Source organism: Elgaria multicarinata, chromosome 1 (genome assembly GCF_023053635.1).
Source record: "Elgaria multicarinata webbii isolate HBS135686 ecotype San Diego chromosome 1, rElgMul1.1.pri, whole genome shotgun sequence".
NCBI classification, from domain to species: domain Eukaryota; kingdom Metazoa; phylum Chordata; class Lepidosauria; order Squamata; family Anguidae; genus Elgaria; species Elgaria multicarinata.
In genome coordinates this window covers 161346996-161419084 of record NC_086171.1, presented here as the reverse complement: position 1 = coordinate 161419084, position 72089 = coordinate 161346996, and positions in this window count along the sequence as shown.

Sequence of the window (72089 nt, the reverse complement as noted above, 5' to 3'; positions counted from 1 at the left end):
AACCATTACGCTTTGTGCTCTGAAACCATACGCTTGTCACTGAGAGAAACCAATAAGCTTTGAACCTGCATATTCATCTTGTTAAATAAATAACATTCATTTAAACTTGGTGTGGACATTAGAGTACCTGGGGAAGGGTACAGGTAATCATATGGTGGCAGCGGAAGGGAGAAGGTTGGGTCAAGAGTGCTGATCTGTGCTGCTGTGGGGGCCTAAGCAGAAGTAGGCAGGGCACAGGGACAGAGTTGGCATCTCTAGCCCTGACGAGTGCACCTGAGCTGGGTCCTTCGGAGTCATAAAAGAAGCAATGTGATCCAGAAGTAAACCCAGTGGAGGGTGGGCGTCACATTCACATCCAATCAAAAGAAGTCCATACACACTGAAAAATGGATTTGCAGCAGTGCATATGAATTGGTTGTCTACTAAAGGATCTGTTTTGGGAGTAGTGATGCTACCAAGTTTGTAATTACTTGGCTTATTGGTCAAAACTCATGCATTTGTAATGCTCACCTTTGTAGTGAGCTTAGATCTCATGGATTCATTATTAATTTTGGAATAGTTTGTGAGCTTCAGAGCACCCTCGGTCTGCATCTAAACCATAACATTCCTACACATGCACTAAGTTGGCTGGTTTAGCTATTTTCTTTCAGAAGGAAATGTGATGGCATCACTCAGTGGCACCATTTCCTCTCCTCCATATATTGATTGGTGACATTGAGTAAACAATGATTACGTAGTAAGGCCACATGGCAACAACCAGTCAGGAACAGGTACATAACAGATGACACATAATGTCATGATGCTTGACGTGATTACAAACTACAGCTCCCAATATTCAATTTGATATTGCACATGTGCAAAAATTCATCTGCACAGAACATATTCTTGAATTGAAAGAGAACTCTCATCTAAGATTAAACAGAAAAAAACTGTTACTTTCCAAGGAAATAACAAATTCATCTGGGGTCAGTTTGCCCATCACTGCATTAGGAGATGGCTATGCATAGCATCTTTAGAGCTGTCAACCTCTTTGCAATGCACCACTTTCTTTCTACAGAGAATTCCGTCTGACTGCCAGCATGAAACTTAATAGGCCAATAGGAGATAAATAGGTATACACATTCCCCATCTCCTTACTCATCTCTATTGTGTAATAATGTTAAAGGAAGATAAATTATTGAATGGATGAAATATTCCACATCCCTCCAGACTGTAATAAAAAAAGCATCTTTAATTAAAATGGGAAAAGAACAGGAAAGAAAACTTCATAAAAGTAGGACCCAACCAGCAAATGGGTTCCCCTTCCAATAATATTTCATTGTCTCTCCCACCTCTCCCTTGGGGTATGGCAGAGCACTGATATATATATATGTATCCTTAGCAATCAATGTGAATAATTGCAGCAGCAACAGAGATGAACAATCCTGTTTTAAATTGAGAACTGGTCAATGCTGAAGAGTTTTAATAACTCCCTTCATCATAACAGGGATCGTCAAGCTGGGGAAAATCCTCTGTCGGTGTTAAGCCAATATTCTATACCAGTTGGGGGGGATTGCCCCCGGTAGTACAATTTGTAATTTAATGTGATTCTGTGCTAATAAAGTAATATACTTCTTTTTTTAATCAAATAGGCACACTGTGTTATTAAAGGTCTGTTAGTAAAGGTTGCTCTCTGGCTGTGTAGTATGGGGAAGCCAGTTTTCACATTTTCTTAGACTGTGGTACAGTCTTGCATTGTTAGTGGCAGACTGTGTTCTTCGCTTGGGTATGCAGGCACCTTCGCAGTCTGTGTACTGATCTGCTGTTTTGTGATTTTTAAACTGCTTATTCTGAATTTATTTGAAGGTGATGCCACATCTGGATATCATGGCAATCCAGTGGGAACTGGATGTACTGGCACTTTCATGAAACAAGATATATTTGTAATAAACATTCCCAGACTGGTACACCAATGGTTACCAGGTCTCTCTCTCTCTCTCTCTCTCTCTCTCTCTCTCTCTCTCTCTCACACACACACACACACACACACACACACACACAGAGAGAGAGACAGACAGACAGACAGACAGACAGACAGACAGACAGACAGACACACATACACAGAGAGAGAGAGAGAGAGAGACAGACAGACAGACAGACACAGACACACACACTCTAAAGAAACAAAGTCATTTATCCACATTAATTGATAATATGCTTTAAAATGAAGTCATCTGGGTAAGGAACAAAGAGATGGATGAGTATTTAGTAATGTGAGATATGGGCAAAGTTGTATTAGTTGTTCTGTAGAATCAGTGCCCTGTATTGGGCCTTACAGGTATGTTATGCCGGACTCTCATACAGCTCTGAATAAGCACTAGAGTGTTATTCTGCACTCTTTGCTCCCCCAGAACATCAGGGGAAATAAACAGGAGCCTGTGGGTGGCTGGAAGCAGTACACTTTCCCTTTCCTCTTCCTTTGATCTCAAAACAAGCATTCTGATGTTGCTACTTTTAGAACTCTCCTGGGCCTTCAAACACTGCTGCATTTTATAGCTCATGATGGCCGCCATTCAAAAGCCTATGAGTACAGGGCCTTGCCTGCACTGACAAGTTGATTCTGGCACGATGCTGAATATATGTCATAAGCAGAAGGTGAGTGGAACGAGACATTACCAGCCTAGAGGGTGAATTTCCCTCTGGGCTTCAATTCCCCTTCAACTCCGAAACATCAAGCTTTAGCTTGGATGGCACAAACTCAGCTTTGGCACATCTTCATCTCAAAGTACAAAGCCACTAATGCTCATGTGGAAAACCATTGACACCTTGAGCCAGATCACCAAAAGACTTTATTGCCCCATTAGGTATCAAAAGGACCAGATTATCAAAAGAACAAAGCATCCAACACTACTTGAAGTGCCTCTTGTGTTCGGAATGTCAGGGGTTCTGCATGGTGACTAATTGGATCAGTGCTCTTCTGATCATCTCATCCTGTTCTATAGTGGCCAACTAACCGGAAAAATAATAATCTGGCCTTAGGGTGGCTGTTTATGAATCACCCCAAAAGGGGACACCGATTTGCATAAAATGTGCACATGCTGATTTATATGTGAAGATTCAGATTCGGGAATAATTATTATAATTTAAATAGAAATACATGATACCTCACCATAGTGTGGAAAACTGTGGGCAGGTGACCTCTGTACCTACCTGCTCAGTCTGCAGTCCAGGTGCTGTTGATTGGCAACTTCAACATGTCTGTTCTAATGGTTCTCTAACTCTAAAACATACTCATACTGGACTGCCTTTCCAATTAAGGAGTTTCCTCTCTAAAAGAGGACACATGGCCACTCTTAGAGCAACTTGATTTGCAGAAATCGGTACGTACAGCTTTTTAATTATTATGTACAGCATGGAGATAAACATGATCACCTGCAGCGTGGTTAAAGGTATAACCAGAGTGGCTAGCTGAAAAAAGTTGGTAGACCTACCCTGTTCATGGGAGCTGAAATACTTTTAAAAGATCTGGTCTTTTTGACAGTAAATTTTGGGAGGGGGGAGAGTGATTTATATGTCTAATTGGGTTTTTATTTGCATTTTAAATCACGCTCTTCTGCTAAACTAATGGACCCCCTATTTATAGATGACTCCAACATAAAGTGACTGCTAATTACTACAATTAATATAGCGTTAAAGGCTTGCCAGCCAACTCCACTGCAACTTGTATCGCCTACTCATTTTCAATTAAGGCACATTGACAAGTAAAATACGCAGTTATTAAGAGCAGAACTCTGTTGTGTAATTACATTTTGCTAAGGTCATTAATCTGCTGCAATGCCAAGTTTTCCACCAAATGCATTGGGGGGACTTTGTGGGGAGATAACCTAACCAAGGTATGGCTGCAGTTATTGCACTGGAGATTAGGGGGCTGGGGAGGAAACAGCAAGTTCATCCTTTTTCTTTTTCTTTTCTATTACACCACAGATCACGCAGAGAGCTACAGTTGTCACCGTTCCCCTTTTAATGGCTCCACGGGATGCTGCACTCTTAAATTTCTACCTGTTGAGCAGTTGATAGGAACAAAGCCTGCACATATTGCTTGACACAGTGAGTGGGAGGGGTGGCTGGACAGTGATGCTTCACCCCTCCCCTGCCTCCCACTTCCTTCCTGCAACCTCTTCTCCTGTCCTGCTGCTTTTCTCCACAACACTGCAATGCACCCATCCGGAAACCCAGCCGTGGGAGGGAATTTCAAGAGACAAGCAGCTGGTGAGGGAAGGATTAAGGATCTGCCCACCATTTTTTTCCATTTCAAGTTAAGATAGGAACATAGGAAGCTGCCTTATATACTAACCCAGTTTGCATGACATGCTGGAATCACTGTGGGTTACTTTGAATATGCAACCCCTGATGGGTAGTGGTGTGTCATCTGAACCCAGCCATGGGGGGTTATGCGAGGGTTAAACAATCCTTGCATAATCCCCATTTTGTTGTAGGATTATGCGAAGGTTTTTTATTCAAGGGCCATTTAAGCCTCACCTCATCGGGGGTTGCATATCCAAAATGACACAGCTTATCATTAGTCAAATAACCCACAGTGAGCCCACCTTATCGTATGAACTGGGCCACTGAATGAGACAATTGGTCCATCTACTTCATTATTGTTTACATTGACTGGCAGTGGCTCTCCAGGACTATAGGAAGAACCTTTCCCACCCTACCTGGAAATGCCAGGGATCGAATCTGGGAACTTTTCTATGCAAAGCAATTGCCCTTCCTGAGCTATGGTCCTTCCCTCAAAAGACCGTTTTTCATGGGATTGCTTGAGATTCATATTCCACAAACTGGGTCTGCTGCCAATCATAGAGCACCAGTCTCAGAAAGTTTTACTTCCAAAATCCATATTAGCGTAATACTTGTATTACACCTACCAAAATATCACAAAAATGTGCAAGCTTTCAAGTTTTCCAGATCTTTTCATCAGGTAAGATGAAGAGATCTGCAGATCTTGAGAGCTTGCACATTGGTGTGATCTTTTGAATGGCCTAATAGAGCTATGACACTAATACAATTTTTAATTATTATTATTGTTATAGTCAGCATTGGCTGCATTTGCACATTTTTATTGCTGTGCCAAAACCGTACCTGCCCTTTCATAACCTCTTCATTTCCACATGAAAGAGGTGGTCATTTTTCTTCTTTTTCACAGGGATGTTATGAATTTTGGCAATATTTCTCAGGGTGCTAGGCTACAGTGCTTACCTTACTGTAAGGAGGAGGCTGAGGGTGGTGAAGGTGGTGTATGTGTCTTTTCCTTTACCATTTTTACTAGGGGTGTGCATGGACCTCCCACTCCGCTTCTCTTCCAGATCTGCGATTTGCGGATCGGCCCACTCCGCCCCGCCCCCGCTCCGCCCATGTCCGCTCGGAGCTCCAGATCCGGATCGGAGCTCCGTTTCCCCCCCCATAGGCTTGCATTAAGCTAAAAAAGTATACAACTTTTTTTCTGTGAAAGTTAGAAACCTCAAGTTTGGCACCATGACACCTCATGGGGGTATACACACGCACGCCAAGACTCAAGGCAATCCCATCATCCCCTGATTTTTGGGGAATTTATGAAAATCAGACACCCCATTCACACCCCTTTCCATAGCTCTGTCAATTTGCACGTTAAAAATCTCAAACTCGCCACCATGATAGCTTATCCAGGGATACATATGCACACCAAGACTCAAGGCAGTCCCATCATCCCCTAATTTTTGGGGAATTTATGAAAATCGGGCACCCCATTCACACCCCTTTCCATAGCTCCGTCGATTTGCACGTTAAAAATCTCAAACTAGACACCATGATAGCTTGTCCAGGGATACATATGCACACCAAGTCTCAAGGCAGTCCCATCATCCCCTGATTTTTGGGGAATTTATGAAAATCCAACACCCCATTCACACCCCTTTCCATAGCTACGTCAATTTGCACGTTAAAAATCTCAAACTCGCCACCATGAAAGCTTATCCAGGGATACACGCACGCCAAGACTCAAGGCAGTCCCATCATCCCCTAATTTTTGGCGGGGCAGACATCTCAATGGGGCCATTTCAAAGGAAATCCCAACATGCCATGAATTGGGGAGTAGAGATAAACCTATGAAATCTTCTTCCACACTTGAAAAATGGATTTGGAACTTCCAAAAGTTTAACTTGAGCACAGGAAGGACTTCTCCCCTGAGTCAAAGCCAGACACACACAATATCTCTGCGAGGTCGGCAGGGGAGGAGAGAGGGAAGGCAGGCAGGCAGCAGACATTTCTGGGAGCATAAGGAAGTGAGCCAAGGATAAGCTAGTAATGCATATAAAATGGAATAAATAAATAAATAAATAAACAAAGGAGGGGTGGAATTAAAAGCAGCAGTGGTGCTGAACAACAAGAAGAACTTTTTAAAAAAGGCTATATCTGTCTTTTACCAGTAATAGGGGGACATGCCCGGGGGAGGGGGAAGCAGCTGCCAATTTGACTGGTCCTAGTGACCAGTCTTTTAAGAAGCAACGCTGTCAGTTCAGCTCATGAAAGACATTGCTCCACCACTAAGAGAAGTAGAACGCTCACTTCAACTCATGATAGGCATTGCTCCACCGGGTTACTCTCTTTGGAGGGCTGTGATAGCCCCCCAAGTACAGGAGAGAGTGGGGGCACATCCACATGGCATGCCCCAGGGGAGCTTATCCCCTTGCACCACATCTTTTCAGTTGTTCCCCAAAGTTAGGGTGGGTAGCAGTGCTCTCTTATTGGCTTAGTATATGGTAGAGCTACTGTTTTAAAAAACACTGGGAAAAGTCCGTTCAGACTAAGAAAGAGAAGTTTCCCAGAATCCCAAGTTACCCATTTTGCCTATCCCCTCCTCCAACTTTGGGATCATGTGATCATGACCGGGAGTTGACTCTGCCCCTCAGCCCTTCGAAAAAGGTATTTCCCGCCAGTTTTTTAAAAAATTCTAGCATGCGACCCGCACCACGCAGAGAGCTGAGAGTAGTCTTAAACTGACCCCCATCCACGACTCTCTGAGCACAAGAATTTTCAGAACGATAGCTTCAAAAACAACACAGTTATCCCCCTTTCTTTTCTGCAATGCAATCCTATGGGTGAAATATTTCAAGATGGCGATCGGACCGGAGCGCGGAAACCGGAGCGCTCCGAAAATGGGCGCTTCTCTTCGCCTTGCTTCTAGGGGTCCGCGGACCGCTTCTACTCCGCCTCTGGGCAAGGCGGAGCAGGCCAATTCACTCCTGCTTCTGCGCTTCTAATCAGAGCGGAGCACATGCCTAATTTTTACTCTGTTCTGTCCTTGCAGCCTCTCTGTCTGCTTGAACTATCTAGGCGTGAGAGGGTGGGATCCTAGCAGCTTTCCAGTGCAGCTGCCTGTTGAGTACCTTTTTTGTTTTGTTTCCTTGTTGTTGCTAAAAAAGGAGGAGGAGGAGGAGGAGGAGGAGGAGGAGGAGGAGGAGGAGGAGAGAAAGCAGGGATCTTTTGATTGGCCCAGATATTAGTTTGGGTTCACAAGCAGAATGAAATTTTAGTGTGCATAGAATCCACTTAATCGCTTACCTAGGTTCATACTGCATATCTAACCAGAGCAGAATTTGTTAGTCGGGTGAGGAATGCCGCCTCTCAATACATTCAGGAAGTCACCCTGATAAAGTCACTATTCACCATGAAATGAAAAGGCCTTTTAATACCAATTCAGAGTACAACCATTTAGTTTCACAGAGACCTGAAACCTCAGCTTTACTGATATAGATCTTGCCATCTGGTCCTTGCTATGTGTCTCCTGGAGTTATCAGCTGGGTATTTGCAAGAAATTCAAGGTACCAGATGCAAGGCAATGTTTTAGGGAACAGCAGCCACTGCTTCTATGCTCCATCAGAAGAAAGGAGGAGGAGGAGAGATAGAAAGAAAAGCTACTTGCAAAAGTAATCTCAAAAAGAAAAGAAAAAAGAAAACAGGAAGCAAGAAAATAAACATGCAAAGCAGCAAAGAAGCCATGAATCCCAGTTGCCTTGAGCTGCTGATGGTGAAATCATGTGTGAAATATCACAACATTAGGGCACAAGTGGTGACAAGGTGTAGTGTTGTGAGTATGATGAAGACAGACATGGGTCTTTAACACATTCCGACTGACACTTGACTGTCTCAGATTTAGCACTGGGATGGTAGCGGGAATCTGGCGATTGCTGGAGTTAATTCTTATCCAGGGTCAAGCACAAATTAGCACTCTGCCCTCTAGCTGTGGGATGGGTACCTTTAAAGCAAAACAGAATTCACATACCGCTGGAGTCTATAGGACTCTGTGCAAATCACAAAAGCTTGGAAAATAGTTCTACATGGGTATGTATTGGTCTTTGTTCTTGATCCCCTGAGAAGTTATTCCTTGTAGCTTTCCCCCAATGGAAAATAAATTATTGAAAATCATCATTCTTACTGACGTTTGCTGTCACTGTCCCCTTGCCATTGGCTCACTAAGGTAAAAAAAAAAAAAAAAAACAGAGCTCAAAAGAAAATGTCACCTGATGAGTGAACATATTTATTTCTTACATTTATTTGTTACATTTTAAAACCTCCCAGTAATGGTTTAAACCAAAATTCTCTGGGTGGTATACAAAGGAAAACCACAACATACAAAGTAATAAATCTATGATCATAAAACAAATTAGATAAAACCAGGATAGAAATAGCAGAACATGTTCACACTGAAAATCAAACTAGCAACAGGGGTAAAATATTCCAAAGATCTAAAATCACTAAAAACAACAACAACAACAACAATAACAACAACAACAACAACAACAACAACAACAACAACAACAGATTCTTTAAATGCCTGGGAATGAAAGTTGGGGGCGGGCAGGGGGAGGGAAACTGAAGGCACCAGAGGTGAGATTCAACTGTCACTTCGGTGTGGTGATATTTATTACAAAAAACAACAGTGAATTGTAAATGTGACTGAACGTAAACTATAAAAGTCATTGTACATTTAGGATTGATTCACACATAAGCTTTTTCCTAAGGCATCACATGTAAAGAAGCCTCTGCATTGGCCACTGATTCTGACAGCTATTACAGGTGCCTATGGCTGGGATACCTTCTCCTAGCCCTCCCTTACCTGATGCTCTTGGCAAGGAAAGACCTGACCCTGCTGTCCATTACAATCAAGAGGCCTCCCTTATAATTGTTGAAAAGAACAAAAAAGTCATTTCTTTCCTTGTTCTTTCTGGTGTCACTTGCTTTCCCCTGCTTTTCTGTCATCCCTGTTACAGTCAAGCATAGCTGCTGTCAGAGAAAACAAGGACATCTGCAAGAAAAAGCAAAGTTGCTGTAATAGTGAGTAGTACTGGGAAGCACCATGGTGCTTGCTCCTCACCAAGAACACAAGGCAAGGAAAGGGCATAAGGGGAGGGATGCAGTTCTGCAATGGTTTCAGAATTGGTAACCACTACAGGCACTTGGAGGCTTCCTTATACATGATGCCTCATTAATGCTTCAACCCTATCTCTTTTTTCTGGAATTGATGCCACTCACTCATGCTGGAGAATCCACATAGCAAAATTCATAAATCATTACACTCCTGTGTTTTCCCCATTACCATCCATCTCTTTTTTCAAGTTCTCATTTCTAGCAAGTGTGTCTATGTTTCAAACAAGATTTCAATGCCACTCTTGCCTTCTGTGGACATGGACAGTGATACCGAATGCTTATACGTAGTCTGTGCATGTGAAAGCACATGCATTTCAAACAGGATTATAGGGTCATCATTGCATGTGGACCCACATAGTGCTATCATCTCACCTCTTCTGGATGTGAGCAATGATATAGCTGGTGATGATGCTTTCCCCTCAAACTTCTCTGCTTCCGACTTTCATTACCTGCTATCACGTCTGCCATTACTGTTCCTGCAATGCATGGCACTTCCTGCCATGATTTTCATTCACCAGTACTTTCTGTACCTGTTGATACAGAAGTGCAATATTGCAAAGAATAAAATGTGATTTTATTAACATCCTCAAATGCAATCAAAGCAAACACTGTATGGAGCTACACCACACAGTGGTGCTTTGGGGCACACCTTTGCAGGTATAAAAAAACTAGGAAGTTGGGAATACTGCTGTATGTTAGACCCTTTCTACCTAAGGATTATCCCAGGAAAATGGAGGGATCATCCCTGCCTGCTCCTGGGATACCCTGTGTGTCATTTGGATGCCCAGGGATGATCCCGGGATGATCCTGGGGGAAAAGGCAGGTGTAGAAACAGCCTTACATGTCAGATAGTCACCAGGATCATTCCACACACTTTTGAAGTGGGTAGACCTCCCTTTTGAGATGTTAACAGGGAAAGGAATGCAATGTTCACAGTAGTGTGGAGCTACAGTTATCAAACCTGTCTCAAGCTTGTGGAAGAGTCTTGAATGAGAAGCACTTCCCTAACGCGTCGGCATCCCCAGTATTTTGTATAGAACCAGATGTTCTATATTATGCTGGCATTCATGACACGGTACACAGGGCAGGTGCGTGGGTGGAAGATCTTACCCAGGAATCACTTCTCTTCTGCTTAACCACCCGAACATGAATAATGTCTTTTAAATATTTTAACAGATGTTTAAAAATTAAGCATTAAGGTTATTTTATCTGCTGGCTGTTAAAAGAAATATGAAAGGTGCTCTGTGCTGGGCCTTTGACACTTTGTGTCGGCTCCATACACTGCTACATACATTGTATCATGATCTTTGAAACTTGTTCATGGATATCCTCCCCCACTCTTTCCCTTTTGGGATCCTCATTTAGCCTTGATGACTTGCTACTACTTTATTTAACACTTTCCTCTAGCGCTTGCTCTTCAAGAACTGAGCCCTGATACTGCTTGTCTGTTATTTTATTTCTTAACAAAATGATCTTTTGGCAACTGTATGTAGCTTTTTCCTAATCTGGAAGCATATTGATCTTTCATTATTTGCATTATACACCAAGTTGATTAAAGATGTCTCTGATCACAGTTCACATGTTCCTTTCTTTGTTTAAGTTACTTCTTACTGGCTTCTTTTGTGTAGTGCTGGCTCCAGGTGTGGTTTTTTTGGGGGGGGGGCATTTGGGCAATGGGCCCCTCCCTCAATGAATCTATCTTCTTGTCACCAGCAGCTATTGCTCCTCATCCTCTTTCTCATCATTGCAATCATTTGCTTGACAGGCAGAGACCCAGAGAGCAAGTCGACAGTGGGAGAGAGGGAGGGAGAGAGGGAGGCTGAAAGGAAGAAAGAACTAGAGAGGGAGAAAGAAGAGAAAGAGAAGGGTGCCCCCACTGACTTTTGGCTCTGACTACACCCACCATTGACATGTGGCCCCTAACAGATTGAGAATTTCTACTTCAGTCTTTTATTGCAGGTTTGTGATTGGTTACTCACTGACATTTGTGGGTCCTTTACTTGACGTTGTCAACCTCCAGAGCATCTCCTGCACTTTTTGAGCTTTATCCCACTTTTCAAAAGATCAAAGATAAGCCAGTAACAAACATTAATGGAAGATATCGACATTGCACTATAATACATCCACTAGATGCTGCTGTATAATGAAACTAAATGGAACAATGCCAAGAAAGATAGTTTTCCATTCAAATCATGTGTCCACAATGTAAAGGAGCCCTTCGTAATCCCACAAAGAAACTGGAAGCAGAAAGCCCCAATAAAGATGAGGGATTTCAGCCTGATGTGGTAAAGTCCATTATCCCCTAGGAAATAAAGTCCTCAACAGAAAAAAAAAGTTGCCCACCCCTGTCCTCATGTCTGGTAGGCATGTGTATGTGTGCGCATTTGTAATGAAGGGAAGACATTGCGCACATGCCCAAGATTGAGTATTTTCTTTGCCTGTTTGCTATCTTGGCTTAAAAGCAGCCTTATTCCAGTTTGTGGAAAACAGGCACAGTTTACAAGTGTGCTGAGTTCATATTCTAAGCTGGATAATTATAGTGTGGTGACACCACTGGATGGTTCCCAAAGCCAGACTCTCTCAATGACCCAATGTGTGGGGGCTCAAAGAGATTGAGCCATTCTCTGTGATAAACCAATCTAAGGCCTTTAAAGGGATAAAAACAGCTCTTTGAATTATTATTGGGAAGAAAAATGGAAACCAATGAAGGATTCTCTTAGCACAGGTATTAAGTGCTCACTGCTCACACTTGCTAATGAGCAGACTGCCACATTTCAAACACAGTGCAGTTTCCAAACACCTAGAGCAGCGGGCGCTGCTGTTTGTGTGTTTGTCCAAAAATGTTATTGCTGTGCTCTGTGATGACCAATTAAAAAAAGGCAGATTCCCACCAACAAAGGATGAAACGTTAAAAAAAAAAATCCCACAGATGTCTGCTCCCAACTATAGATAACTATATGCACACCGACTGGGAAAAGTCACCCAAAATGGGTAACTCATAGTGGAGCTTTGGGCCCTGAGAATGAAAGAAGCAAGAAAATGAGCAGTAAAGACAAGCCCAGAGGCACAAGCAAACAGGAAGAACACTTGACAGGGGTCAAACAGTGGCTGTGGCAGCTTTCTCTAGCTGCAGCTCATGCAGGAACCAGAGGGTGTAGCCAGTCAGGGAAGCAGAGTTGAGCATCAGGGGAAAGACAGTAGAATAGAAGGAAAGATGGTATGGGTTAAAAGGATGGCATGGCTATGAAAGAGCAAGGCAGGAGCATAGTAAGAGTCTTTTTTGTGGGTAATGTTTTGAGGATGGCACTGATGAACACTGAGTTTGAGCTTTTCTTCCCTTTAATACTTAGGAGACCCGAAATGTTTTGGGTTGGCAGGCACATTTGGAATTCTGATAGAGTGTTGTGTGCACCCTTACAGAATGGCCAGCAAGGGGTGAGATTTGCCTATTCACAAAATGGCTGCCAGTCATTTCCCATAAGGCAAAGTGGTGAGGCTCAAAGAAAAGTAACTTGTCCAAGAACCAACGTAAAAGGCAGAGGTGGGGATCTGAATTCCAAAACACAAAACCACTCTTTTGAACCCAAACAAAGCTGATGCTAGAGGGGAGCCCTTCACTTTGCAGCATGCCATCTTCCCAGTTAAATATTTTTAAAAAAATCATAAGAAATAAAAATCAATCAATCCAAAGTTTATTGTACTAGCCAAAGGCCATGACAAATACATCAAAAGGAAGCATCCAAACACATATACAGTAATACAAATACCTCAAAAGTACACAGATAACTTGAAATTTACCATAACTAAAACTCAGCTTTCACTCAGCAATCTGAATCTCCGTGGCAGTTTATGGCAATTTTGTCTAGTTCTCTCTTCCTTATCTTTTTTGCTACCAGTGCAAACAAAGCCACTTTATGTGTCACATAACTGTTTGGTATCACTCAGAAGAAAAAGAACAGTTTCTGCAAGGGCATTCCTACAACCATGTGTTAATAAGGGTTTCAGGAATCTCTCTCTCTTGGGTCCCTATACAGAGGGCAAATTAACATGTAGGCCTTAGCTAAACCTAAGGTTTATCCCGGGATCATCCTGGGGTCATCTCTGCCTGCTCCCGGGATCCCCTGTGTGTCATTTACATGAACAGGGATGACCCCGGGACGATCCTGGGTAAACCTTAGGTCTACCTAAGGCCGTAGTGAACAGTGTCTTCCACTTGATGTTGGCCACAGATGCATAGTCTGCATTCAAATCAGGAGAAGCGAGGACCCTGGTGGGCACCAAGAAAGGTGTCCATGGATAGACTAGTCCTCACTGGCACCCCGTTAGAAACCCCAGTGGCAGAAGGATGAATTTGGTGAGTGTATAAACTCTCTTCCCTTTTTTAGAGAGAAGCCAGAGCAAGGCTTGACTTACTTGTCATAACGGGATGGAAAACATTTCTCTATGGAGGTGTTCCACAGTGGTGCCATCTCCCTGCAGTAAGCACCTTTTAAAGGAGTTGCTTCTGTGTGGCCAGGGCTAAGACACCAATGGCACATTCACTCAGGCTACAACTTGTTGATTTAATAATGCTGCACATAAGAAGTAACGTTTAAATAAATAAGTAGCATTTAAACAAATACATACATTAAACAAGATGGCAGCTGCATGAAACACAAACGCCTAGACAGGTATGTGCTCCCCTGTGGTCTCATCACATTTAAATCAGGCCCTGGTGAGAATTCTGGCCAGGGGTTTCCTTCACATCCTCAGAGTTATTGCTCTTCTACTCCTTTCACCCAGATAGCTGTTTAATGTCATCAATATTGAGTGAGTGGCAACACAGAAGAAAAAAGAAGGAGCTGCTCCAGTGGATCATTCTGAGAAGATCAGAATGTTGCCCACCAAAGGCTGCAATGAATTATGAATTTGAGGAGGAATAGGGGGAGGGAGTCCTGATATTAATCATGTTTGGTCAAATCTTGTTGATTTCCTTGGCATTCTCCCTCCTGCAGGAGTCCTTCCCCCCTCCTTCCTTCCCTACTTTCTATCTTGTACCCGCACAAGCTCATGCTCACAGATGAAAGCAGGAAACTCAGTGCAGGCTGAGACAAACATGGCCTACTTGTTGAGCAAACCCTGTGGTTAATTGGGTGAGGGGGCAGAGGGGAAGCTAGGCAGGAGTTCTAGAGAAAGAGTTCTTCTCTCTCGCTCTCTGAGATGGAGGTCAGGTCAGAAGGGGAAAATAAGAGAGCAATAACCCGTAACATCCAATTTGGAAAGTATAACTGCAGGCCTACAAAGTTGATTGGGAAAGGTGAAAAGCCAGGTAAACATTCCAGCTGTGCCCCTGAGTTATAAGGGGCCTGCTCAGAGTTGCTTTGCCCTGACCACAGCCAGTTGTATCTTTCCCTCCTCCCCCCCCCACTGCCCCACGTCCACCCACGACCTATCCAGCCAGAATGTTTCTACTGAAAATTGATGGGGGCTGGGTACTGAACGGATATTATGAACCAAGATTTTCATAGTTCTACAGCATTTCCAAAAGATTTTGAGGCTCTATTTAAAAATACAAAACGTCATTAGATTAGGCATGAATTGAGAAGGACTTTGATTTACAGGTTGCTGAAAGCATCTTTCAGAGCTTTAAACATAATTATATGGCATTAATTAGGGTGACCATATGAAAAGGAGGACAGGGCTCCTGTATCTTTAACAGTTGCATAGAAAAGGGAATTTCAGCAGGTGTCATTTGTATATATGGAGAACCTGGTGAAATTCCCTCTTCATCACAACAGTTAAAGCTGCAGGGGCTATACTAGAGTGACCAGATTTAAAAGAGGGCAGGGCACCTGCAGCTTTAACTGTTGTGATGAAGAGGAAGTTTCACCAGGTTCTCCATATATACAAATGACACCTGCTGAAATTTCCTTTTCAATACAACTGTTAAAGATACAGGAGCCCTGTTCTCCTTTTCATATGGTCACCCTACATTAACAAAAACATAGTGGGTGGATCCAGATTGAGGAGGAGTCTATACCAGCCATTTATTGAAGGTTTGTATCATAGCTGTCGCTAATGGGCCACATGACGTTCACGTGCTCCCATGGTGATCTTGGCTCCACCTCTCAGTCTTCCCGGAATATCCCTGACTGCTCTTGTCATGGTTTTTCCGGCTCTTTCTCTTCCATTGCAAAGAACATTTGTGGTGTCCCCCCTCCCCATTTGTGATGTCGTTGCTGTTCACCATGAGTTCCAAGCTCAGCAAACAGCCAATTAGCTGTGAGGGGGCGTATTTTACCGCGAGTGCTTTTTTAAAAAAATACAAACTTATCTCTGTGCAGGAGCACATATTCGATAGACTTCCTATCCCCCCATGTGTTGCTGCATATTTGCGGTCCTGCACATCCCTCACAGTATTTTTTTTAAAAATCCTGTGCCCTGTACCCATTTGCCTAACCCCGCCCACTTCTACCTATACACATGTGGAACCACCATAATGGGGCACCCTATGCTCCCACAATGGCAATCCTCTAATTGCGGTACAAATCAGTCATGTGTGCCCCGTAAGGGGTGATAATGGAAACGGGGAACCTTCGGGAGCATGCCTCTTCCATCGCGAAAGGGCTGCAGGTGCAGATTAGCCCTAAGTCATTTTATATCTCATTAAAACCATGATAAGTTCATCATGATGTAGAGTTCCCATTGAACGCAATGGGCCAGGTGCAAGTAGGTCTGAATCACACCCAGTATCAGTTCATAGCAGCAGGGAGGAACCAAAGGTTTGCAGATTTTATTGAGATGGGCCTCCCTGGACAATAGATCCTACATTACCAGGTGACCCAGCATAGTCTGCACAATTACTTCCATTAAGGGGAAATTGTCCTTAAGGGATCACACCCACAGGAGGTTGGAAAGTGGACCTACATTTGGTTTGCCTCCTCATTCAATAGCTTGAAGCCAATCTGATGTTTAGCTACCTTCTCATCAACAGGGCAATGTTGATTCTTCCATCCCTAGACTTCTTTCTGTCTGGTGGAGGTGGTATGGTAACCTGGGAGTATGCTTTCAAGTGAGCTTGCCCCAAAAAGGATGTGGGTGGTGTCTTAAGCCTCTTGTCCACAGCAGCCTGTTATCTCATTTGGCCAGATTGACTCAGCAGTTTGCCAAGGTGGCACAAGGGGCCTTGCCTTACAAAACCTTTGAATTTGGCCTAATCTTTTTCTGCCTACGGCCAAATTCCATTTCAATAAAGCTCTAGTATGAGGCCAAAGGAAAGGCCAGAAATATATATATATATATATATATATATATATATATATATATCAGCCTATTTTAGTGTAAAACCCTTACTGCCAGTAACTAAACCTTAAGAGAGGCATTTTGGCCTTTTAGAATGGGAAGGAAACTGCTCAAAACTGTGAGAATACCTGTCAGGGGGAAGGAGGCAGGACAGGTGAAGGGCATGCAGCCATTTGGGTAAGACTGGAAGACTGGATTCAGAGCCCTGGGATTTAAGCATTGCCTTAAGCATTTAGGGAGAATACTCAAGAAACAAAGATGAGCCAAGCTGGGTCTTGGACAATATGCATTGTATAGCTTTTCCCTTGCTGGGGACGTCATCCCAATGTCCTCCAGTTGTTTTGGACTACAATGCCCATGATTGGCTACTGTATGGTGACTGGGGCTGATGGGTGTTGCAGTCCCAAACTGTTATAAGGCAGGAATCCAGCCATCTATTTGTAAAACTGAGCCCAGTATATTATCTCAATCTATGGCCAGGTCTACACCAAGCAGGATATTGCACTATGAAAGCGGTATGAAAGTAGTATGTGTCAATGGGCCCCAACAGTTGTCAGTGCATTTCAATATCACTATGAAGCAGTAGAGTAGCTCCTTCCTCTTATATACTGCTTTCATACCACTTTCATAGTGCTCAATCCTGCTTGGTGTACATCTGGCCTATGTCTCCGATTTGGACAAATCACTAAATTAAAAACCTTTCTGACTTAGGCATCAAAATGAAACCCCACGGATCTATGTGCAGCCTCATGGAGTGATGGCCTAGTTTTCACAGTGTTCTGAGCTCTGAGTGGAAGCTGTGGGAGACGGGGCTGCAAACCATGCCACGCATTTTGTGTGGATTGAAGCAGCCCAGCCTGTCTCAGCACTAATATCTGTCTCTCCAGCTCAGCTTTGTAAAGGAATAATTGCATTCTTCTCAAGCAGATACAGTGTGCAATGGCCCTTTTGGGAAGTAAGAGAATTGGGAAGATGTGGGATTGACCATGAGCATCCGAATTGCCTGTGACACACAGTTACAGCAGAATCCCATGCCTGTCTATTCGAAAGTAAATCTCAATGGGGTTTATGCCCATGTCAGCTGCAGCCTTGGTGTCAGTGTGGCCTCCAAGTATGAGTGTTGTGAGAGAGGAAATACACATTTATGCCATCATTTTAGCACTTTATTTATTTATTTAATTTATATACCACCCCATTGCCGAAGCTCTCTGGGCGGTTTACAAAAGCTTCGGCTATTGGGCGGTATAGAAATGCAATAAATAAATAATAAATAAATTAAAAACAGTGAACATTAAAAAGTATACAAAATTTAAAACCATCAAAATATAAAAATAACAGTACAAAACAACAGTATCCATTTGGTTTTACACACTTTTTCCTAATATAACTATTCTTGGATCAGAAAAGATAACATAAGAAAAGGTTCAATAAGATTACAAGAGCCCTGCCCTCTTTTGTATCTGGTCCTGCAGTTAAGCTCCTGCAGCTTTAACTGTTGTGATGAAGAGGGAATTTCACCAGGTGCTGCATGCATACAAATGACACCTGCTGAAATTCCCCTTTCTGTGCAACTGTTAAAGATACAGGAGCCCTGTCCTCCTTTTCATATAGTCACCCTAATATGGACATAGCCTTACGTTAGCCTTAAAAATGGAACATGCTGGCTGGGGATGGTAAGAGTTGTAGCCTAACAAATTCTAGAAGGCACCAGGTTAGGGAAGACTGGTCTACAGTATGCTGCTTTGAATTATGCCTGTATTGTAACATGGAACCAAAGATAAACTGGTTTTATATGAATGACTACCTTTGTACCATCATACTTGTGAAGATGGCACAAAGAATACCTAGTCGTCCAAAGATGGACCAAGACTTTTTGCTGCCTGAGGCAAAGAACAAGATGACATCCCTTCCATTCCATGGACAAAATACAAATGGACTGCCAGTTGAATACTTCTTCACCACTGATGATCAGAATGGTTCAATCACTCTAGAAAGCAGCAGGCTAGCTTAGGGAATGCTCACAGCTCTCTCCTCCTAGCACCTTGTTACCACTTCCCAGAATCTGCTGCCTGAGGTGACTGCCTCATTCTGCCTTATGGTAAGACCAGCCCTATATCTGGGCATGGCACTAGATCTAAGAACATCCCAAAACTGCAAAGTTCAATAATTTAAGATTATACCTCACGTTATATCCTCAACAGAGGCAGGGTAGATAAGACCAGTGTTCTCTTCCTGTGGAGTCTTGTAAAACAAGGATGATAATGCTGAGATACTCAGTTATTCTGGAACAGCCTTTCCCAACTGTGGGGCCCCAGATGATGCTGGATATAATTCAACATCTGAAAACTTAAGGTTGAGAAAGGTTATTCTATCTAGAAGCATGCAACACATTGTTACCTAGCGGACAAGTTTCTATTGCTTTACTTCTCTAACCCTTAGACTTCCCACTGCTTATCCACTTAAGAAGAGATTTATGACCTTTTCCTGAGATATTTCCTTTTGCCTACAAAATTACAACTCTCACTGTCTCTTTCTTTCTTTCTTTCTTTCTTTCTTTCTTTCTTTCTTTCTTTCTCCCTCTCTCTTGGGGCTCAAATTCATGGCTTGATTGACACTAAGGTTTTATAAACTTCAAGACACTGAAGAAGATGAAGTAGCAATTCACCAGTAAATTAGCAACAGGGACTATTTCTGTCCCTGCTCCATTTGACAGAAGAAATTCAAGGGTGGCGTTTAATTGCTTTTTCTTAGAGAACAAACTTTCTCATTCATCATTCTCCCTTCTTTCTCTTCTTTCACAGAAGGATCCCTAAACCATTTAAGCTGAAGTACTTTAATTAAATCCCAACTGTCTTGGTTAACTTTAACAGAATTGGATGGGTTTAAACGTTTAAGTATTTCAACTTAAATAAGTAATGGATCATGTATGTTCGTTCTCTCTCTCTCTCTCTCACTCACACTCACTCTCACTCTCACTCTCACTCTCACTCTCACTCTCACTCTCATTGATTTACTGTCTTCCGATCCTTCTGCTTTCCTCCATTTATCTTTTGCTTTCCTCCTGCTCTTTGAATGTTTTTCTCAATAGCTTTTTAAATGGTGACAAGGTAAAAGCCGAACTGACACTCCAGTTCTTAAACCAGGGTTTCAGCTGACAAGCTTCAGAATTTCCAAAGCTACAACAACTTCAGAATGGGAACCTCTTCCCTGGGATTTGTGATGATGACAAAATTGGTGAAACATTTGCCCCAAGTGCCATATCAATATTCTGCACATCAGTTTTCTAAACTACTACTCAGATGTTTGATTTGGGAGGTGCAATGTAACAACAGAACCTGCACAGCGTATATAACTGCACACTTTGATGACTGAATGGCTGGACGAGAAGGTCTACAATTGTTAGTAAAAGATGTAAACACTTTATTTGGCTCTAATCTCATAACTCTCTGCTGTCTTGGTTACTGAAAATGAATGCTGAGGTGATAGTGCCACTATTGATTTATAGAAGAGTTAGAATTCCAACCTTAATCATACAGAAAAATATCCCCTTCTCAAGAATGTCTTCAAGAGAGAATGATGCCATTCTTAGGGAGAGTGTTTGAAAAGACCATAATAGTACAGTTGTAAAACCAACTGAATTGTCAATTGATGAGGGAGCATTTTATAAAATGTTACTTACATTGTAGCACTCTTAATTCTCAAATGCTTCACTATCATCATGGTTGTGATTTTACAGCAACAGAGTAAGATAACTCACCATTAATCTCATTTTACAGATTTGGAGCTAAAGCAGACAGATCTTGACTTGCCAAAGACTGCACAATGGTTCAACTGACATGTAAACTATGGTTTATTCTTATGAGAATAAGCAGGGGTGAGCCTTGTCCTTGGATGCTCTCTTCCCCCTTCCTTTTCACATAAGGGAAGTAGATTAGAAGCTTCCACTTCTAGTTCATGGCAAACCATAGTTTAGCATTTTTCTAAATGTGATGAACTATGATTTGCATAAACCATAGCCTCTCCTCCAACAGGTATCAAAACATGGCTTGTGAACATTATTTGAGAGAAAACTATTGGTTTATACAAACCATAGTTTGCTGCATTCAGATGAAATGGTAAACTATGGTTTGCTGCTAACTAGAAACAGAAGCTTCTAATCCCAGCCTACACACAGGGGAAGAGGTGGAGACAGTGTGCAAGCCTGAGGATCTCCGCTGCTTACTCCCCGTACTCCAGGCCATGAATGGGGAATCATTTGAATTTAGCCAATTAGTCCATGGCAGGAATGGAACAAATCTGTCTTCATACACCATGCATAGTTCTCTGTCTCCTTAACCACCTTCACTCCTGTTCCTGCTGATATGACAGGAACTAGTTTACATGAAACAGAAGGCCCAGTGTTAGCAATCTATTTCACTATTTTTGCAGTGTTTTCAAAATTTAGAATGTGGAGACATGATCACAAAGGCCAGATCTAGGCCTTGTGTCATATCGATACAATCCCATCATGGTGACACTATATCCTGTTTGCACATTTAAGCTTCATAGCACCCACAATGACATCTGTTGTGGTATTTTGGATAATACAAAATAAAAAGTGGGAAATAATGCCCCCAAAGCGGTATATGGAATGTGTAATGTGCTCCAACAGTTATCAGTGCATTTCAATACCGGTAAAAACCACAAGTGTAGATCTAGCCAAAGTTTCCTGGACCACCAGCAAGTGCTTTGTGAATCCCTGGTGGTTTGCAGAGTGCAGCTGAAGAGCATCTGAAATATACATATCACTGAAATAAGTAGAGGATAATTAAAAATGGCAGCTAAAGTCCAAATTCTGTTTGCAGTAAATATATAAACCAGTTAAAATAAATTGATTAGCAAAGGATATCCTCTTAACACTCTTTAAACCCGAACATCTGTTCTCAATAAATAATGCACGTAGTAGATATTAATTAAAATGCTTGGAGATCTGTAGGAGGGAAGGCTGCTCAGAAATTCCACCAAGGGGCCTCTCTCTGCCAAGAAATCAGAGCTGGAGGACCATGCACAGATGAAGGAATAAACATATGGTTCTCCCCGCCTTTCTCTCTCTCTGCACATGCATGCCTATAGGTCATAGTCGGGCAAAATCTCACTTCGGTAAATGGTTCTTCACATTTGAAATCTCAAATATATGCTCAGTGCCAGATCCTTAGGAGTTTTTTCCTCTGCCTTTCCATGTACACGCGCAGAAATTAGTAGGCCCAAGCTATTTACACATGTGCTAATTGAGTTAAAAAATACAGAGGTGCAGTCATAGGTTAATCATATACACATCCACATGCACAAAGTTCTGCATACGTGTATGGTGCAAAATGTATGTTTTGCACCTTTTATTTATTAAATTTATTTAAAATTATTTTTAGGCTGCCTTTAAGGGGGAAACCTCCACACAGTAAGAGTATCATGACGTTTTATGTTCCCTCATGGCTTATTTTACCAAGCAACTGCTGTTAAGAACATAAGAAGAGCCCTGCTGGATCAGACCAAGGGTCCATCTAGTCCAGCACTCTGTTCACACAGTGGCCAACCAGCTGTCGACCAGGGACCACAAAGCAGGACATGGTGCAACAGCACCCTCCCACCCATGTTCCACAGCAACCGTAGACATTTTTTCTGGGAGAAATTAGTGTGTGTGTGTGTGTGTGTGTGTGTGTGTATGGCACACTTAGCCAGCCTTTTTCATTACATTCAAAGCAGGGGAGGGACGCTCCCTGAAGTTCAAGAGGTGAATGTTCCAGATGTGGGTGTGCTTTCTTTCCATGAGGTGCCCCCCAAGTTTTTTCCTCTGTTTTTTCACTAAAAATAAAGATAGGCCCCTGTTCCAAGCAGCATCTTGACTGTGCTTGGCAGCCCAATTGCTGCACACTTTGAAACTGAAGGCTAGAATGCTCCAAAGAATGACACTACAAAATGATATCAGTGCCAGGTCCAGGTTTTTGTGACACTTGGGTAAGATACCCTCCATGAATCTTTCCACTGTCTTTGCCACCTGCTGCTATATGGCGCCGCCTCCTTGTTATCCTTGTTACCACTCGCTTGCTCGGCAGGCAGAGAGCCAGTGAGCAAGTGGGAGATGGCATCTACTGAGCAGGATGCACATGAACAAGCAGGTTGCAATGGTGAAGTGACATGCCTGCTTATTGCAATGCATATGCTTATGTTGTGAAGTGCAACCTGGGTAAGATAGGGTTAATAGTATGCTAGATAGTGAGTGAAAGGTGGGAGGGGCTTGTGTGTGAGAGAGAGAGAGAAACCTTGATGGGATCTACAATGCGTACCGAAGGCGCTTGTGTGCGCCTCCAGTGCGCCCCGAAAACGATTGTGTAGATCCTGCCTGGAAGAGGCGGAGGAGGAGGAGGCTGGGGAATCCGGCTGCATCCTTGCTGCCGCCGCCGCCCACCTCCCTGCCAGCCTTCTGCTGCTGGCTAAAGAGCCACCCAGAAGAAGCCAAGCTCTCCGACCCGGGTGGCTCTTTCCCCAGCAGCAGAAGGCCGGCGGGGAGGTGGGCGGCGGCAGCAGCAAGGACGTGGCCGGATTCCCCAGCCGCCTCCTCTGCCTCTTCCTCCGCCTCTTCCAGGCAGGATCTACACAATCATTTTCGGGGCGCACTGGAGGCACACGCAAGCGCCTTCAGTACGCAGTGTAGATCCTCCCAGAGACAGAGAGGATTCTAAGGTTATATACTTTTGTAAACAGCCCGGAGAGTTTCAGCAACGGGGCGGTATATAATTGTAATAAAATAAATAAATAAAATAAAGAGAGATCTGACAGTTAGTTGGCTAGATAGGGCTTAGGGATTGAAGAAGCAACATCAAGCTAGTGGGGTTTGTGTATAGTATTTTAGAAAGGGTAGAGTAGGTAGGAATTTAAGGCCAAGCATTGATATATTCATATTTTAAATAAAGCTTTATTTGTTTTGGGGTTATTGTTGTTGTTGTTTTAAAAAATACAAACTCTAATTTGTTGACAGACATTACTATACATTAAATCTATTCCCTTGTTACTTCTCCTGTAATAGGTTGAGGGAACCAATAAGGCATATTGGGTGTCTCTGGAACCCAGAGAGAGAGGATGGGGCTGAAGCTTGGGTGTCACTGAGGACAACTGATCTAGGGGGAAACAGATGTCTGTTTCTGAGGTAGAAACTGGAGAAGGGTGGAACCTGGACAGGAATGTCACAAGGAGGAACTCTAGGAGGTTCTTGTCAGGGGGGCCCTGCTGGGATGTGGGCCCTCAACAGGTGCTCAACCATGCCTACCCTGGATGCTGGCCCTGGATGATATAGAGACATCCCCAGAGGGCTGCTCTCATGGCCATCATCAAGTAGCATCATTCCATGCAGCAATCTAGCCCCCATTTACAAAGCTTCCACCAGCACATTTTAAGAGTTTTTCAAAGATTGATCTAAGTGAATTATGGACTTATTATACTATAATTGGATTCTACACTGCTTTCCTAACTTGTGACATTGATATACATGCAATGCTGCACATGCCAGAAAATTACTAGTTTCAGATATGCATCGTCTGTGATTATCAAAGCTCCCAAATATACTGTTTGTATTTCACAAGTTGAAATCTGTCTGTTTCTCACTTTCATATTAGTCCAGGGATGTGTGAGTAAACATCGCTACTGAAAAAGCAGACCTCCTTCACCAATATGTATAGCCTATCAAAAGAATGCATGTTTGCATCAAAACTGTCATCCTTTAAAATAGCAGCCATCAATGCGATGAAGTAGGCACACAAGCTACATTTTCTACTATCACTTTAAGTACCAAGGTTCTTCTAACTCAAGTGGCATGATGGGTACTCTGAGGAACACAGGCATGGCATCGGTCTTTGCTCACTCCTAGGTCAGGAGTGAGCAAAGAACTCCTTTATAGTTCAGGTTGATTTTTCAATCATGAATATTTAGCCTAAGGAGGAGAATAAAACAAGGAATTGGTGCAATGGCAAACAAGAACGCAGGAGGCCTTTGATCCAATGGGCAATATAGTAAATAGGATGCTATATTCCTAAACAAGCTTACACCTCTTTCAGACAATCAAAGTCAACAGCTGGAAGGGACTCCAGTATATTTGGGAGCTTTGATAATCACAGACAATGCATATCTGAAACTAGTAATTTTCTAGCATGTGCAAAATTGCATGTATATCACTGTCACAAGTGATCAGTAGGGATGTATGAATCTTTGCATGCATTCAGGCATAAGTCCATTCCATTCAATTTTTGCATCATTCTACAATTAAAATAAAACCTCAGGAAAGTTTGCATTTATCTTCATACACTACTTTCCCTAACACATTTATTTATTTATTTATTTATTGCATTTCTATACCGCCCAATAGCCAGAGCTCTCTGGGTGGTTCACAAAAATTAAAAACATTCAAAGTATAAAACAACAGTATAAAACCATAATTGCACTGTGCACAGTCGTATGCAGTGTAGTTAAGGACGGTCAGTAAAATGAACATTCCGCCATGTTAAATGGAGTTACTGGGGGGAGGGTCAACCTAGCAGCATAAAATGAACAATGTTTCAGCAATCTTTCTGAAACCCAGTACTGCGCGTTTCAGGGAGATTGCTGCAATATTGAGGGCTGGATGGGAGTTTAAAGCAAAAAAAGGGGGGAAGCATGTCTGTCTCAATCTGATCAGTCACACTTCCGGGTTGGCAACTTTTTTTTTTTTTGCGCACTTATAGCGCTCAATTGGAAGCCTCCCCATGCAATCCATTCGTTGGATTGCATTGCCCTATACTCCCGATTGATGGAATGGCCTTTCTTTTTTCAAAACACCATTCCATCAATTTGTAATTATTTTTTTAAAATCCCCATGTTTCCCTATGGGGAATCTGATAAGCTAACGCATGTACATCAGCATCAGATTCCCCGGAGGGAGGGGGGAGAAACAGGGAGAGCACGGCCGGCGCTCATCCCCGACGGGTAAGGTAAGTGGGGTGAGGGGGCTTCCCTGGAGCCGCTGCTGCAGTTCGTGCAGGGGTGGGCCCAGGCGTAGCGTGGGGGTAACCAGGGGGGTAAGTCGCACCCCCCCGGTTTCACCTTGTCTGTCGGCGGCAGGCCCGGGTTTCAATTGAGCGCCTGGCTCCACCCAAAAGCAAGGCCGCAATTGCAAGGGAAGGCAGACAGGCAGCAGACATTTCTGGGGGCATAAGGAAATGAGGCAAGGATGGTTTGTTTCAAAGCCAGCAGTAAGTCATGCATTGCAAAGTGCAAACCATCCGTGCAAGGCGGTCACAGAGGAGGAGGACAGGCGGGCAGAGAGCCAGGCAGAGAAATGCCATAGATCTAGTATGGGGGAGTCAGTCCCAGGAGATGCCGCACCACAGCAGCACCCCAGGGGGAAGGCACGCAGGCAGGCAGGCAGCAGACATTTCTGGGGGCACAAGGAAGTGATGCAAGGATGGCTTGTTTCTTTCTAAGTCAACAGTAACACATTGCAAAGTGAAAACCATCCCTGCGAGGCGGTCACAGAGGAGGAGGAGGACAGGTGGGCAGAGAGCCAGGCAGAGATATGCCATAGATCTAGTATGGGGGAGTCAGTCCCGGCAGATGCCCCACCACAGACTTGCCCGTTTGATTTTCACAGCAGGAGGGGCGGCCTGCTTACTGGTGCCAGCCTGAGCCTTCCCTTGACCACCACTGCTTTCAGCATGCCCAGCCACAGACGTGTGCCTGCTCCCTCTTCTCATGATGATAATACTACTACTACTACTACTACTAATAATAATAATAATAATAATAATAATAATATGTATTTAGGGAAATGGGACAAGTGTGTATGCTTTGCCCAAACAGGATTTGAAATGCTCAAACTGTATTGGCTTTTTTGCACTTCACAAGCAGTGCACACAGCACACCCTCACAATAACACACAGTCCAGGTAACACACACACACAGAGACACACACACAGAGAGAGAGAATACATTTTTTTGGTATTTTTTTTGATATATATATATATATATATATATATATATATATATGAAAGAAGGAAGATGAAACACAGTCAGGCTTTAAGAAGGAGAAGGGGAGGGGGGCAACCAAACAAACAAACACTCCAAAAATTAAAAATAAAGTTTATATAAAATCAAAGTAAGGGAAAAACACAGAGCAAACTAAGCAAACAGTCAGAAACAAGCAAACAAACACACACACAACCCAAGCTAAATCCTAATCTAATCTCCTCCAACTCCAAACACAGCAGCAGTACCTATAAACTAACTCCTCTCTCCACGAATGCCAACTCACAAAGAGACTGAAAGGAGAAAGCTCTCAGGGTGGCTCTGCCTTAGTCCCCCCTCCAATGCTGGGATTGGAGGATGCTTCATGAGGTCATCAATTCTCATTAGGATTGGGAGTTGAATGTGCCTGTCATTGCTAAAAAAAAACCCGCCGCTTACCCTCTCCCGCTTTTTTTACCCGATTTTTCCAAAAATTATAGCAAGGGAACCGCACCACGCAGAGAGCTGAGAGTAGGTTCAAAATGACCCACAGCCACGACTCTCTAAGCACAAGAAGTTTCAGAAAGATAGCTTAAAAAACAACACAGTTATCCCCTATTCTTTTCCGCAATGCAATCCTATGGGTGAAATTATCCAAAATGGCGGGCGGATCGCTCCGCAAAAGGAGAACCGCTTCTCCTATGGCCGCTTCTCTTCGCCATGCTTCTAAGGGTCTGCGGTCCGCTTCTACTCCGCCTCTGGGCAAGGCGGAGCAGGCCAATTCCCTTCTGATTCTCCGATTCTAATCGGAGCGGAGCACACCCCTAGTTAAAATGCTGGGAGAATAAAAAGGTCTTCACCTGACGTCTAAAAGCATATAACGTAGGTGCCAAGTGAACCTACGTATAACGGTTAAGATGTATAACGGTTTCAGTTATACATCTTATCTCAACTATTACCTAAATATTATCTTCCTTCTCCACCTGCTGCCTTTGCAAGATTTTGTGTATTGGCTGAAGACTAGCAAAGCCCAGGCCTGGGCTGCAAGCCCATAACTGTAAGGAGGGTGAAATTAGGCTAAACTGTAGCTCGTGCTCATGAGGATGTTTATGCATATTTATTTCCCTGTATCTATATGAGGTGTCCAGATTGCATAAGATGGTTGGAACCAGATCAGAAGCAGTGTTGGAACAGAAAAAGCAACATTCTGAATAGAGAGCTGCTGGCCCAGACCCTCCTCTAGAGGAGGAGGAAAGACTCTTGTAGCTTGAGAGACAGAGAAATGTATGCTATCCTATGTGACTTGCTTTCTGAGGAACTACCTCCAGGATTCCTTAGTTCCTGCTGACATTTTCTGGTCCAACTCCTTCCCACCAGAGCAGGGAGCGAAGAAATAAAACTACACTAGTCTTATAACGTTGTTTCTGTCCATTTCTAATGTTGTTATCTGTTTTGTTTTTTAACATCACGGGACACACTCAGAGAATGTAGCGTTACTTACCTTTAGCTTTGACAGTATTCATTCATTATAGCAGGGCACACTGTTCTATCATTGTAGCTGTTCTGCCTCTTCTCTGTGATTAGCAGAGCTGCTCTGTTTGCTCCGCCCACAAGGCAAAACGCTGTTAGAGCAGTTGCTAAAGGCGGATAACGGAAGTGGAAACGCTGCCAGGGAAGCAATTGGCTGTTCAACTCACTTTGAAATTTCCGGAGAAGAACTAATGACGATAGAACGGGGCACATGCAATCAATATAAGCGCTACTACTGAGAAACAACAAAAGGGAACAACGAAATAAAACCGGTAAGTACAACTCATTAACAACGTTAGATACACAGGGTCATGTGACGCTGTGTGTCACAGTAACCCATTCATAACGTTAGAATACCAGTAGTGTAGATTCCCACCAAGTCAAGGTCTAAAAGCTTCAGAAAAAAGAAAAGTTTTCAACTGAGCTTTAAAAACTATAATTGAACTCGTGGTCTGCAAACCCTCCAGATGTTTTGGCCTACAACTCCCATCTTTAATCAACCTTGGCTATGCTGTCTAGGGCTGATGGGCTTTGTAATAAAAGACATCCAGAGGGCTTCAAGTCCCCCACCACTGCTGAAGATCTTAACAGTGTTCCCTTGGCTAGAAGGAGCATCAACCTGGCCTCCTCATCTGTGCCCAGTTCCAAACTAGCTACCTTGCCTGTTGATTTTCACAAGCCCCTTGCAGCAGGTTGGTGCTTTATTGTTATGTAAAATAGCTGCCAATGATTGCAATGTTAATCAGGCATTTTATGATCCTACATCAAGTTGTATCAAAATGAAATATTTCCCCTCCTTGTTTTTGTCGATGTTGCAGCTGTGGAGATTCCTCTGTGGGGTCCAAAGCTGCCAAATTTCCAGGCGGGGATTAATATGGCCACCAATAGCATCTGGGAAGGACAGTGAAGGAAGTGGAGTGAACTCTTTGAAAGGGAAGCGCATGGGAAATACAAAAGAAATGGGTTCTACTGTTTGAGAGGCCTAACAGAAAGCAGGCATGAGCCCCTTTTCTGAAAGAGAAGCAGGTAGGAAATGTAGCACTTGGTGTGCGTGATGAGCAACAAGTTCCTGGCTGTTTGTGTGCCAGCAAAGGCACACAAAACCATCAATGGAAGATTGCTGCATAGCCCTTGCACCAAAAACAACTCAGAAAAGAAGCCAAAGCCCTGGCACTCCAGCTTTAGACATATTTCTGAGGAACCTGTAAACACAGAGACTCTAATAAAATGAGACACCTGCCTGGGATAGTTTCACAAACAGACCAACCTGTGCGAAGGAGGAGGAGGGAGGAAGAAGGAGGAGGGAGGAAGAGGAAGAAGCATTATTATTATTATTATTATTATTATTATTATTATTATTTATATGACATTTCAGGCCTAAGCTAGACCTACCTTTTGTTGCGGCGGAGGAGAGGAGGGGAGACCTCGCGTTGTGAATAATGCAAGATCTCGCCCTTGTTTATACGTAAGGTGCGATGACCTCAAGAAGAGAGGCGTTGCGCCCGCCATTTTTAATTTTTTTTAAAAGCGCACGAGTGCTCGAGTGACTGAAGGTAGGGTGTTGTTTTTTAAAATAAATGATTTCCCTGCACCCACCCCCCACCCTAGCCCCAATGGGCGCAGAGCTCCTGAGGAGCGCTGCACCCCGCGCCCGGCTCCCGGCTCCGCGGCAATGGGCCACACTTTCCACAGTCCCAGGCTCAGCCCTGGACTGCGGAAAAAGCAAGCCCAAAGTGTAGGGCTGTATCCCGGGGCCAGGGAGGGATGATCATCTGGACGCACAGGGACGATCCTGGAGTTCACCCCGGGATAAAGGCTGGTCTAGCTAAGGCCTTAGACTATTTAAAGTCAACATTATGCCATTAATTCTTCCAAAATCCTTACACTACAACTCCAATCAGCATGGCCCATGTCTTGAATAATGGAACATCTGAATGGCCCCAGGTTCCGTTCCCCTGCCTTAAGGAAAGGACCATAGTTTACTGGAAGGGTGGGTGCTTTGTACACAGAAAGTCCCAGGTTCAATCCCTGAGACATCTCCACTTAAAAGGATCAGATAGTATTTGGTGTGAAATACCTCTACTTGAGACCCTGAAAAGCCACTACCAGCCAGAGAAGAGAATTGAGGGCTACATGGACAAATAGTCGGATTTGTTCCTAGACAGTTCCTAGACAGCCTCTCCCAGTGGAGAGCAAGAGTGAATGGGTTCTGAGGAAGAATGCTGGGGAATGCTGGGAGTTGTGTGTGTGGGGGGGTGGGGTTTCTATCTAAACATTGCACCCTTAATCATTCTTCTCCATAGTCCTTTTGGGGAAGGACCGTAGCTCGATAGTAGAGTATGTGATTTGCATGCAGAAGATCCTAGTTAAAAGTACATGATCATTGGAAAGACATCTGCTGGGACCCTGGGGAGATGCTCCCACTCGAGTGGGGAATACTAGGCTAGATGAACAAATACAAGGCACCTTTCTATGTTCCTAAGATGTGTCATAATTATTGCCCCTGATATTTCCAATTGTGTGTGGTGCCTAAGGCCACTTCCTAAATTCATGCCCTTCATCTCTTCTCTGGATTGGGTAAGAAGCAAACAAGTGGGTCCCCTTTCCTGTCCCCCCCCCCCCGCCAAAAATGTTTGAAAAGATTGTTGGATGTGCTGGAGCTTTGCTGCAACAACCTCTGTAAAATGTTTTTTTGGGGGTGAGTGGGAGAAAGAAAAGCAGCCTATGGTTTCCATCTATATCTTGTTTTGTAAGGTAAAGATGAAAATATGCATATCTGTTACTACCCTACGTCAATAATTACATTTTAATCCAACGTTTTTCTTTTGATATTCTTTTATTTATTTCTGTTGGTTTGTAGAAAACCTAATAAATTTTTAAAAGAAAAAAAAAGAGAAAGGGGGACTTGTTTGTAAGCAAACAACAAGAATGCGAGGGAGAGACAGCAGGGCAGCAAAGCAGCCATAGAAAGGGGGATGCATTTTTCCCAGGGCCCCTTCAAACCTGGCATCCCCACGGATTAAGCTCTATGTGCAAGGCTGGATCTGAAACAGCAATTACGCAGCAGCAAGCTCTGAGGCCCAGTCTCAAACCGAGGCCCTGAGTGCGTCCAGTCCCCACATCCTTCCTCCTGCCAACATTCTGGTAGCTCAGACGTGTTCACTGCAATTCAGTTGGACACAGCCAATCCTGGCTGTGCTGCACATCCCACGGGAACATTCTTCCTGAATGGGGAGCCAGAGTTGCTTGTTAATTAGCCTTGCTTTGCCGAAGAGCCTTTGCTCAGGTGCTCCAATAACATACAACTCCTGCTTCTTAACTACCTGCGAGTAATCACTGAGTCACTAATAAAAAAGAGAGAGGGCAAGAACGGTACAAGCCCCTTGTTGCAATGTTAGCAATAATTTTCTTGGCTGTTAACCTGCTCCAACGTGTTAATTTTTCACTTGCAGCAGCAGTGTTTGCCAAAGAGAAAGGGAACGTGTGTGTGTGTGTGTGTTATTGTAAACTCCTTAAATGGGACCTGCAGCAAAATGTGGGAGTGTATTCCTCCTCCTAACAGAACTGCTCTAGGTTCAGGCTTCCAGCCACATTCGGCTCCCACCCAGGTCAGTTTTCTGTTTTTCTTTTCCAACTCACACTCAACATTCTGCAGCTACTAAGCATGCTCAGACCAAATGAGGCTGTTTGGGGGCAGGGCTTTTTTAAATATATATATATATATATATATATATATATATATATATATATATATTATTTGCACTTCTGCAAACCATGGGATTCCTCCAGGTATACTGGTTCCTCACTCTTGTTTGTCAGTGCCCCCATTTTGGCTCCATTTCTATTGGCACTATTCACTATTAGAAAGAGCGATAAATAAGACACAGGCATCACTTGAGGCTGGTGGCTCGGATGTCAGTGGGGCAATGAATCTGCTCTGGGTTTCAGTCAGAATCTGTCAAAACTCTAAAGGAACTCTCCAAAGTGCTGAACCTATTTTGGGGGTTGGAGTCAGCACCTTGGGGAGCTCCTTTAGAGTTCTGACTGGAACCCAGGGTAGATTCACACACACCCTGATATCCAAACCACCAGCCTCCACTGACAGACATGTCTTGTGGTTCAACCAATGGATGTTCTCAAGAAATCAGCTCTCAGCTTCACCGTGCCAGGGCATAACTGCATGGATTTGGCCAAGGTGCTCAGCTTCTGCTTTGATCTCTGAAACAGCCGTATCCCTTTTGTTTTGCCTGCTTTTTATTTACTTATACAGTAGCAGCACAAAATCTTTGACGTTAGCATTATAGAGTAGAATATCTATGGAAGTGGAAAGAGAAGGTGACATAAAATCAAGACAAATCAGTTTTTAAATCTATGTATTATGTTATGCTGGATCAGTATCACACTAGACAGTACATGAAGCAATTGCTGAATGAAAAACTGGCCTTTATTCCAGAGAGCTCATAAACTAAGAAAAGCAAAAAATGCAATTTATTACATATGAAACATGTGTAATGATGCCCTGAAGAACATTTTTGTTCAGAAAAGGAGTTTCAGGAGGCTGCAGTTTTGATCAGAGAAATAGTGTATTTTATGTTAATAGCTATACTTTTTATTGTTTTAATTTTATTTCATATTTAATAATATCCATCACATGTAGAACTGTATTTTATAAAGTGACTAACAAATACAAAAAAACAAAGGAATAAATAGACTCCAATTTTCAAAACCAAAAAGTGGGCTTTGAAAGAGTATGAAAAGCCTATTACAAAACTCCCTACCTTAACAGTTTTTCATAGAGGGGGGTTGAGTTTTTTGTTTCACCATGCATAATCCTGATACTCTTTTCTTCAATGTAGTTTTTAAGGCTTCTTCCTTCTTCACTGTATCATCTTAGCAAATCAGTGATCATGTTGGAAATATGATTACATTACAGCACCACATATCAAACAGATTTGGGTATGCAGTGCCATAATGTAATCACATTTACTACATGATCCCTGATCATATGTAGTATCCAACTGATTTGGAAATATGCAAAACCCTCCCATTGCCCTCATTCTCAAAGGCGGGGGGAGGAAATGCATCCCCATTGCCCAGACAATGCAGCAAGACTTTTACGTCAATCCAGCACTGGTGGCATACTTAAGCATGACTAGTTGAGATGGATATGGATGGGAATGTGCATCCCTTTTCACATTCCGTCCCAACTAGTAAACTCTGGCTGGATGAAGAGACAGAGCATCAGCCTGGTTTCCTTGGCTGGGTCATGCTCCTCCCCAACACACACACCCTAGCAAAGTTCTACAGCCTTTTGCAAATAAGTACAAAGAATAACCGGGGGGGGGGGGCGCATTTCACAAGAAGACAAAAATGTTCCTGAAATTTGTTCCCTGTTTTATCTCAGCACTCTGATAACACACTTAAGAAGACTGGTTCAACCTACTGACTTTCTCCATGCAATTATGGAAGAATGTAAATGTGAACTAGGTGATATAAAAGATGAGCTGGCAACTATTGCCTGGATTGCAACTACTACAGTAAACATCCCTGCACCGCAAACACAGCCATGTGGAGCAATTTCGGATTGTGAATCAGTGTAGCACTAGAAAATGCATGTGTGGATTTTGCAATGCATTTTCTGAACATGTGAATTGTGCAACTCATTTTGCCTGGCTCTGTGAAGTTCCTGCCTGAATTGTGTGGAAATAACAATAGCAGAGAATCACACCCAAAAAGAGTGAAAGTTAGGCAGTAATTTGTCCTTGGAGTTTTAAAGCAGTTAGTATGCACAATAACAAGGGTGCAGGGGCTAATTAACAGCTCTGGATGCATCAGAGATTCATGGGTGCAAAGATGGTTCATAAAGGAGGGGGGATGTTGTCTAGCAGTCAGGTGGAACCAAGGAAGTTTCCTTTTAGCCTAGGTTTCTTATGTATAAAAAGTCAACGATATTCAGTATGTTTTGCAGTAGTAGTGGTTTTATTCTGTTAGAGCTCTTTCCTGATTTGTTCTGCTGTTTCATACTTCTGGCTGGTATAGCCAGGGGAAGAAGTCAGTAAAGGCTACCAGCTCATTCACTTTCTGCATTGTCCAGCCACTTCTGCTAAAAAGTATTGTGCCCTTACTCACTGTCAGAATTTAAATCTTGAAGCAAAATAACAGGGCCCAAGACATTCTGCTGCCTGGGGATGATGTACAAAATGGCGCTCACACGCACGCACGCTCACACACACACACCAATTTCACATACAGAACCAATCGGAATAACTGTTAAAACTTACTTCAAAACTGGTAATAGGAAAGCATCCCCACTACATCTAAGGACAACAAGCTAGCTTAGGGGGTGCAGAATTTGGAGCTCTGTCCTCCAATGCTTCACTATTGCTCTCAAGCAGCTACTGTCTGAAGTGACTGCCTCTCTCTGCCTAATGGTAGTACCAGTCCTGGAAAGAAAGGAGAAGAATTTTAAGGAAAAGGAAATGCAAGGAAAGTGTTTTGTTAAAGAATTTAACAAAACTTTTAAAATCCCTCTGACCCTAAGGAAAAACAGTATGATAACAACATGGGAGATTTAAGGCAAATAATGTTGTTTTTGTTGTTGTTTTAATCCAGATCATAGAATCATAGAATAGCAGAGTTGGAAGGGGCCTACAAGGCCACCGAGTCCAACCCCCTGCTCAATACTCAGTAAAGTGCAGTCGAAATGCAAGATTAGGTTTGTGGGAAGCAAAACAAAAATATTCAGGTACTACACTGGGCCACAGATATTTGATCTGTGGAACTCTCATTCCTCTTATATTTCAACTTGTGCATAAGGTTGAGACAAAGAAATTCTCTGCAGCACAGTTGTTTCCAAAACACTGGGCATTAAATGTTTCATTCCCACCTATATACATATAGCCTGCTAGACAGCATTGAATCCTGAAATCACCATCAGCCATGGTTTAACAATGTGCTGTATATAATAGCCTTAAGTGATTCCTAAACATTTCCTTCTAAAAAAATCTCTGTCTTTTGTTTTGTGAGTCATTTACTAAGCCCACTCTGTTACAAATACAGTGCAAGGATGTAATTTAGTAAAAGACTGATGTCAGTCATTACCATAGGGGGTGATCAGTTCAGATTGATCCTCATCCAGAAAGCTGAAAATGTGACCTTTAGATCTCCCTACAATTCTTTTGCTTATGTAATGGACAAATGTATCTGTTCATCAAGGAAATAACATTGTGAGATTGAATCACAAGTCATGTGAGGTTGGTTGAAAAGACGTTTATTTAAAAAAAAATCTGTGGTGCTGGCCTAGTAAGACTCTCCACTGACAGAATGTATAGAATCAGAGTGGCCCATCAGATTCAACCACTTGCCATGTGATAGGATCCTCTGGGTTTTGTCTGTTGAACCTGGATTACTCATTCAGGCTGTACACAGGTGTCAATCACATAATGGGCTGATTAAACTGGGTTATATACAACTGCCTGGCAGTCCTGTTAATGAAGGCTTGTAGGAGAGTTTCTCTGGTCCAAGGGTGGTCAACTTGTGGTCCTCAAGATGCTTTGGCCTACAACTCCCATCAACCAGCCAGCACAACCAATGGTGAAGGATGATGGGAGTTATAGGCCAAAACATCTGGAGGGGCACAAGTTGCCTACCCCTATCCTGGTCCAAGGGAAAAGAAAGGAGGGTGGCCATCTGTGTTACCTTAGAAGACAGTCCTCTATTGAAGGAATCCTCTATTCCAGCCTTCCCCAACCTGGTGCCCCCCGAGCAGGGCCAATGGTCAGAAATGATTGCAACCAGGGCTGGCCCTCCCATGAAGCATGGTGAAGCTCCCGCCTCAGATGGCAGAGTGGGAAGAGCAGGGATTTGCATCCCCCTCCCACATGCCTAGGGGCCCCACTCCCACCCACCCCGTCTCTGTAGAGCCCCACCGGTCGCCTTCCCATTGTGACATTTGCAGCCATGAGAGGGCCCTCTGGAGCAGTCACATGCTCTCTGTTTTACTCTGAGGGCCAGCTGGACTCTTGTGAAAGCCAGGCAATGGCTTCTTCCAGCCTTGCATCTGTCCATAGAGCTGATGCAGCAGCAGCAGTGGCAGAATCAGTAGAAGGAGGGGGAAGGGTTGCATGGCAACATACACTACAAGGCAAGAGGAAGAGGGTGTGATGTGGAAGGGGAGCATAATGTGGCAGCAGGAAAGGGGCAATGAGCAGCAACATGTGTTCTCTCCTGCCTCAGGCAGCAAGAGAGCTTTTGCCAAAGCTGATGGCAGATGTAATCCAAAACATCTGGAGGGTACCAAGTTGGGGAAGCTATTTGAAGGACTGTCCAGACTAAGTCTGGGTTAAACCTTAAGTACCATAATAAGGGAGAACAGGAGCCTGGAAGCTGCCCATCAAGAGTTTACACCTGGACAGCAGATTGAGATCATCTGGTCAAAAATCTTTTCATATACCTTTTATAGACTAGACCACTAAAGATGACCTGTGGTTGAAACACATTTGGTCATTCTGGTACTGAATGATACGACTGTACAACTTGAATTTGCTCTTTTCTGTTGCTAATGACTGTATGTTTGTAGTCTGTATAGGTAGAGTAGCATTGTCAGACATTTTGGATATTATTCATCTTCACCAGTTTACTTATCCCAATTGTTTTATTGCTTCTTGGTTTGGGGTTGGGATATATTTCTTGTTTGGTCTGGTTCACCTGGTCATGGTCTTCCTCACTAAGGTGAGATGTATTGTATTCCTATTTGTATTATAGTAATTTAATATACAGATCTGCATGGTAGTACAATCCTGTGCATGTCTCCTCTAACATAAACTCTGTTGAGTTACTCCCAGAGAAATGTGCATAGGATTGCAGCCTAATGAGAATTTTCACCCAAAACAACACACTTCAGTTTCATGACTTCCAGGCTTATAACATTTCTCTCTCTATCTCTTTATTTCATCATTCAGTCCCGCATTCGCATTCTCTGTTTTTCAGATCATATCAAAACTTTCCTCTAATGTTGGAACAAAGGTTTTTGTTTTTAGCTGAAGCATCCAAGTTCAATACAATGGGCACAATGTCTTGGTAAGATAACCCACTGTGGGCCCACCCATTTGAGATGAAATAAATACATAAAATATTGCACTCATGACCTACTTGCTGCCAACCATAGGCACCTGGTTGGCCTCTGTGTGAGTAGAATGCTGGATTAGGGAGGACATTGGTCTGGTTCAGCAGAGCACTTCTGAACCAGACCAAAATATAATGTTCTTGTAAAATAATGGACAATAAATAAACATTTGCATAGATTGGGTCATCGGCATGCGTTTTGGCAGAATTGCACCAAAGTTCTCTGTGCCAGCACTGCATGTAAGCCCAACTCAAACATTGTGTCTATATTATACTGGACTTCGTTTTGAAGCCCATTTCCACAGGGTCTCAGGCTTTAGCTAGACCTAAGGTTTATCCCGGAATCTTCCCGGGGTCATCCCTGTTCATGTAAATGACACACAGGGGATCCTGGGAGCAGGCAGGGACGACCCCAGGACAATCCTGGGATAAACCTTAGGTCTAGCTAAGGCCTCACTCTCTAGCAAAGCGTTTCAAGTGGCATGACTGGAAACTGGGAAAGAGCTCAATGCAACCTTGGTTGAGGCCTGTTATATTTGTGAATTCACTACATATGCCTAACTGTAATTCTTTATTTTTTGCTTTACTGTGTTTATATTGATTAGATATGGTCTGAGGTCAAACTCAGTAAACTGAAAACTTAATCCTATGAATTGGATATTCCCCATTTTCTAGAACCTGACTGGTTTCTAAATCACTACCCTTACCACTATTTTTGCCTTTGGAATATCTCCTTCGGCTGCAATTTTAAACATACTTCCCTGGGACTGAGCCCTATTGAACCTGGTGGGACTTACTTCTGAGCAGACATGCATAGGAGTGTAATGTTTTTAATGTGAGTGGTCAGACTTGGCATTCTTCAAGGATCAGTTCCCTTCCCTTTTCAGAGATCTCTAGGAGTCAAATACTGAAGTGAGGAACACATGCAACATCTCTAATATCAGTACATGCACATGAACACTAAGGCCTGTGCACAGCCTGGCAATTTATACAGTGCAGCTACTGAGAGATAAAATAATCACTTGATAAAATAATCTAGGACTCTCAAGTTTTTCTAGTATATCTGTAGTGATCTGAGCATCGTGGGGTTAAATTTAGAGCCTCTTTATTATGGTCCAGAGCAAGACAACATCCTTAAACTTTTATTTCCACTTCCTTTCAGTTTCTGCCCAATGTTATTCCAGCACTAAACAGCTTGTTTTATTATCCTGCCAATAAAGTCAGTAGGAATTTTATTTATATATATAAAAGGAGTTCTTATACAAAAAACAACAACCTATATATCTCAAACCAAACAAGCCATTGCAGAGTGAATGAAAATAATATACAGAAGGTAGAGTAGAACCTTCAACAATCTGTGTAGTGACACTGGAGTGGGCTTGGGAATTGTCTTCAGTATGTGGTCCAGGTGCTACAAGGAAATGTTTGTCTGTGAAATGTTGTATTTGATAGAATAAACCAAGCTGTTTTACCAGCATTCTGTCTCCACTCTTCCAGGTATGATCTACACTACTGAGTTACAGTGGTATTGAAATGCACTGGTAATGGTTGGGGTACATTACACATTCCATATACTATTTTTGTCATGTTATTTCCTACTTTTTATTCGACATTATCCAAAAACTGGAACAAATATCACTGTGTGTCCTACAAGAAGAGCCATGCTGGATCAGACCGAACCACAGAATCATAGAATAGCAGAGTTGGAAGGGACCTACAAGGCCATAGAATCCAACCCCATCTAGAGTCCATCTAGTCCAGCACTCTGTTCACACAGTGGCCAACCAGCAGTTGTCCAGGAACCCACAAGCAGGACACAGGTGTAATAGCACCACACACATGTCCCCCAGCAACTGGTGTATATAGGCTTACTGCCTCTCTGATACTGAAGGTAGCACATAGCCAACAGGACTAGTAGCTGTTGATAATCTTCTCCTCCAGGAATTTATCCAACCCCCTTTTAAAGCCATGTAACTTGGTGGCCATCACTACATCTTGTAGCGAATTCCATAGTTTAACTACGAGCTGTGTGAAAAAGTCCTTCCTTTTATCTGTCCTGAACCTCCCACCAATCAGCTTCATGGGATGACCCCGGGTTCTGAATAAATGCGCAAGAGCAATATAGTGTTACCATGATGGATCATAATGATTTGACACAAGGTGTAGATGTGGCCTCACTCAGCTGCATGAATGCTGACAAAGGAGCAGCCTTCACATGAAAAGGCTGCCATCTCACCTGCCCCTAAAGTTCCACCCCACATAGGGATCCTTTTATGATTGACTTAACTAGGGATAGACTAACAGCATTTTTAGTACTTACAGCATTTTGGTACTTCATTATTTCCCTACAATAGTCATCCCTGTCTTTTTAGAAGGCATCAGCAATGTCCATCAGGGCTTGGGAAGAACAAAATGTCCACTCCATTTGGGTGGAGGGGTGTTCCTGGGCAAATACACAGCCATGAGTCTATTAAAACACAGATTAACTGACCACTAAAAAGAGCAAAATGCCCTCCATATTGCAGACATTTTCAGGGCAAGACAGTAAAGAGTGGTCAGGGGTGAGAGAAACGATCATTTGTCTGTCTTCATTACCTTAAGGGAATGCTGGCATATGCAGCAATTTTGAATGTGTGAATCTATAAGCATCTTTAAATGAACATTTTATAGCACACTCATTACTGGCCACTCACGGATATTCCTGGGTCAGCCTCCTGTCATCTCCGGCTCCATTTTCCAGTTTTAGTGCTAAAAATAAAACCTCAGAAAACCCAACTCTTCTAGAATATAACGACATTTGTCAAGTTTTCCTGCCTTGTGCAGGCAAAGTTGTGCTATAAAATGGCCACTAGAGGGTGGTATCCCATTCAACTACTTTGAGGGTGTACAAGGCAAGCCACATGGCCTGTGCTCTCTTCCTTGCGTAATTACAGCTCATTGCAGGGGCGGAAGAGAAGCAGAGCCATGGTAAAGGAATGTGTTTTCCCCCGTCTGAGGGAGCTCAATTACTAGGCCGCAAAATAAGGTCCAGGCCACTTTCCCCATGTTGTATAATGTAGGGTGACCCTATGAAATCGAGGACTGCTCATTTGTATGCATGCAGCGCCTGGTGAAATTCCCTCTTGTTCATAACAGTTAAAACTGCAGGAGCTCTACTAGAGTGACCAGATACAAAAGAGAGCATGGCTCCTGCAGCTTTAACTGTTGTGATGAAGAGGGAATGTTACCAGGGGTTGCATGCATACAAATGGCATCTGCTGAGCCCTGTGCTCCTTTTTCATATGGTCACCCTAAATAATGTGGCTCTGCTTAGAAACAGCAAACAATTGAGGGTTTGGCCTTGTCCAAATTGGTATTATAACCCTCCCATTTTTGACACACACACACCCCCTCCATTATACAGAACAGCCTGGCTGTGGTAGGCTGGAAGCTCAACACACAACTTCACCTAGTTTTCTACAGTTTGTCAGTGTCACTGTGCTGGTTTCAGGCCATTAATTTCTCCCATTGCCCATATTCTTCTCAGTGTGTCCTTGGTGGGTCATCATGCATTTTTCTGATTGCTCGGTAATAGCTGCATTTCCCCATTGTTCCTTACAGCGTGTATTTAGTTTTTGGGGCCAGGCATAAAATAAAGCTCCCAACAGGGCTCCAAACAACATCATTACGGCACTCTTTCCCCCCTCCCCCACCGCAATTCCCAAAACCTTGTCTGGGGGAACTGACACAGATAAAATGGTACAGGTGGGGCTTGACGTTTCATTCTCCCCAAAGCCTGATGGAAATCACGGAGATGAATAGCTTGGCTGTAACACTGTCGAGCAAAAGGAAAAAGGTGGTGCTGCCCTTTTAAGAATCCCCCAGGAAAGGAGCACTGAAGCAATCTTCTGTGAAAGCAACCAGCACCCTGGATTTGTTCATTATAAAAAGAGACGAAGCCTTTGGTTCAGCCCTTGTTTTTGTACTTTGCAGTTTGCACCATCACCATTGCTGAGCAACACACACACACACATGACCAGGTTATTGTGGGCTAAAGAGCCACAACTTTATTTAACGTGTAACCTGGGATCTGCAACACAAAAGAGAAGTAGAGCCAAGGGTGGGGGCCTTTTCTATGTGTTGGCCAGCTCTAAGCAGTGGATCTGAGATCTATCAGGCTCATGACTTTCATCATCTGCGCATCATGAAGGCAGGCGAGGGGTCCCAGACTGCTCTGCCCCAGTGGACAGCACTCACTGGAGCAAAGCTTCCAGGATCTGAGGGAGGCCTCCTTCCACATCCCCTTCAGCCAGCAGGCAATTGGGAGTAGGCTGACCCAGGCTCCCCTCACTCCAATGGAGGCTGGTGGCTCCAATGTCAGTGGGGCAGAGAATCCTCTCCAGGTTTCAGTCAAAACACTAAGAGATTAGACTTTAGAGTTCTGACTGAAACTTGGAGCAGATTCACCACCCCACTGACATCGGAGCCACCAGCTTCCACTGCCTCACTCTCCAATGCCTCTGGGTGCTCAACAGAGCAACAAGCCCTGCTGCTTGCCTGCACTGCTTGGCAAGTTGTGACCAAGAAGAATCCCATTCACCTAATCAAATGGTATCCCCACTCCCTGCATCAGAACAATAAAGAACAGGTGAAAAAGGTACCTCCAAAGCCAATCAGGAGATGTCTAAAAATTGCTACTCAGCCCCCAATCCAGGTAACTGTCTAATCCCTTAGTGCAGCACAAGGAGAGAGGAGAAAGAGGATCTTGTCTCTGGGCACGTTGCCTTCTTTAAGTCCATCCACTGTCTGGACTGGCACAGAGCCCCCTGCATAGGCAGGTTGATACATCTCCCTATAGTTTTCTTTCCCTGCAGGGAAGGGGAGGGCATATTCACCAGGGCCACACAGCCAGGCAGTGGCACTCCCACCCTGTGTTAGCTGTACACCTGGAGGTATCAGAGCACAGGGGGTGCTTGAGAAAAGCCACTAATGACAAACTGGCTTGAGCCCCTAAATACCTTGGAGATGGCCTCCACTGTTGTGTTCTTTCAATCAGAGCCCACTTTGCACCAACTCCTGGTGTTTGTCCACAGCATCTAGTGATGGTAATTATAGTAATAATAACATCCCCGAATAATTGCTGGTTGCTGTATCATGGATAAAGACAGTAACTCTGCCTGCAGTTTAATGATAGGGATTGGGAACTCCACGTTTCCCTAGTATTAATACCTAGTTTGGCCTTGATAGATGAGGAAAGTGAGATCTGGAATTCAATCAGATAGGAGGACGTGATGCTGATTAGACAGGTGTCCACAATGGGCACAATAATGTTAAAGCTATGTGAAGAGATGCATATTGTGATTGATATGAATTTCAAAAATTCACAGATACTCCTTTCTTTTCTTTTTTGCTAAAATAAGTTTCCTTGTTTTCTTGTTGTTGCTGTTGTTGAAAAATCTAAAAATCCACTTGTGTTTTGTTCTGCCAAGTATTTTTAGCACTTGATTTACAGCAGAGGGTTTTGCTTTGTTTTCTGAAAACTAAAGGTTTGCATCAAACATTTCTAATATTGCAAGGAAAATGAACATTCTGTTCCGTTCAAAAGCTTTCATTTCCAAATAAATAAATCATGTTTTCTCCTTGACAAAGGATTTCAACCAGTATCTTTTCAAACTCTGCACAAAGCTTGTAAGAGAAAAAAAATCTACAGTCGATTTAATAGTCATTGTGACTGTACTCCAGCACATCTCCCCACCCCAAATAATGCTTGAAGAACCAAGCTGGTAGCTTTTTCAAAGACAAAGGCAGCAGGCTTCATATTTTTCCTCTACCTGGTTCACTAGGTAGCTGAGCAGCTTAGTTAATTAATGCCTGTAAGGCACTTGAGATTCTCTGATGAAAGGTGCTAATGAAGTGCGAAATATTAATTACTGTTGTTAATAGTGGGCCAAAGTCTGAAGCTATTAATTAGTTCATCTGCAGGCAAAAAACCCACTGACTTGAATGAGTCAAGAATCAGTGACATTTCCATGCCCACAAACTATTCACTAGTATTTCCAGGGTGGAAATAGGAAAGAAACTACTTTAGAATATCCACAGCAGCATTAATATTATTTCACTTGACCTTTGCCGAGAGCCCTCTTCTGTTAAGCAATCTGATCTGCCTGGTTTCTCAAAGAGGCAAATTTGGGAAGCCATTGGTGCAAACGTGTAAGTACAGATACCTTTTGTTTTTGCTTCTCAATGAATATCATTTTCAGAGGTGAAAAGTAGAACTTATGTTCCTGACATGTATGATGAAAGAAAACCTTTGGGATAAAATGTTTTTGATGCCTTGAGCTATCTATACATTCAAAACTAATCTCAAGATAGTCATGAAAGTAAACGAACCACAAAAGCAAGTAGGCCAAGATAGGGGATGACTCAAATCCATTATGGCCAGTTAAGAAGTAGTCATTAAGAAACTTCTCCATATTGGGACCTAATTTCCTTTCTTGTCCCATGTGTAGGGATGGCCATTTTCTTGTAGAGCATCATTTTCTTGTGGAAAGGTGGGGTATGGAATGAATAAATGAATCAATGGGTGACCATATGAAAAGGGCTCCTGTATCTTTAACAGTTGTGTAGAAAAGGGAATTTTAGCAGGTGTCATTTGTATGCATGCAGCACCTGGTGAAATTCCCTCTTCATCACAACAGTTAAAGCTGCAGGAGCCCTGCCCTCTTGACCAGATACAAAAGAGGGCAAGTCTCTAAGGTAAGCTCATTGATGCAGAGCCAAAATAGTCAAGTCTAGGGATGGATGAATGTCGGCTTCTTTCAGTTTCTTCTTTGTCCTATCTTAAGTTTGGTTCATCCCAAACCTTGAGAATTTTTCCAATCTTAAATTCAGATTGTCCCAAACATTCAGGGAAATATTAACATGAAAATTTGTATACATTTTTATACCCATTTCTCCTAAAATCTGCATTTCTGTACACAATTTTGTCTAATATACTTTGTTTTAATTTTTCTGCCTTTTTATGTTGCTGCCTTTTTCTGTTTACCAATAAAAATACCTCTTTAGTTAAATGCTTTAGACTGATCAATAATGTTAACTCTGAAAGCTGAAACATAATGCAGCATGCCTTAATGTGTAAGTAATATTACTGACTTGAAGAGGAGTGTGTCTCCGAAAGACCATACATGTAGCATGAATACAGGCAACTAATTTACTATGTGGTTGTTTGGCCATCTGGATTACTACTAACACAATGTGATTCCCCCCCCCCCCCGCCACATAGTCTTATGTATGGTAAAGATTGGGGCCTTTACCAATTAATAAAGCTGCCCACATGGTTGGACAGTCATCTGTATTAGTAACTGATAAAAATAGATTAAACAAATCACAACTTTTCCAGCCGCTTGAGTCCAAATCAATGTGGCATGACTTTCTGATCCCCAGACATCACAGTTAAGTCACAGCTCTGACTCGGTAGCCTCTGGAGGCACAGCGCATGTGGAATGCATGGTCGTGAAGAAGCATTGTAATGAAAGAGGTCAAAGGAAACAAGTATCTCTATATCTCTCAGTCGATTAAGAGATTGTTCCTAAAACACCAGGGGAGAATGAAAACATATATCACCTGAATCGACCAGGGACAGGCAATAAAACAAAAATAAAAAAGGGAATATAATTTATGAGGCACAGTAAAAAATATCCTGGGAAGTGGGTTATGGAGAAGAATTCATTCAGCCTCTGATTCAGTGCATCTTTTTAAAATGATGAAGCATTCTACAGACCTTCCTTCTACTCACAAAAAATCCATTTTCCCCACTCCCTGAAGGCTCCCTCAGTCCAAAGCCCACAGAAGGGCCATAGTTACGCTAATGTCATGTGAGTGTACATAGTGCAACTGAGTGATGCCTGGGATAGCCATATGATGGGAAATGGGAGGTCCTCCTACTACTACAGCATTTTGAGAAATGTAAGCACCCTACCATTTCTGATATTTTTGTTTGTTTTCTTTTGGGCTCCTTCCATTCTCCACTATATAAATTAATATTTCTAGTTGGAGGGGGGGTTAATTATGACATGAGCACTGCCAGAAACCACCAAGGTTAGAACCCAGAACCTTTTGCTTTGTGGACAATTGCTATATGTGGTGAATTACCAGGGCCTAATCTACACAAAGCAGGATATTGCACTATGAAAGCGGTATATAAAAGGCAGGAGCCACACAAGCAGGATATAGCAGTATGAAAGCAGTATATGGTATGTGTCAATGGGCCCTACTGCTATTAAGCATTAGTGTGGCTCCTGCCTTTAATATACCACTTTCATACTGCTTTCATAGTGCAATATCCTGTTTGGTATAGATTAGGCCTAGGAGTATAGTTTGGAGAATCTTCCTGGGCAGTAAGGAGATTTTAGGCCATGGCTACATGTACCAGGTCTAGCTCGACAGAGGAGGGAGGATCTCACAATATGGTTATCACGACATCTCCCCTTCTGTCTGTGTGTGTCACGTGACCTCCTAGGAGGAAGAGGACATCCTGCCCGCCATTTAGTTTTTTTATTTTTAAAGGAGGCAGAGCGCACAAGCACTCATGTGCAAAAGGTCAGGATTTTTTTAGAATAAAATAAATTTCCCCTCTCCCCGATGGACACAGAGCTCCTCAGCTCTGCTCCTGGCTCCTCAGCCCGGCTCCTGGCTTCTCACAGTTACTCGCGGTGAAGCTGGGACAAACCGCGACGCCCGCCCATACGTTCCACGGTCTCGGGATCATCCCAAGACCACGGAAAAAGTGAGCTGAAAAGGTAGGGCAATATCCCAGGGAAATGGAGGGATCATCCCTCCGTGCTCCCAGGATGCCCTGTGCGTCATGTGAACGCACAGGGATGATCCCGGGGCAATCCCCAGGATATCGCCCCATCTAGCTATGCCCTTAGTTTCTGGAATGGCCTGAACTATGTGGGCTTGCCTTTGAGCCCTCCTTGGCAGGAAGAATTATAAGAGGGTTTTCTGTTTGTCCTGGGCAACATCAGTCTTTCTGACTTAGGTGTATTTTGTTGTTGTTTTTTACCCCTTTGTGCTGGCTTAGTTCTCTGACTACTACTGACTGCAGTTCGGCTTCAGACACACACATACACAGTGAGACTAGACATAAAGCAGGATTCTTCACATGAACACACTTAGAAAGGTATGCATGCATAAAGACTCTCTAGAACGCTGAAATGAATGTGTGTAGAATGGGGCAGGGTCTGACACTGTGTTGCCATTTTCTCTCCCCACATACACCATGAACATTGGTCCTTCCTATGAATGTCATCTGAAAAGCTCTAAAGCAACCTAGCATTCTAGCACTAAGTAGCCCTTGCATGTTTTCTTAGAGAAACTGTAGACATCTAGCTGCAGAGATTAATTCAGAGCAATTTGCTACAGTTCTGGGTTCTTTGGCAAGTGGCTCCAACTGTGCACAACCGAATGAAAAGTTTACTGATCAATGGCTGGATTTGTTGACATGTATGCATTACAGACAGGGAATCTGATTCAATTATTTGTTTTAGGTCCCAGGGTCTTCATCTTGGGTTGCTATACAGATTGCATAAAACCTGGAATCACATATTGGGTGGATTCAGAAGGCCATGCAGAATCCAGTCCATCTGCTCAGGGAAATGCTTGCCTTTCTGACCACACAATTAAACCTGGGCCTAATCTACACCAAGCAGGATATTGCACAATGAAAGCTTTATAGCAGTATTGAAGTGCACTGACAAGTGTTGGGACCCATTGACACATACCGTATACCGCTTTCATAGTGCTATATCCTGCTTGGTGTGGCTCCTGCCTTTTCTATTCCACTTTCATTCTTCTTTCATAGTGCAATATCCTCCTTGGTGTAGATTAGGCTCTGGTTTTACTCTCCCTCTCAGAAATCCAGGGAAGCAAATGAATAGCAATATTAGGCTACAGAAGGTCACCTGTCCAAGCTCTTAAGAATCTACCACATGGCTCCCAGTTGCCTGAATCTAGTCTGAAGTGCAGCAAAATCTGTTTAACCAAAGACCACAGAGAATCGGGGAAAGTGTGTGCACGTACAATAGCTCTATGATGCAACCTTTCAGTCTCTGAAAAACCATTGTCTACATCAGTGGTCAGCAATGTGGTGCATGTGGGCAAGACTGTACCCTCAGACACCTTTCTTGGTGCCCCCTGAAGTGCTCTATCCCTTCCACTTTTTTTCTTGTTAAATTACAACGTCTGTTACTGGCAGCTGGGATTGCTCCAATGAAAAATGAGAGCCTCTAGATCCCAGCCTTCCCCCCCCCCCCATGACTGCTTCTGAGCCGCATGTAGGGCTCAGAGACATTCTTAGGAAATAAAAATGGTAGGTGGCTGCTAGAGATGTCAGCAAAATCTGTTTGGGATGGGGAGTTTGATGAATTTTCCTAGGTTCAGCCTCCTGGGCTACATTTCAGTTCCTGCTGAGGCACCTGACTCGACCTGCAGCAAGTCAGGCCAGATTTTCAGGGCATTTTGCGCATGTTTTTCCAAAGGATCCACAATTTGCACAATTTCTGAGCAACCTGTGCAAATCTGGCTATAATTTGAACAAATTTTGGATAAATCTGTGCAAACCGCTCAAAATTTGTGCAAATTGCAAAACCTGCCCCCACCCCCCAAAAAAAACCCATTCCCAGAGTTCATGGAAAAGCCTGCAGCTCAGCTCACAAATACAAATCAAGCCATAAATACTGCAGAACCCTGTTGAGTAAAAAAAACAACCCTGCATTTCCTATGGATGGACAATTTTCGTGCAGCACTGTGCCCATTTTGTGGTAGTGCCCAGAAAAGATTCTCAATTTGCCAAACATGGCCATGGGCCCAAAATGTTTGCCTATCCATGCCCTAGATGATAATTCATTGCCCAGGCATCAACCTACTGATAACAACAACAGAGGTGCAAGGGAGGGGGAGAAATTATACATAGGCATGTGGAGAAAATGGGACAGGTATATCAGCCAAGGGAAGACGAATTGGAATATAAATATCTGGGAGTGAAGAAGTCTGAGACATGGAGTCTGTCCATGCTCACTTGAAAGAGGTCTGTGGAGGAGCAGCAGCCTTGAGCACATGAAACAGAAATGGTTCCTTTATAGGAAGTTATCCCCTCTTTAGATCAGAGTGGAATGCACACCCCTATCACCAGCTGAGCTCCCGTTGCCCCCGCAGGTAATTGAACTTTTTATTCTGAGCCTTGAGGCATCAAAGATGTCCATCAAAGAATGAACCCCTGACAGGCAGTCTAGCTGGCTGTATAAAGACTGCAAGAGGAATGGGATTGGGATGCTCTCTGAGCAGTTCTCAGTAAAGTTCGTTCTTAATGTCTCTTCTGTTGTACCTCAATAGTTGATTTATGTTTGCAAATGCTGCATCCTGCTGTACTCTGTGAACCTCTTAGTGATTTAGCCAGAATAATATTTACTAGAGTTGTGCACACGAGTCACCTCTCAAAATACTCCACCCTATTTGTGGGCAGAGAAGTTGGGGGCACAATTTCACTGAATTTCTCCAGGGGGGAGAAGAAATTCTTCCACACTTTCTCACAGGTAGGGCTCCCCAATTGGCAGTGATGGTAGCACAGATACTTACCTTTTCTCCAGATGGTTTTTGTTTGAGGGTTTTTGCGCAGCCAGTGCAAATACCAACATCATCCACTGTGTTGGGGTCATGGTCTCCATTTTGCATCCATGCAATGCAGGTGTATGTGTGGGGAGGGGGCAGTGTGTGTCCAGCTTCAGGGCAGCTATAAAGCTAGTGCTGTGCCAATATCTGACCTCCTGTTTCTGGAAGTTTTCTTCCCCTGTGAAAGAGGCTTCATAGTTCTGCCTCATTCCAGGGTGTTTTATAATTTATTTTTGTGATGTTTTTGAGCATACCTAATCACTGCAAATCAGCCAAGAGTTTTGTTTTCTCTCTCTCTCCTTTCTATTACACGTTTGCCCATTGCTCTGCAGTCTCCTAGGCTGCCTGTGCTTCCTGATCTGAAAAAGGAATTAACCCATGATGCTTTCTGCTGGGCTTTAACTGAAACATGGGAAACCGAGGAAGCTACAGGCTGCCAGAAAGATTAGTAAAATGAAAAACAAGACACTTCCAAATGCCTTGGCCACTTTCTAAGTAAGGTAAGCAGAAGAAACCCAAACCATGAGAATTTCTCCAACATGTTCTTCACCACTGAATTTCTTTTTGAAAGCAATTTCTATCAAATTGCATGAGAAAAAATGTGGGATAGATTTCTGGCACAGTGCTAACATTTACTCACCTTGATCATGTCCAAGACTTCCTCCCTCTACCACAAGCCCTGTAAAACAGTGCAGACAGTGAGCAGTTCCACACAATAAACATATCTTGGTTTTATACGAGTACTTAACTATCTCGGCTTCCTTTAACTAATTCAGAGAATTGCAGTCTGGTGAGGGCGTACTGAGACTTCTCACTTCCAGCTCTCTAAACCCTCTCACAGAAACAAAGTCCCAAGGGTTCCAAGGTGGGAAGCAAATTATTATGAAACTAGCATAATAATTGGTCCCAAAGCATGGCCTGAGGGCACATGATACAGCAAGCTTGCTGAAGTGGAGAACGTCCAAGTCAAGGTCACTACCTGGAAGGGAGACTGCCTGTGAACTTGCATGTACACTACCAAGCGCAGGGGTGGGCAACCTCTTTCAGCCTGAAGAGGAGCTCTTGAGGGCTGCATTCCAATGGTAGGTGAGGCCAAAGACAAAGGAGGAAGAACCAAAGGCAAAAATGACCTGGCAAAAATATAAAGCATAGCATATCTTTTAGCTTAAAGCTCTTAATGCCAGTAACTAAGCCTCAAGGGACTGCTCAAAGAGCCAGGAAACTAGGGGCATGTCTAGATGCAGGGAGGGGAGGGGGAGGACGTTGCGCCCACCATTTCGGATTTTTCTTTCTACTGAAGATGGGTGCATGAGCACTCCATTGAAAAGGTAAGGGTTTTTTTAAAAGAAAAGTTCCCACTCCCTCCCTCCCACCCCAATGGGTTCCTGGCTCCTCGCGTTTACTCGCAAGGAGCTGGGACAAAACCAGGACGGCTGCCCAAACTTCCTGCAGTCTCGGGACAATCCTGAGACCACAGGAAAAGTCAGGATTAAAGCCATCCCGGTTATCCCATGGGAAAGGGAGGAATCGTCCCTTCCTGCCCCCGGGATCCGCTGTGTGTCATGTGGACACACAGGGATGATCCTGGGGCGATCCCTGGGATAAGCCCTCATGTAGACATGAGCTCCACGGGAGAAAGACGGGATATAGATGTGATCAATCAATCAACCCCTTAGTCCCTAAAATCACAAACCTATGTTTTGACAGAAAAACTCCCAGCATTCCCCAGCCAGGTGTTTTTCCTGCCTGAATATGCATAGGATTGCACCCTAAAACTATAATTAGATATGCTCAGTCTTCCTGCCTGAATAAAGCAGCATGGGGAAGGGGGGGGCAGGTAGACAAGTATGTGTGAACCTTTTCACAGTTACCCTTGGACTTCTGAATCCAAGGGAGGAAGTGGTGGGCCACACCTTTATTCCGCAGAAACCTCCTGCTAAAATAATTTTCGTACACACACCCATGGTTTCTCATTTGCAGAGGAAAAAGAAACTTAGATAAAGGGCCATTTTAGTGAGGAAATTGCTGGAGGGCTTAACAGCCACAGCCACTTCCATCCCCCCCCCCAATCTGGACTGCAGATTGCAGCCCCCATGACTGCATTTTTGAACAATACAAAACAAAACCCTTAAACATCAGGGTGGAGGGGAAATGACAGACGACTGAGTTGGGTCTGAAGAGAACTGTTTTGCAGCAGTCAGAGAATAGTTTTACTGCAGCCCGAGAACAGTTTTACAGCACTGTAAGTCACCCATTTCTCCTTGAACAGAGCAATAGTTCAGTGATAAACGCCCTGTTCAGTGGTTCAGACTGAACATTCAGTGAATGCTCATGGCAGTGGGGATGGGATGGCAGGCTTTAGCCCTCCTCCTACATGTATTCATAGAACACCTGAGAAGAGCTGTGGAAAGCTCTGCCCACTGGATTGCGAACCTGATCCCATGGAGTAGGCCATTGCCATGTACTGCTCTAGGCATGCTGTATAGGTGTTACTTTGCTCTCTTATTTATTGGTTGGGGTGGTTGGGAAGGTGGTGGATGTTTTAGGATTGTGTTCCTTTTAATTATCCATTACTTGCATTCAACAAAATCAATAAAAACTTTAATAATAAGTCTAGTTTGAGTGTCGAACAAGGGCAGCGGACATCAAAGTTCAAATCACTTTTCAGCTATCAAGCTCATTGGATTGATCTTGAGCCAGTTACTATATTTTAACCTAACCTAGTGCCTCCTCTGGCTGTTATGATGATAAAAATGGAATGAGGGAATCATGTGAGCTTCTGGGAGAAATGGGAGCTTTAGCCAATCACAGTTCAGCAATGTGTTTGTGGTGTTCAAACTTTGAGCTTCTTTACACAAGTGATTTATTGCACGCTCATGATTGGCTACTCCCGGAAGTTTGTAGGTCATTTACATGGTGTTGTGAATGATCAGAATGTCTCCAGTGGCATCCTTTAGAAATTCCACCATGAAAAATACTGCTTTTAAATAGGGATGTGCTCCGCTTCTAATTGGACCGGCGAATTAGAAGCGGAGCGGGGGGCTTCGCCTGCCCTTAAGGCAGAGGCGAAGAGGATTGGGGGCCCAGTGGAGCGTGGCGAAGAGGATCGAGGTGAAGGCGGATCCTTCGCCTCGATCCGGAGCTCCGCTGGAAAGGTAAGTGGGGGTTACCGGGCCCTGCCGCTGTCGCCCTCCTCTCCCTTACCTGCTTCCGTCCGTGGTCCGTTGGCATCTTCAATTGAGCCCGCGGTTCAACCAGGCGGCCCAGACTTCCTGGTTGAACTGCGGGCTCAATTGAAGACGCCGACAGACTGCGGACGGAGGCAGTAAGGCCCCCCTCCCCTTTGGTCCCTTACCGGGCTCTGCCGCCGTCGCCGCACGGGCGCCGATGGCGGCAGGGCCCGGTAAACCTCCCGCCCTCCTCTCCCGGCCTTACCTGGCGCCACTCCCCTCCACTCCGGAGCTCCGCGGCAAAGAGGAGCAGAGTATGGGCGGAGCGGAGCGGGCCGACCCGAAATTTTCAGATCGGCCCGCGGGGCGGAGCGGGGGGTCCGTGCACACCCCTACTTTTAAAGTGGTAATAGCTGGGAAAAAGCAGGATATTCCACCACTAGAGGGTACTATCTCAATGGAAGTGAATGGAGGGAAAGTATTCAATTCAAACTACGTGGTCACTCCTCTCTGTCTGTGTAATGCAGTCCATAACAATTGCGGCAAAAAGCAAGAAGCACAAATGCCCCGGGGGGGCAACACGATTTCGCCTTAATGTAAAAACACACTTATATTCTTAGGTTTGGATTTAAATATATATATTTGACCTCTGGTCTTGGGACCTGAAGTTTCAGATGGACCATTTTGGGGGCATTCCCATACATATAATTCATTTTCATAAGAAACAGCCATAAGCTTCTTTCTGCAGGTCAACATATTTATTTATTTATTTAGTCTCTGAATCTTAACATTCTCACAATTGGCGGGAGGCGGTGGGGGGGACTCCAACAACCATGGTGCCCTCATTCCTTGCCCTTTGCACGTTGGAAACAACAGAGCAGATGCAGACATTAACTTACACCAGGAAATTAAAATCAGATAAGAGGCCAGGGTCCTACTTGCTGCCCTGTGGAGTTTGATCTTTCCCCAAGAATTCATATTAGAGAGGAGATGATGAGATCTCATCTTATTACTTGTAACAAAACACTGCAAAGGTCATGAGCTGCCTAATACAGAGAAGTTGATCTGTACGTGCCTATGGGATGCTCCTAGATTGACTTACTGCAGTACCTTATTTGTCAAGATATCTGAGAAATTTAACAGTATTTGCGAACACCTTTGGAATATAAAAGACTCTATGGATTTGACAAACTCTTAAAGATTCCATCATCTTTTCTTTTGCTGTACACATTAGCTACCAATTCTCTTGAATTGTTAGTGTGCAAATGCCACTTGGATGGTGTGCACATAAACAATATATTGAACAAAAGATTTCATAATTCCACAAAGGTAAGCCAAGATTCTGGCAAAACATGTTCCATTTAAACAGAGCCAAAGGTATTTTTGTTGTGATTCCGCCCCACCCCCTACAAAAACACACACTTAAATTTCATTTCAGCAGAAATTTTGAAATGTCACCATATTGTTTTAACCATGATCAATACGAGATGTCAAAACTTTCAGACTAAATGTTGCAGTCTTGATGTCTGGGGGCATTTCAATGGTTTTTTGTGACATTTTAGAACATTTATCAACGCCAGTTCTGTCTTATAATGTTTCAAGTGGATTTTTTTCCCTTAAGATTTGGAACAAAGGCCAAAAAAAGATGCAGTTCTGAGGTTTTATTCTGAAAACACTTGTAATTCACAATGAAGCAGACATTTTGGGTGCTTCCAGATGAGCGTTTTATGGTGATATCACTTATTCACATAATTGTATGGGGGATTCCGCTGATGAAAATATCTACAAATCACTATCTGTATGCCACCCTGATATCCCAGTGATAATAGGGTGGGATACAAATGTTTTAATAAATAAATAAATAATCACCCTCCCATGTTTTTTCACCGCTTTATCCATCTTTTTTCTTACCACAGAAAATATGTTTGGAATGTTCTATTAACTACACATACCAATGATCTCCCTGCCCAGTGTCAGACTTCTGCCAGATCCAACCTGACATTATTTTTCTGTAGCTTGTTCAGCTTCAGGGCTTTTCTGTCTCTCCATGTCTGCCAAGTCTTTCCCAACATCATACCTGGCTGAAAGCTCACAACCTCGTATCAAGTCCCCAAGAACTGGTCAGAAGCAAATCCAAAGCCTGACTTCCTTCATTTATTCTTTGTGAGGCTCATTTTCTTTTTGGTTTGATACTATTTTACTCTGATTAGAGTTTTCTTGATTGGCTGCTTTGATATAATGTTGTGAATGGCATTTCTCACAGGAAGACCTTTTAGTCAGCAGTCAGTTCTACTCCCAAAGAGTCTAATCCATTGGGATGTTCTTGCAAGCAAGCACCATTAAAATTAATGGGATGCAAGAACATCACAAACCAAGGCCATGGCTAGACCAGGCCTATATGCCGGGATCATCCCAGGATCATCCCTGTGCATCCAAATGACACACGGGATCCCGGGAGCAGGCAGGGATGACCCCTCCATTTGCCTGGGATAATCCTTAGGTCTAGCTAAGGCCCCAGTTTGTCAGTGAGCCTACAAAAGGATATGAAAAGTTGCTCCATTTTGCCTACGATCTGAGCTCAAGGTGGATCCCTTGGATGAGTGGTTAACTACACATATGTCCAGATCTGGCTGATGAAAAATACTGTCCTAACTGGGTTTTGGTTTTGGGGTATTTTTAATACTTTGAGAAATGGGCATGTAAATCACTCAGCAAGAGAGGGAATCCAAAATGTTTTGGTGCAAAATGATTTGATTTTATAGGCGTATGAAAGATAAGGGAGGGGGCCACACATTTTATTCCACTAGACATTATAGCTATTTGAGAACTGATTATTTGTTGATCTCCCCAGGATGAATGGGTGTAGTAAAGGAAGACTGCATCGGGTCTGTAAGGCTATCAGATCAAGATCTTTTCTACACAGGGCTTTTATTGTGCACTTGTGATTACTCACTCAAGGTAATTTATACAACATCCTCCTCCTCCAGGGCCTCTCCTGTGTTTTGCAATCATTATCATGGGGGGGGGGGTTAGATTGGGGGAAGTACAGTATTTTTCTGAATGGTGTAATATATGTAATTGTGCAATGCTGCTTTACCACAGCACCATCTCATGGCTGTATAATGAAACATAGGCCGTTTCTACACCTGCCTTTTTTCCAGGGATCATCCCTGTGCATGCAAATGACACACGGGATCCCGGGAGCAGGCAGGAATGATCCCTCCATTTTCCTTGGATAATCCTTAGGTGTAGAAAAGCCCCACATAGAAAGGCTGAGAAAGAAACCCCCCATAGAAAAGGATGTGTAAAGGAACCAATCTTAGGCCTTAGCTAGACCTAAGGATTATCCCAGGCAAATGGAGGGGTTGTCCCTGCCTGCTCCCGGGATCCCCTGTGTGTCATTTGGGATGATCCCGGGATATAGGTCTGGTCTAGCTATGGCCTAAATCTCATAAAGAAACCAGAACCAGAAGCTCCAGTAAAAGTGTGGGATAAAAGCCTCATGTAGAAACACCCCAAGCTTCGATAACACCTATATAAGATACATACAGGGTAAACAACGTACTACATTCCATTTGGAACTTATTACAAAGAGAAAGCTCATTAGATATAATGAAGAACATATTGGCTGGTACCTTGAATTAAATGGAAACTCACACCAAAAATTCATGATGCAGTGACATCAATAATCAGGGGCACATGTATAAGTGAACTAAGAGCATGATCCTACAGGACTGATGGCTGATACCTGGAGGGCTCTGATCTTGGTGCCCCCAGCTATCCTAAACCCTGCTAGCAAGAACCAGGTAGGAGGAGTGCCAGAGCTTTTAAAACTTCTCTGTCCTCCATTTTAACATGTTGTACCAAACAGGCCTCTGAGCCCCCCTAGTTTGCTTACCTTGCAGTGGGTAGGGACAGGAACAGAGCGGTTTGTGCATTTGGCAGATCCAGATCCTCTTCTCTCCACCCACCAGGACCAGCCCTACCATCAGGCAAAGTGAAAGAGTCACCTCAGGTGTCAGTTGCTGGGAGATGGATGCAAGGTGTTGGAGGGGATTGCTGTGGGTCATGTGGCAGTGGGAGATACTGTCCCATCATCAGTGTTGAAGATTGATCCATCTGCCAGTCCAGTCGGCTTTTGTATGAGGAATGGGAGGTGGCAGCATCTACTGAGGTTGGGACCACCACAGAGCTTTCTGTAATGGCTGCAGGGCAGGAAGGGGGGATAACGGGATGCATAACTCCGTCTATTGGCCACATGTTATGCTTCTAGCACACTCTTCCACAGACCATAGGATTGCTTTCTAAGTCTAATTAAGAAAATAAACAACACAGTATGACAGGAACTACAGGGAGGAAAATTACGAAACTAGAACCCGTTCATTAAAAAATGTAAATAAAAACATTTACAGGAAACTATGAAGGCATGGATTAAAGGCATTAGAAATGGGAAAAGTAACCAATGCCATACAATATCTCAACTAGAAAGATTACAAATCTGGTAATAAAAAATCACAATTATTGGCAAATAAATTAAGAAAGAACAAATTAAAAGACTGAATAAATATCTCAATAACAGGGAAGCAGTTTGCTTCATATGAGAATTTGGATAAATCAGATCAACCAGAAAGAATGCATATAGAAGCATATAGAAAAGTTCTTAGAGAAAATAATTTTGATGCCTAAAATAGAAGATGATAAAGAAAGTTTAATTAAACAAACAAATAATAGAAGAGGACATTCATTTGGTAATAAAATATTTAAAAATGTTTTTAAATGGCAAATAAATGTGTTCCTTATTTTAAAAAGGTGCTTAATAATATACTGGATGGTGGTGCTATTCCAGAATCTAAAGTTATACCCAAATGTGGCAAATATGTTGAAAAATATTGAATTGTATCACCCCATTCATTTGATTAATCATAGAATCATAGAATAGTTGAACTGGAAGGGGCCTATAAGGCCAACCCCCTGCTCAATGCAGGAATCAGCATTAAAGCATGCTTGACAGGTAACTGTCCAGCTGCATCTTGAAGGCCTCTAGTGTGGGAGAGCCCACAAACTCCCTAGGTAATTGGTTCCATTGTCATACTTCTCTAACAGTCAGGGAGTTTTTCCTGATGTCCAGCCAGAATCTGGCTTTCTGTAACTTGAGCCCTTATTCCATGCCCTGAACTCTGGGATGATTGAAAAGAGATCCTGGCCCTCCTCTACGTGACAACCTTTCAGATACTTGAAGAGTGCGATGATGTCTCCCCTCAGTCTTCTCTTCTCAAGGCCAAACATACTCAGACTGAAAGAACTGGATATTATTATTATTATTATTATTATTATTATTATTATTATTATTATCATTTAAATACTGCCCCATAGCTGAAGCTCTCTGGGTGGTTTACCAAAATTAAAACAGTGAACATTAAAAACAAATATACAAAATTGAAAACCATAAAAAGCATAAAAACAGACAATATCCATTTAAAACAACTATTCCGGGGCCAGTTTAAAAACTCAGCAAATGCTGTTATTTATTTATTTACAATATTTATATACCGCTCCCCATTCAAAATTTCAGAGTGGTGTACAAGATAAAATAAAATAAAAACAGAATTAAAACACATTAAAAATAGATTACTTTTTCAACTATGCAAAATGCAAAGTGAGTCTTGGCTGGTCATCAAGGGAAGGCTTCTTGGAACAAAGGCGTTTTCAGGAGGCACCAAAAGCAGTACAAAGTTGGCACCTGCCTGACCTCCAGAGGCAGGGAATTCCATATTCATTGACCTATTACGCAACAGATTAAAAGAAACAATATCCACACCAGAAATTCTATCAATGCAAATCTGCCCAGATTTGTTAAGAATGCCTAACTATCAGATCCTATACAGAGGATTCTAAAAGCAGAATGTGAGCCGGTCTGGCAGGCCAAATTGGACCATGGGTCCAAGATTCCGCATCCCTGTATGGGGAATTCTAAATGAAATACAAGCCGTTGCAAAGCTTTTTTAAAAGGCCGCTTTGGCCTCAGCTAGACCTACCGGGTCTAGCACAATGGAGGGGTGAGGGTCTCGCAATATTTTTATCGCAAGATCTCTCCCTCTGTTTACACGCGGCACACAACGACCTCAGAGGGAGAGGACGTCACACCCACCACGCTCATGCGCAAAAGGTAAGGGTTTTTTATTTTAAATAATTTTCCATTCTCCGTCCACCCCACCCCTGATGGGCGCAGAGCTCCTGAGGAGCTCTGCGCCCCATGTGCAGGTCCCAGCTCCTCACGAGTAACCACCAGGAGCCGGGACAAACCGCGACATCCGCACACATGTTCCGCGGTCTCGGGATCAGCCCGAGACCGTGGAAAAAGCAGGCTCAAAGGGTAGGGCGAAATCCCAGGGAAATGGAGGGATCATCCCTCCCTCTCCCGGGATCCCCTGTGTGTCATGTGGATGCACGGGGACGATCCCGGGGATCGCCCTGGGATATCACCCCATCTAGCTATGGCCATTGGCTGCTATTCTTGGGTGCATGCAAAGTTTTTGGTGGATTGGAATGGGCATTTATACAATCACTACTGGAAAAATTAAAAATGGGAGATAATTTCTTAAGGATATCTCAATTTGATGCAACACTTCACAGTAAAATATAAATGTAAAATGCCTGGATTCTGCTTTTTTCTCCAAAAGAAGAAGACCAAAACAAGGATATCCATTATTCCCTCTATAGAGCCCCAGACAATAGCATGGGGTGGATTAAAACAGAGTGGATAAATATCAATGATATTCAAAATAAAATTAGCATATTTGCAGATGACACCCCTTTGCTCTAATCTAACTCTGCAGCTGCTATCCCCAAATTACTAAGAAAAATCAAAGAATTTGGTAACATTTTGGGACTTCAGATCAATCCATGAAAATCAGAAATGAGGAAGTTCAACAGCATTTGAGAAAGATCTCAGGTTTCACAATAAAAATGGATTCAAACAAATATTTAGAGGTCCATATGTCAAAAGACAGTTAGATTATCTGAGTTTCTTTGAATTTAGGCTCACTAAGGCTGTGATCTGTGGACTTTGGGGAGCTGCCTGCTTTTTTTGTATCCTGCTGTAATAAAGGACCTTGCTGCTTCTATTCTGGATCAGACCAAAAGCCTATCTTGTGCAGCATCCTTTTCACACAGTGGCCAACTAGATGCCCATGGGAAGTCCACAAGCAGGACATGAATGCAATAGCACCCTCTTGCTCATGTACCCAAGCAACTGATATTGAGATGTTTACTACTTCTGAAACTGGGGTAATATATCACCATCCTGACATTTGAAGCCTTATCCTCCATGACAATATATTCATAAATGGATAGGTTCATTTTCTTATTCCCTGGATGAAGACGTATTTATTAAGCCAACTAAGCTTTATTTATAAGTACTTATAACCGGTTGTATCTAGATTTGGTCATACCTGGAGTAGATGCATTGAAATCAATGGGACTTACATTAGTCGTGACTTATTTGTTCCATTGATTTCAGTGGATCTACTCCAGGCATAACTAAATCTGGATCCAACCCACCATCTAGAGCAGCCGGATTGAGAGCCTCTGTCTGCATGATGGGAGTTGTAATCCAACACATCTAGATGGTACCAGGTTGGGGATGTCTGCAACTCTAAGTGAATGAGCCTTTTCCAACTTAGGCATCATTCAAATAATTCACACACTATAGCATAATAATACTTGTTGTTGTTGTTGTTGTTATTTGTTACCCGCCTCTCCCTCTGGATCAAGGTGGGGTGCCACTGTGTGTGAGGGGCCTGTGATTTCCTCCTTAAGGGGAGATCGCCCCACCCAGCCTTCTCTTCTCGGCGTGCCTCCCTCCGTCCTTCCTTATAGACAATGTGGGTTTGCTGGTTGCCCCTCGGGGGGCCAAGAAGGAATTTTTTGCTCTTAATCAATTTCAGATTGGGAGGTTTTTTTGCCTACTTCACACTGTAAGACAGCAGGGGAGTATTAATTAGGTTAATTTAGTACAATTTGCTCACATTTATCTTGGGGGCAGGTGTACAGGCATCAGGAGCAAGGTTAGGGTTGGTGAGCATTCCTAGGCCCCATTGAGGTGACTGGTAACACCTGAGGCCCTCAGCTGGAAGTCCTGCAGCACCATAGGATGGGATAAGGGTTACCTCTGAGGCCAACCTTACTCACTTACTCAGAGTTTTGCAACGTGAGTGGGAGTGACATCGGAAGGCCTCCCTACCCCAAAAGGGGAATCAGGATGGGTGGCGACATACGGGCACCACCTATCTGGATACCAATGGCTCGCCCGATCCCAATACGACCTATAAGTGGCCTAGTCAGGATGCCCATTTAGGCCTCCATCACCCTTCGCTCAACTTAATAAATGTGGCCCTATTTTAAACCCAATACTTTTGTCTCGTCTCATTATTTCGCTTTCCACTTCCGCAATTAAAACTAATACATTATTAAAAACAGCATATTATTAAAAGGCATCTTAAAATTCAACTGGGTAGGCCTGCATAGTGCTGATTCTTCATACTTTTTCCATAGCAGGGCACAAATGTAAGACAATGTTACTGACCTATTCAAGATGCAGCAGCCTCAACTTTTATCTCCATCTTTCCATTTAACTGTCTAGCAGCATGCCCTTAATTATCTGTCAAGTCTGGCTCCAGTTTGGGCAGGCAGCACCTGTCAAATTTCTCTCGGCAATATGACAGATTCCAACATGTCAGGGTGCCTGATCACACCTCTTGACAGCAGCTGAAGGCACAAGGATCAAACCCGCAGTTCAAGCAACGGCACAGGATCACAGTTGCAAGTTTCACAGGGGCTAAAAGTGAGATCAACCTTTGGCAAGCCTGCTGCTCTCTGAGCTTGAGATCTCATCAAACATCGCAGGGGACTCTGGGTTGGCAAATACGTCTCTTCAGCCATATGCCAACAGCGCAGGTGGAAAGTACTAGCACAATGTGATCACATTGGCCAGTCCCAGTGAACAGTGTAGACAACAAATATTACAGAAAAGGATCATTAAAAAACCCCACAAGCAACAGTTTCATGATAAAGGCATACAAGTTCCTGAAATTATGAGCCTGAAGATTTCCTGAAGATCATCTAGTCTGCGCTCCTGAACTGAGAAAGGGTGGTTTCATTCTGACCATTTTAATACTTTGGATTGCAGCACTGCTTCTGCCACTTTTTCTTGTCAGATGGAGATATAAGGAAGAACAGTAGCTCATTAATAGAGCACATGCAAGAGCTCTCAGGTTCCATCCCCGACATCTCCAGCTAAAAGGATCAAGCGCTCGTGGGAACAGAGCTCTGCCTGAGAGCCTGGAATGTTGCTGCCAGTCACAATAGACCACAATGGCCTAGCTCAAGGGGTTGGCAACCTGGTGCCCTCCAGATGTTTTGGGCTACAACTCCCATAAGCCCTGATCATTAGCCATGGTTGCTGGAGCTGATGGGAGCTGTAGTCCAAAGCATCTGGAGGGTGCCAGGTTGTTTACCCCTGAGCTAGATGAACAAATAGCCTGCTCTGATATACATCAGCTTCCTGTGATATATCCCAGTCCCTTGATCTGTGACAGAGAGGCACCACTGCACTGCAGTTCAAATATAAAATAAGAACTAGAGGCCACTGGAGCAAAATCTGGCTGATTTGTTCAATATGGGGAATTTATCTCCAGCTCCTCTTTAGCCTACCTGGCCCACAATCTCCAGATGTCTGACCTGGCTCCTGTGAAGTTGGGGATGTGAAAAGAGGACTGAGCCAGCAAGATCAGGTCTCCAAATTATTCAGACCAGCATGTCAACCTCTGCTCTGTCTTATCGCTGTGAAGAGACTTCTTTGGCTGGATTAGTTGTTCTCTGTTTAAATTATTCTATAATGCATTTTGCCACTCTTTTGTCATTATGGTTAAAGAATGAAAAAAGGGTAGATCTTCTCAGCTACCTACAGTAAATACATAGTGATATGTAGCAGAAGGAAACAAATCCTTCATGGCAGTGAGTAGGAAACCAGGGGACCATTCCGAAGCTTGCTTAAAAACCTTAGTGACTGTGTCACAGTTAGGGTTGTGAAGGGATGCATTTCCCCACCACCACCACCACCAATTCAGTCCTTGCTTATGGGAGAAATGGGCCTTCCAAACCACTTTAGTGATTTTTAACAGGCGTTTGTAATTGTTCCCAACTAACACATGCTGCAAGAGTGTGATTTTGTGTAAGAGATGCAGGGATTGTAATCTTTCCAGATGAACCATGTTTAAAAGGGTTTAGATGAAGAAGACGAGCTCTGCTGAATCAGACCAAAGGCCTATCCCATCTAGCATTCTGTTCACACAGTGACCAAACAGCTATCCGTGGAAAGCCCACATGTCCTTTAACTCCTACAGTGTTAAACCCAGAGAAAGGCCACAAGTAGGATACAGGTGCAATAGCATCCTCCCAGCTTAATCTGGTCTAGGTAGGGTAAGGAAGAAAAGGTGTGTTCCCACTCTGAGGCCTTAGCTAGACCTACCTTTTGTTCCAGAACAGAGGAGGGGAGATCTCGCATTGGGATTAATGCGAGATCTCTCCCCCGTTTACACGTAAGGCGTTTACACGTAAGGAGTGGCCAGTCACAAGCATGCTATAAAACACTCATCTGAAGAAGCTCTGTCTAGATGCCTAACCACAGTGACTATTTAGTCTGGAATTGGTGCCATTTGTTCACTCGCTTTTTACAGAGCATCCAGATGGTTATTTGCAAATCATTGTTATTCAATATTTTCACCGTGATTATCAGCCCCCACCCCCGAGTTTTTACATGGCCATTTTTAGCTACAATGGGATTGCATCACAACTCTTACTTGAGTAGCTTGTTGTAAAGTGTACCGAGCCCACACCACACCCGAATTTTGTGAAAATCTTCACTCCCACAAAAATGAAGGGGGATTTCCTGTCGCTCTTGGGAGGCTTAGGAATTTTTGAAATTTGGGGAGGCGGTGAGGGAAGCTTACCTTTATGAGATAGATTTTATTTCTTTAATCCTAAAACAAAGAAAAACCTTGCACATTCTTTTCTTCTCTTTTTTTCTCTTGAGTTTTTGTACTTTTAAGTAGTTGTTTATTTTTTATTTTTTATTTTGTAAAGTGATTATGTATGTGGCTTTTTAAATATAACTTGAAGTTTTATGGCTCGGTTTTATATTTATAGTTCAAATTACTGTATTGTATTTATACTGTTACCTTATTTATGTTGTCCACTGCTTTGGGTGCCTCTTGTTGGCTGAGAATTACAGTATATGTGTTAGATAAAAATAAAGTGGTTTGCATTTGTGTCCACTTCCAGATCAGTCTCCTCAGAAATTCCATTACTCCCCAGCAAGGTTTTGCTTGCAGTGAGTAAATAAAATCTACCAGTGATTTCTCACAACAGTTTGTGGGGATGTAACAAATTATACTTTCATTTACTGAAAGTGCAGCAGTTGCTAGCAAACCTTTTCAAGCCAGGAAAAGAGAGAAAAAAGAAGAGCAAATGAAGACCATTCATGTCTTCACAACTGTATTTAGCTTTAATTAAACACATGTGTTCCTTCCCAGCAGGGGGTTGCCATGTGATTTACATTTCTAATGAGAATTTGTATACAGTTGGCAAAAGTCTGAATGTACCCCATTCACCTCCCAGGCAATTGCTGATATTTCTTCCATATAAGCTGAGTTCTTAATAAGTTCAGCTGGTATGACTCTCCTTCTTCACTGTTAACTTCAGTTTTTTCCTTGCATACTTCCAAATCAGATTTGTAATGAATTCATAAAAGTAAACATGAATCCCTGTTATGAAAGATTAGGCAATTGGAAAATTGTTTAATTTTTCATAATTCTATTATAGGGTCTTGATATTTATATCAATTGAATATGCAGGGGGTTGTGTGTGTTTTAGTAAATTTTGCACGTTGGGTGTTTTTTCTTAATCTGTTCCTTCTAGCTTGCTGAATACATGATGAGAGACTCAGCCGTAAATGCTTGTGTTCTGTTTTGTATGTACCAAAGGATTAATCTTTGATTAGTCATTTTATCACTAATTCAGGAGTTAATTAATACTGGATATATTAAATAAAGTCATATCAAGATCTGCACAGCAACCCATAAGTCAGAAATTATTTTTCGCTTTTTTCAGCTAATGGCCTCATAGTGAAGCTTTGGATTAACTAATGAACAGGACTTATGCTGTCAGAGCCATAGTGCTGTTTAAAGGAGATACGATAAGTAAAAACCTAAGATGGTAATGATAAGACTGCATCCTCTCCTTTATCTGTACCACAATTTAAAGTATGGGCTTTCTTGGTTGATATCGCAAGACTTCCCAGGCTTGTACAAGCCCACATATCTGTCGCTGCTAATGCTTTATGAGGGTTCCCCACACACACACCTGCCCAACCTGTCTTTCCACTTCCCCCTTCATCTTCACAGCAATGTCTGCCCTTGGTGTTTTGTTTCGTTTTTGCACACATTTTTTTACTTTGAAATAAAGTTGAAAATATAGGCAACACAAAGGAAGGGCACTTCTCGTGTCTTCTGTCTCTCTTTCTCTTAGGCTTCTGAGCCATAAGAGCTGGTAACCCCAAAAATAGTTGTTATGAGGAATATATCTGAACTGCATGTTGGGACAAAAAAAAAAAAAAAAAAACGCTGATGGGATCTGAGTTGGCAGTTAAGGACCAAGAAAGAGAACTTGGGGTTGTGGTGGACAACTCGATGAAAAGGTCAACCCAGTGTGCGGCTGCTGGAGGGGGGAAAAAGCAAACTCCATGGCTCTTTCTACTAGGGATGTGCTCCGCTCCGATTAGGAGCGTAGAAGCAGTAGCGGATTGGCCTGCTCCGCCTTACCCAGAGGCGGAGTAGGAGCGGACCGTGGACCCCCTAGAAGCAAGGCGAAGAGAAGCGACCATTTTTCGGAGCTCCGAGTTCAGGCGGAGCGCTCCGGTCGCCATCTTGAAAACATTTCGCCATAGGATTGCATTGCGGCAAATAATCGCGCATAACTACGTTGTTTTTGAAGCTATCGCTCTGGAAATTCTTGTGCTCAGAGAGTCGTGGATGGGGGTCATTTTGAGACCACTCTCACCTCTCTGCGTTGTCCGTGTCGCGTGCTATATTTTTTTGAAAATCGGGTCAACCGCGCGGCTCAAACTGCGTTTCGGCTTTTCGCCCATAGGATTGCATTGAGGGAAAGAATCGGGGATAACTGGGGGGGGGTTAAGCTATCGTTCTGAAAATTCTTGTGCACAGAGAGTCGTGGATGGGGGTCATTTTGAGACTACTCTCAACTTTCTGCGTGCTGTGGTTCACGTGCAATGTTTTTGTGAAAATCGGGTCAACCGCGCGGCTCAAACTGCGTTTTCGGCTTTTCGCCCATAGGATTGCATTGAGGGAAAGAATCGGGGATAACTGGGGGGGGTTTAAGCTATCGTTCTGAAAATTCTTGTGCACAGAGAGTCGTGGATGGGGGTCATTTTGAGACCACTCTCAACTTTCTGCATCGTACGGGTCGCGGGCTAGAAGTTTTTAAAAAATCGGCGGGAAAAATACCTTTTTCAAAGGGCTGAGGGGCAGAGTCAGCTCCCGGTCATGATGATCCCAAAGTTGGAGGAGGGCATAGGCAAAACAGGTAACTTGGGATTCTGGGAAACTTCTCTTTCTTCATCTGAACGGGCTTTTCCCCGTGTTTTTTAACACAGTAGCCCCACCAAATGCACAAACACAACCTGAAATCATATACTAAGCCAAGAATAAGAGATAGAAACACAGCACTGCTCCCCACCCTAACCTTGGTGAACAACTGAAAAGATGTGGTGCAAGGGGATGAGCTCCCCTAGGGCATCTCATCGTGGATGTGCCCCCACTCTCTCCTGCACTGGAAGGCCATAGAGCCTTCCAAAGAGAGTAAAACGGTGGAGCAATGCCTATCATGAGTTGAAGTGAATGGTCACTTTTCAGTGGTGGAGCAATGCCTGTTCTGAGTCGAAGTGAGCGTTTTACTTCTTCTCGGAGCTGTGGCTGTCAGTGTCTTGAACTGGCAGCTACTTCCCCCTCCCCCGGGCACGTCCCCCTATTGCTGGTAAAAGACAGATATAGCCTTTTAAAAAAAGTTCTTCTTGTTGTTTATTGAGCAACACTGCTGCTTTTAATTCCACCCCTCCTTTGTTTATTGATTGATTTATTCCATTTTATATGCATTACTGGCTTATCCTTGGCTCACTTCCTTATGCCCCCAGAAATGCCAGCTGCATGCCTGCCTGCCTTCCCTCCCTCCTCCCCTGCCCACCTCGCAGGGATGTTGTGTGTGGGGTGCCCGATTTTCAAAAATTCGCCAAAAATCAGGGGATGATGGGATTGCTTTGAAACTTGGCATGCGTGTGTATATCCCCATGAGGTGTCATGGTGCCAAACATGAGGTTTCTAACTTGAACAGAAAAAAAGTTGTATAATTTTTTAGCTTTCAATGCAAGCCTATGGGGGGGGGAAACGGAGCTCCGGATCCGGATCCGGAGCTCCGGGCGGAGCGGAGTGGAAGTGGGCGGAGCGGGGGCAGGGCGGAGCGGCCCGATCCGGAAAATGGCGGATCTGCAAGTGAAGCGGAGCGGGGGGTCCGTGCACACCCCTACTTTCTACACCTAAGAGTTATCCCAGGAAAATGGAAGGATTGTCCCTACCTGCTCCCGGGATCCCCTGTGTGGCATTTGGATGCACAGGAATGATCCCAGGATGATCCTGGGATATAGGGCTGGTGTAAACATGCCCCATATTAGGCATAATTAGGAAAGGAACCGAGATTAAAACTGCCACTATCATATTGCCCTTATACAAATTGATGGTGCCACCACACTTAGAATACTGTGTATGGTTCTGGTCACTGTACCTAAAAAACGGTATTGTAGAACTGGAAAATCTGTAGAAAAGGGCAACTAAAATGATCAAGGGGCTGGAACATCTCTCCTATGAGGGAAGGTTACAACAGCTGGGATTGTTCAACTTGGCGAAAAAGGAGGCTAAGAGGAGATATGATAGAGGTGTACAGAATTACGCATGGTGTAGAGAATGTGGATAGGGAGACATTTTTCTCCCTTTCCCATAATACTAGAACCTGGAGTCATCCTATGAAGCTGATTGGAGGGAGATTCAGGATAGAAGAAAGGAAATACTTCTTCAGACAGCGCGTAGTTAAACTATGGAATTTGTCACCACAAGATGTGGTGATGGCCATCAATATGGATGGTTTTAAAAGGGGGTTGGATAAATTCCTGGAGGAGAAGGCTGACAATGGTTACCTGTCCTAGGGTCTAAGTGCAACCTCCAGTATCAGAAGCAGAAAGCCTATACACACCAGTTGCTGGGGAAGATGGGTGGGAGGGTGCTATTGCACCATGTCCTGCTTGTGGGTCCCTAGTTGACAGCGGGTTGGCCACTGTGTGAACAGAGTGCTGGACTAGATGGACCCTTGGTCTGATCCCACATGGCTGTTCTTATGTTTTTATGTTCTTATCTGTATTTTCAATTGATTTTTAGGACTTGTAGAAAATTCCAAGGTCCTTGTATTTCAGCCTACTAGCTACTTCATTCTGCTCTCTTCCTGCTCATCTTCCAACCTCCAACTAGCAATGCTTGAAGAATTTTGATCTTTCCGAATTCCATTATGAACTGATCTGATCTTCAGTTCCAGGACTAATGCATGACTAGAATTTTCATGGAGCAATCTGTACCTCCAAGACTAATGTGTGGATAGCTTGGCTGAGGGGAGGGGGTGGCTGGAGGGGATGCAGAGAGCAACTCTCCCCCCACCCAACTTAGGATTGCTCTATTAGGATTGCTCTATCTGTATTTCGTAATTGTGTTTTAACCTGTTGGGTGTTTTACTGTGGTTTTAATTTTTGTGAACCGCCCAGAGAGCTTCGGCTATTGGGCAGTATAAAAATGTAATAAATAAATAAATAATAAATAAATAAATATTAGTTAATCAACGTATTTTGTATTTCTCAAAATATTCTGGCACAGCATCAAAATACATTTAAACATTTGTATTTTGGGAGACAGTGGGTAGCATCCAGTGTTATCCAGAGTAGACCCATTGCCAATTAGTTTCCAGGCAAAGTATAAAGTGTTGGTTATTACCTTTAAAGGCCTACATGGTTTCAGTCCAGGCTACTGTGGGATCCCCTTCTCCCATACAATCCGCCCTGCACACTCAGGTCCTCTGGGAAGGGTTTACTCAAGTCAGCCACAACTAGGCTGGCAACTATCACCCAGAGGACCTTTTCTTCTGCCGCCCCCAGACTGTGGAATGGCCTGCTGGAGGAGATTCATTGGCTTAATGCTCTCTCTGAGTTTAAGACAGCCGTAAAGACCAGTCTCTTCCGGCAGGCCTACCCAGATGAATTTTAAACCTAAGGATTTTAAGATGCTATGATTGTTATTTTAATATTGTATTGGTTTTATATGTTCTTTTAACTAGTTTTATGTATTATATTATATTTAATGTTGTCCCCCGCCTCGATCCAGAGGGAGAGGCAGGTAAGAAATTATTATTATTATGAATGGGAAATAAGATCTACTCTAAGTAGGAATAACATTGCATACTACCAGTATGTTTAGAAATATCGATTTTGAGAGAAAGTGTGTAGATTTAAATATATATTTAAATGTAAGTTTTCATGCAGCTGGGGAAAAAGAAACAGAAACAGGACAGACTGTGTTAACATATGTGAAACATTGACAGATCAAAAACAGCGTAGTTCATCCATCTGTATTCTCATCTGCCATGCGTGGCAGTACTCCTGTCTCTTTCTCTACCTGCAAATTCCCTCACCTTTCCTGAAGCCCTGGGTGAGGTTTCATCCCACCCCCCTTAATCTGTCAATTCAATCCTTCCTCTGCCTAGCTTTCCTTCAGGGCTTTGTCTTCTCTAATCATCCTTTCAAGCCCACTGTATTCCTTCTTTTAATTATAAAATTATAAAATGCAAACACAGTAAAAAAAAAAAATCAGGCAGAGATTTATGACTTCGACCAAAAGAGCTGATACTGAACAGATGTAAAAGGCTATGGAAGCAAGTCAATAGGAATAGGGTGCAATCCTATGCATGTTTTGACAGGGGGGAAAGTCCTATACCCAGTTATGTGAAAGTAAGCCCCACTGAAGTCATTGGGACTTTTTTCTGAGTTTACGACTGTAGCAAGCACCATACCACTAACATGTCAAATCGTCTTCTAATGATCTGCACTCTCAGGGAAGTCCATTTCAAAATGCACACCATTCATAGAGCCGTAGTTCATAATCATTCACTCCAGTGTTGCAAACTCCAATTATTTAATTACAAGCAAGGCTGGTGCCAGACTATTTTGCACCCTAGGCAAAGCGAGCTACTTGCACACACACACACCAAAAAATTGCCAACTTTGATTCAGTTGTTCAGGAAGAGTTTCTGAACTATTATATTTTCCTTTTATTATGTTTTTTCTTAAAACAGCTAATTTGTATAAAACTGTAACCCTTAAAGGTCAGTACTATGCCCCCCTCTGGGGTCTGCGCCCTTGGTGGCTGCCTAGTTGGCCTAATGGTAGCCCCGGCCCTGATTGCAAGCCATTTAATTCTGGGCTGCTTTAAAACCTCAAATGAAAATACTTATGGGAAATACCACGAGAACCTCAGGTTTTATTTTCATAATTAAATGTTTAACCCGTCTGATTTACAAAGGCAAATCTGAAAACATGGTAGCAGTGTGAGTTGATCAGAGTAAACAAACCTAACAATTAACCCGTCATTTCCCTCCATCCTAATTTCCCACAGCTTTTCCTTTAATAAAGAAATAAATTGAAATATGACCATCTTAGGACTTATCCATCCTTCCAACAACAGAATCTGTTCTCTTCCAGGACAAACACTTTTACTCTCATTCCCCTTAGAAACCACTTAAACAAAGAGCAACTCCATGTACTAAAAAAAATAATAAAAAATGGGCCATTAAATGGATCCTGCTAACAGGTGTTCCTTTAGAAAGGCATCCTAAGCTTTTAGAAACAAGGGGAGCAACAGGAGTGATTGACTTTAATCACACACAAAAAAGCATATTCATTTTCACAGCAGGATGGCAGGCTGCCTGGTCCAAAATGCTATTGGGGATCCATGTGCTTTCACAGTCATGGATACAGCATGGGCAAGTGAAAAAGCAAAATCCATCCTTTCCCCCGATTGCAATTTCTTAACCTACTTTGAAATATTTTATTATCCCTGACTCTCATCCATTTTCATTTGCTTCTCTCTTTCTACCCCCTTTTGCTGGCCTATTAAATAAGGCACCCAAATCAGTTGTTTTTACAAGTGGAAGAACTGCCTTCTGGTGCATGCAGTTTCCCGCATAATCCCCTTGCTGTTTCTAAATAATGTGGCAGACTTTCAATGCAGCTTGGAATCCTTGGACATCATTCACAGTACTAGAGGAAGCTGGTCTCCAGTATCAGAGACAGTAAGCCTGTATACACTAGTTGCTGGGGGAGATGGGTAGGAGGGTGGTGTTGCACCAGTGTCCTGCTTGTGAGTTCCTGGCCGATGGCTGGTTGGCCACTGTGTGAACAGAGTGCTGGACTAGATGGAACCTTGGTCTGATCCAGCATGGCTCTTCTTATGTTCTTATGACTATTTTCCTATTTCTGCTGTTACATGGTCAAGGATTTGACTTGACTTATTATTTGGGTGACTAGGTGCTAGGAAGGCAAGTGGATAAAAGGAAAACCCATAATTCGCAGCCATGGGTTGGTTTAAGGGTGGCATGTTTATCTTTACAATTTTTTCATGACAGGGCTGGTGTCAAGGATAGGTATGCTCTGGCCTCTGGCAAGAGCCCCCTGGAGTTTCTCCTCCTCTTCACCATTGCAAGATGTTTGTTCACCTGCCTCTTGCTCTGGACCAGATAATGGTGGTGGTGGTGAGGAGGAGCAGTAAATGCCACAGCCTACTTGCGCACTGTCTCTCTGCCTGCTAAGCAAACAAGTGGTTTCAATGATGTGAAAGAGAATGAAGAGCAACAGCAGTGGTGGCAATGGTGGTGAGAATGTAGACTCACTGAGAGAGGAGCCCATTGAGGGTATCTTGCCCAAGGGCCCTCAAAATTCTGGAGGCAGCACTGCTTCAGGAGTGCCACACTGTCACACAGTTCTCCATGAGATCTTTACACTTTAGAAAAGTATTGTGTTTGAACCTCACTATAGGCATCCCACTAGTTATTCTTAAGAATGGAGCAAAGTTCTGACCCAGCTGTCATTCTAGGCGGAACTGCAGCTTATAATGAGACCAGAAATATTTCCAGAGAAGAACAAGGAACTGCAGAAAGGGGATATGTAAATAAATAAACTTGACATGACACAGTGCAGCCTGGGTTGCCCCTGGCAGAACTGCATCTACCACTCATATGTGGAAGCCACCAGCATACCAAGTGAGTAGCACCTTCAGGGCAACCATGGCCCAATGGACCTCCCCCAGAGCATACTAGCTTCCTCTCAACTGAGATGCAGCAAGTGGGTGGCAATATTTCCAGACCTATCTGTGTGTATACATGGAGTGGATTCCACCCTGGGGAACAATCTCCCCTCTGAGGTACATCATGCCTCAACACTGGCGTGCTTTAGGCATTTGTTGAGGCTATTTACTTTGGCTTTCCCCCGAGTCACAAGCTGTCTTTGAACCAACCTCCAATATGATACCATTGTGTATGTTTTTTTAATCTTTTTGTAAACTGCTTCCGGGTTTATTCAAATGAGAAGCTGTATTATTATTATTATTATTATTATTATTATTATTATTATTATTATTATTATTCCTGTTCCAGATGCTTCAACCCTGTTTG